Source organism: Hoplias malabaricus, chromosome 6 (assembly GCF_029633855.1).
Source record: "Hoplias malabaricus isolate fHopMal1 chromosome 6, fHopMal1.hap1, whole genome shotgun sequence".
Classification (NCBI taxonomy): Eukaryota; Metazoa; Chordata; class Actinopteri; order Characiformes; family Erythrinidae; genus Hoplias; species Hoplias malabaricus.
In genome coordinates, this window is record NC_089805.1 from 16600731 (window position 1) to 16658648 (window position 57918).

The window sequence follows — 57918 nt, forward strand, 5'->3', positions numbered from 1 at the left end:
GAAATGTGCATAAGCAAGTAGGAACGTTATTTCACCTTCTACTGTTAGTTCAGCAATATTTCACATAGCGATTTTCCACCAACGAAGAAGCAGAAAGATTCCAGTTCGTGAACTAAATTGGCAGCTGTTCTGTGCAGTTCCACCAACATAATCAGTTTCGTGAACCAGAAAAATTAGTTCCCAGCTGGAACCAAGAAGAGTAGGTTCTTCAGCAAGAACCCTGGCTTTGCCCATGGGTGTGTCAAGGTTCAGTAACTCAAAGAGCTCAGAGCCTTAAATACATAATTATAGCCCAGTGGAGCTGGACAAAGTTTCATATAAATAAATAGTAAGATATAACACAGAAACACACTCTGTTTGTTACATTTCTCCACCACTGAATATGTTTTATTTCACCTGAATGTGTGTCTTTGCCTGATATATGGTAAAGGGCTGTGGTAGGGAGACATTTTGTGGCATAAGTGTGTTTATAAAACTTAATAAAGCTGCGCACAGCCACCTTAAACTTAATGTGCTTTACTCTAAACTATTACATTGAATAAATAAGTCATTGTAATTCTTAAAATCTACAAAATGTTCTAGTATGTATTTTTAAATAAAATTAACAAGAAAAACATGGATGCCATTGTTACATATTATGAACAAAACTTTGTGCTCCTTTTTTCATTTCTGCATTTATTAGTCCTGCTCTCCATATTTTCTGTACAACACAATCACATGTAAACCACATAAAAAAACACATGTAAACAAAGACATTGATATGAAGCACTAATGCTTCTCCAGACTTTCCAATGACAACGGTATGTTTTTGAAGGGCCAGGAACACCTCTGTGACAATGGCTAAATGGCCAATAGCAAAACCAGGCTTGTATCGTTTTTTTTTTTTTTTCTTGTTTCAACAGTCAACTGACTGATTACTTTTGAATTTACTTTAAAGTTTTTACTTTTAAGTAATTAAATGTTAATCGCATAGGGTCTCAGTATAATAAATAAAAATAAATGGAACTTTCTAAATAATTAAATAAAAAATAATAAATTGAACTTTCTACATCTGCACCACAATTTTTCCCCTTCCATTTAAATGAAGTAGTCCTAATCTTGGCTTCACATGTCACAGAACTGTTCTACTGGTCATTTACATATATAATAAATATATAATTTACATCTAATCTCCTGTATTTTTTTCTTAATAGCACTTTGTTTGTGCCTGAGTAAATTAGTGAGCAAACACAAACTAGCAGTTGTCAGCCATTAATTTCTCTGTAGTACTGAAAATCTGTTTTGATCATGTAGAATGACAGATTTGTTCATTGGACTTTACTCAGCATGGATTTGGAATGATACTTAACCAAAAAGGAAATGCACTTAATCACATTGTTGCTAAATGAATGTGATTATACATTGAACGATCTCTGGATTAGGAACACCTAAATTGTTTCTACACTCCTTTTCCCATTTGATCAGCTCCATTAACCATACAGTAGTTCTACAGTTGGTGTGTAATCCACCGGTTTCTCCACATACTTTCTTTGCCCAATTTCGCCCTGCTCTTAATGGTTGAATGTAAACAAACTTATCTGTCAAAAAAACTTAACAAATTGTTGCTGTCAATCATTCCATAATTGTAGAGAACCACGTCGTAGGTGATGTGTATATCTGAGCTGTGACATGCATCCTATGCTGAGCACTACCTAGACACTGTAGTAGCTTATAATATGGCCATGCAGAGGAATCAGGTTTTACCAATTTTCAGATAACATGCATGTAGACAGTGAAAACTGTTCACTATAGAAATGATACCTGTATTCTATTTTACTTAATTCTTTGTTGGGGTAAAATATTTATCTTCTCTTTTAATTTTATGATTGTACATCTCTAATCTAAATTTGTTTTCTCATTACAGAGAGGTTTAAAGAATGTTTTTGATGAGGCCATCCTAGCTGCCCTGGAGCCTCCTGAGACCAAACCCAAAAAACGCTGTGATTTGTTATAGAGGAGAGAATGAAGAGCAAGACCATAGAGTTTGGACACTTAATTGGAAGGAGAGAAATCTAAAATCAGTGCCTTTTTAGTTTTACTGAATTAGTAGAGCGGTTTGTGAAATGCATCTGTCTCCCCAACACAAGACCAGTCAAGATATGTACAAAAAAATCCTTATATATGGACTTTGAGAGGTCTGTGGCAGTTTGTATCAACGTTGGTTCTGTATGTTTGTTATGACTTACATAACCCACAACCATAAGAGTAGCTTAATTTTTCTGTTTTATTGCACAGCTCCAACTTTAAATTTATTTAGCCTGTGCAATAAAAAAAAAACGGTCAGTTCTGTACTCCTTTTGTGTATGCCTGCACTGACACAACAGGGATTGTTATTCTTACCTCTTTCCTGCTCCCTGCAGGTCTTAGAATGAACTGATTTTTTTTCTTATTTCTTTTATTTTCTTCATTATTTTATATTATTTTATTTTATTTTTTAAAGGACCTGGCATATAAAGAGCATAATTAGTATTTTATTATTTCTTTTTGTTTTGGTGTATGTTTTTTTTTTTTTTGCTTTTTTTTTTTTTTTAAAGGGCATTTGTTCATCACTTTGGTTGGTGTTTTTGACTTAACAAATTTAATTGCATCCTAATGATCCATAAAATAATTTATTTCTATATTAGTAGCAATGATGATGAAAGCAGTCAAAATTCTGCAATACCACTTGAAATTTTTAATTTGTAAATGAGTGGAATCATAAAAACTAATTTAAAAAAATAGTAAGCACATTTCAATTTAATATAATACAATCTAATATCTGATTAAATGCATTTATTTTTCTTAATTATTCCAAACTATATATGTTCTTTCTAATTATCATAAACCAATTATGCAGTTCTAGCTTTTCATGTATGTATTAAAATGCAACACACAATATACAGGACAATACAAGGGTGCTTAATAGTCTGTGAATCTTTTGGAATTGTCTGTATTTCTGCATAAATATGACTTTAAATATCATCAGATTTTCACACAAATAGAACAAAATTAAACATGATTCTAAAGTAATATTTATTTAATGTTTATTTACTAAGGACAAATCTAATTATTTACCTGAGTGACAAAAGAATTTGAAGGGTTAGCAGTTCTCCTCCTTGGATCACCACCTTAACGTGGTGGAGGGGTTTGCGTGCCTGCGTGAGCCTAGGAGCTATGTTGTCGGGGGCAATAGCCCCTGGTAGGGTCTCCCAAGGCAAATTGGTCCTAGGTGATGGGCCAGACAAAGAGTGATCCATAAAGACTCGGATGAACAAGATACAAACATGGACACAGCCTCCCTTGCCCGGAGCAGGGTTACTGGGGCCTCACCCTGGAGCCAGGCCTGGGGGAGGGGCTCCTTGGCGAGCGCCTGGTGGCCGGACTTTCACCCATGGGGTCTGGCCGAGCTTTGCCCGAAGGAGATACATGGGTCCACTCTCGTCCACTCTCCCATGGGCCCACCACCTGTGGGAGAGGTAGTAATCCGGGTCTGGTGCATTGTGGATCGGGTGGCGGTCGGGGTCGGGGGCCCTGGCGTTCTGATCCTCGGTTACTGAAACTGGCTTTTGGAACATGGAACGTAACCTCTCTGGTGGGAAAAGAGCCTGAGTTGGTGCGCGAGGTTGAGAGATACCGGCTAGATATAGTTGGGCTCACCTCGACACACAGTATGGGCTCTGGAAGCAATCTCCTTGAGAGGGGCTGGATGCTCTTTCACTCTGGAGTTGCCCAGAGTGAGAGGCGTAAGGCAGGTGTGGGCTTATTCATAGCCCCCCGGCTTAGCGCCTGTACGTTGGGGTTTACCCCAGTGGACGAGAAGGTAATTTCCCTGCGCCTTCGGGTTGGGAAAAGGGCTCTGACTGTTGTTTGTGCTTATGCACCGAACAGCAGTTCAGAGTACCATGCCTTCTTGGGGACCCTAGAGGGAGTGCTGGAGAACACTCATTCTGGGGACTCCATTGTTCTGCTGGGGGACTTCAACGCTCACGTGGGTAATGACAGTGAGACCTGGAGGGGCGTGATTGGGAGGAACGGCCCCGCTGATCTGAACCCGAGTGGTGTTCAGTTATTGGATTTCTGTGCTCGTCACAGTTTGTCCATTACGAACACCATGTTCGAGGATAAGGGTGTCCACAAGTACACCTGGCATCAGGACACCCTAGGCCGCATTTCGATGATCGACTTTATAGTCGTATCATCTGACCTGCGGCCATATTTTCTGGACACTCGGGTGAAGAGAGGCGCTGAGCTGTCAACTGATCACCACCTTGTGGTGAGTTGGATCAGATGGCGGGGGAGGATGCCGGACAGACCTGGCAGGCCCAAACGTGTGCTGAGGGTTTGCTGGGAACGTTTGGCAGAGGAACCTGTCAGAAAGATCTTCAACTCCCACATCCGGCAGAGCTTCGACTGCATCCCGGGGGAGGCTGGTGACATTGAGTCCGAGTGGGCCATGTTCTGGACCTCCATTGTTGAGGCGGCTGAACGGAGCTGTGGCTGCAAGGTTGTCGGTGCCTGTCGGGGTGGCAATCCCCGCACTCGGTGGTGGACACCCCGGGTGAGGGGGGCTGTCAAGCAGAAGAAAGAGTCCTACCGAGCCTGGTTGGCTCAGGGGACTCCGGAGGCAGCCGACAGGTACCGAGGAGCCAAGCGGCTCGCGGCCTCGGCAGTCGCTGAGGCAAAAACTCGGGTGTGGGAGGAGTTCGGTGAGAACATGGAAAACGACTTTCGGTCGGCTCCGAGAAGTTTCTGGCAAACCGTCAGGCGACTCAGGAGTGGAAAGCAGTTTTCCACCAACACTGTATATGGTGGGGGTGGGGAACTGTTGACCTCGACTGGGGACGTCACCAGACGGTGGAAGGAATACTTCGAGGATCTTCTCAATCCCACCAGCACGCCTTCCGCAGAGGAAGGAGGGCTTGGGGACCCCGGGGGGGGCTCGTCTGTCACTGGGGCTGAAGTGGCCAAGGTGGTAGGGAAACTCCTTGGCGGTAGGGCCCCGGGGGTGGATGAGGTTCACCCCGGGTTCCTCAAGGCTCTGGATGTTGTGGGGCTGGCTTGGTTGACACGTCTTTGCAACATTGCGTGGACATCGGGGGCAGTGCCTCTGGACTGGCAGACTGGGGTGGTGGTTCCCCTTTTTAAAAAGGGGGATCGGAGGGTGTGTTCCAACTATAGGGGGATCACACTCCTCAGCCTCCCCGGTAGGGTCTATGCGGGGGTACTGGAGAAGAGAGTCCGACTGATAGTTGAACCTTGGATCCAGGAGGAACAATGCGGATTCCGCCCAGGTCGTGGAACACAGGACCAGCTCTTTACCCTCGCTAGGATCCTGGAGGGTGCATGGGAGTTTGCTCAACCAGTCTACATGTGTTTTGTGGATCTGGAGAAGGCATTCGACCGTGTCCCTCGGGGTATCCTGTGGGGGGTGCTCAGGGAGTATGGGGTACTGGGCTCTTTGTTATGAGCTATCCAGTCCCTGTACAAACAGAGCAGGAGTCTGGTTCGTATGGCTGGCAGTAAGTCCGACTGGTTTCCAGTCAGAGTTGGACTCCGTCAGGGCTGCCCGTTGTCACCGGTTCTGTTCACAATTTTTATGGACAGAATTTCTCGGCGTAGCCAAGTGGCGGAGGGTGTCCGGTTTGGTGGTCTCAGGATTCCATGTCTGCTTTTTGCAGATGATGTGGTCTTGTTGGCTTCATCGAGCCGGGACCTCCAGCTCTTGCTGGACCAGTTTGCAGCCGAGTGTGAAGCGGTAGGGATGAGGATCAGCACCTCCAAGTCCGAGTCCATGGTACTCAGTCGGAAAAGGGTGGAGTGCTCTCTCCAGGTTGGAAGTGAGATCCTGCCTCAAGTGGAGGAGTTTAAATACCTCGGGGTCTTTTTCACGAGTGAGGGAAAGATGGAGCGGGAGATTGACAGGCGGATCGGTGCAGCGTCAGCAGTAATGCGGGCTCTGTACCGGTCCGTTGTGGTGAAGAGAGAGCTGAGCAGAAAAGCAAAGCTCTCGATTTACCATTCAATCTACGTCCCAACCCTCACCTATGGTCACGAGCTTTGGGTAGTGACCGAAAGAACGAGATGGCGGGTACAAGCGGCTGAAATGAGTTTTCTCCGCAGGATGTCTGGACTCTCCCTTAGAGACAGGGTTAGGAGCTCGGACATCCGGGAGAGACTCGGAGTGGAGCCGTTGCTCCTCCACGTCGAGAGGAGCCAGTTGAGGTGGTTCGGGCATCTGGTTCCTGGACGCCTTCCTGGAGAGGTGTTCCGGGCATGTCCAACGGGGAGGAGGCCCCGGGGCAGACCAAGAACACACTGGAGAGACTATATGTTTCGACTGGCCTGGGAACGCCTCGGTATACCCCCGGAGGAGCTGGAGGCGGTGGCTGGGGAGAGGGAGGCCTGGGTTTCTTTGCTCCGACTGCTTCCCCCGCGACCCGGACCCGGATAAGTGGTGGGTAATGGATGGATGGGTTAGCAGTTAATTTAAAGTTTAATTTAGATTCAGGCATTATTGGTCAATGGAATGACATAAATATATGAATGGGACACCCTGTTGTATTTAAATACAAGGATGTGTCTGATTTTTGGGTGGCACAGCAGGTAGTGTCGCAGTCACACAGCTTCAGGGACCTGGAGGTTGTGGGTTCAAATCACGAGATTGTGGGTTTTCTCAGGGTGCTTCAGTTTCCTCCCACATTCCAAAAACATTACCGTAGGTAGATTGGTGACTCAAAAAGTATCCATAGGTCTGAGTGTGTGTCACCCTGTGAAAGACTGGTGCCCCCCTCCAGGGTGTGTTCCTGCCTTGTGCCCAATGATTCAGGGTAGGCTCCTGAACTGGACAAGCAGTTACAGATGATGAATGAATGAATATCTGATTTTCACAACACCTACTGACCACTGTAGCAGGGCCCATGCTCACATGTGCTGCCAATCAGCTTGGGAGCACCTGGGGGTACCAGAAGCTCAAAATAACTTTCAATAGCAACAGCAAAATAAGCTGTTTGGCATTGGTAGAGAGGATTTGGCAAATTTTATTATGGGCAGAACCCACATACTCAGCTCTACTGCTCATCCCACAAACATGGTACCATTTTGAAAGGGAAATTAACAGACATTCTGACAGTATAAGATTTATTGCCAAGAAGAACTGTTACAACAAAGAAATTATCTACCAAACACAAATTTCCTTACGTTTTGTGCTAAGTTTAAAATAAAAATATTTTGAATGTATTTCATTAACTCATGAAGTACGAGTAACCTGAATGACATATTTATCCATATTACAACCCCTGACACAAAGTACAAATTTCCAGATACATTGGGGTGCTGTGCGAAATGTAAATACTAACAAAATGCAATGATGTGCAAATTATTTAGTACTTATATTTAATGGAAGAAGAAAGACAAAACTGTAATTGTTGACAGAGAGTAAGTTTGTTTTTTGAAATATATTTTGAATTTGATGCCAGCAACATGTCCCAAAAAGTTGTGAAAGTGTGGCATTGACTCTACACTGAACAACACTCTACACTCAACAACTTTCTTGTTACAGGATTTCATCCAATGCAGGACACAACATCCATAATTTTTAAAAAGTTTCCAATTTTAATTTCTCAGACTGGACACTTTTCCACATTGCCTCAATTCATCATCAGCATGGGCCCAGAGAGAAATGTGGTTTGGCGATGTGTTTCTGAGCCAATGTAGTCAAGTCAAATTTATTTGTATGGCGTTTTTACATACATATGGTGTCAGACATTTTTTTACAGACATTAAAAATTAAAACAAAAATCAAATTTAATAACCCCAGGTGAGCAAGCCAAGGGTTTTTTTCACCCACAGATTGGTGAACCTCTCTGGTTTTAACTTCTGAAAGACTCAGCAGCCTTAGTGCCTACCTGATAACACTGTGGGTGCTTAGGGAGGTGTAAAGAAAATAAGTTGGGCCCTATGTGTAACTCCAACGATTAAATGCAGGATATTCCAGCCAGAATTGGGCTAAATATCTAAATGAGCCTCATAGCTCGTGAAATTGATAACGTGCACACATTACCTAACTTGAGAGCCAGACAATAGGGTTATTCTGTTGTCTGAACGAACGTCGTACATGCTTGATTGATCTAAAAGACTTTTCAGAAATATTTGCTAGTTAAACACATTTACTAACTCCCATCCGGCTGATTTGTTTTAATCTGTTTTAAGCAGGTCTTCTACAGTCTGGCCAGTAGAGGGAGATATATTCAATATCTGATTCACAGTTCTCTGACCTATTTAATTTACTGTTAAGCCGATGGTGAATTAAGCGTGAGAACACGCCTCAAAGGAAAGAACATCAACGTTAGAGGCAAAACATAAAAACAGTAGATGTATTGTAGAATAATTAATATAAATAACATTTAAATCTGCAAGGATTGTAAAGAGCAAGCAACAATTCAGTTTTATACAATACAACTGAATTATTGCTCGTTTATATATATATATATATAATGAATCAATTGTAATTGAATACAAAATTATATTAAACACAAATTTTGTATAAAAATTTCCATATAAAGTCAGGTGGTCAGGTTCCCATCAGAATAATTACCATACAATAAGTTAAACCTTGTAGCTATACCAGTTGACCATTTTATCAGGTACACTTAATATATAGATGTATGTTATAAGTTTACAATAACTGACTATGCTTCTGTGATGCTACAGTACCTGTGACACATCACCAAGAGAAACCATTATATGTATACTTACCTGTACTTACTCACCTGCATACGGGTCATGTGAGAGGGAAAAGAGTACTATCTCTTGATGCTGAGTTTTACTTACCTGGTTGAATCCATTCTCCACAGAGGGAAGGGAGAACTAGCATCTAGAAGAGGGAAAATATATTAATTAATAAATATTGATATTATGAATGAATGTTAAACATGCCATGGCCGTAATTGAATCTTGGTAAAGTTGTTAGTTCATTGTTATTTTTATTGTTTATGAAACTTGTGTATCCAAGATACAATAACTTTTACCTCCTAAGGGAATGGTATATTCCAGGGGGCGGGGCTACCTACCACACAAGGGTAAAAGAGGGAAGACTCTGCTAGACCGTGGTGAGAGAAGCATAACTTGCGTGTATAATAAGACTCAATTGATTTTGTTGTCATTATCCTTTTTTGTCTCTGCTAATAGAGAATTTTGTTTTGTTAATTTTTTTTGTTCTCAAGGAGCGCGCGTGTGTATATATTGTAAATAGTAATATAAAGTCTGGTGTGTAAATAAAGGTGGAAGGGAACCAAAAATCGAACCTCTCGGTGTTATTTCGAGTCGACCTTATATCATCTCAGGCCTCTCGCCCGACTCTACCCATAGAGAACGCCTCCCACCATTACACTTTGTGGTGGTGAAGGGGTGAGCTTTATCACAGCTTCCATGGATCATTTGAATGATGGAAATTTGCTTACATAGTAGAATGCGTTTTACTGATACAAGTGTTTCAATCACAGCAGGTTGAGAATAGTTTCAAGCCAAAGCCATCAAGACAGCCATGGTACTGTGGTCAGATAATGACCACTGATGACTAATATCAGTTGACCATGAAAAAATTATCTAAATAAGGTAGCTTGCTGAACTGCTGCAAAGGGCACAGTGTACACAAAAGTGGATTAAAAACCCTTACTTTTTGTCTTCACTCGTTGTCCATTTTAAAAGGTTCCACAATTGTAGCAATGTACAATGTATGTTTTGTTTCCTAAAGATACATTTTCTTCTCCAGAAGGAGAGGTGAATATTTGTAAGCTTTCATCAAAGTATACTGTAAAATAAAATAATCCTGCAGAAGAAATTGGGCATATGAAATCAGCACAACTTTTAATAAAGAAATTTAAATATACAATTAATATAGAATATGATACAATTATGTTCCCTCACTAAAAGGTACTGAATATGTACCCTTGAGGTACCACCACAGTGACAGTTTTTCTGAGAGTGTATGATTTGGTTGGGGTTCATTCTCATGCTGAAGCGACACTGACATGGTGGTGACCTAGTGTGTGTTGTGGTAGTTGGACACACCTACCTCATTGGTCCACCTTGTAGATGTGAAGTCTATCTATCTATCTTTACACTTTCTAGACACCCAAGGACACTTTACAATCCACACACAGAAGTCAGAGACAATAACTTATCTGTTGCTGCACAGTTTGTGTCGGTCCTTCAACAGTGGACAGGATGCTGGATATTTTCAGTTGGCAATCCAGCAGTTATACTGAGGGCTTTAAAAACTGTAGCAGCCCTGCTGTGTCTGGTCCACTTGCACCAGCACAGCACATTCTAACACACCACCACATCATTGTCACTATAGTGCTGAGAATGATCCAGTACCCAAATCATACCTGCTCTGTGGTGGTCCTGAAATGAGGATAAGAAAGTATGCAGAGAAACAGTTGGACTATAGTATGTAACTGCAGAATTACAAAGTTCTACTGTGCGGTCAGTGGAGCTGATCAAATGGACAGTAAATGTAGATAGTAGTTAGGTGTTCCTAATCCTGTGATCATTCAGGGCTTTTATAATCATCTGTGAATTTAAAAATCATTAATGCCATTTTTATTTATTTTGCATATGCATGTCGTCGCTGTCCAATTTAAAACACGTATCTCCAAAAACAGTAACTTAACAGAAGGAAAAGACCTTCTTAAATTTAAATGGAAATCAATGGAAATCCATCATCCATCCATCATAAAAATTTTCACACAATATGAGGGACAGCTGCTTTGTTCAAATGATCCTGCCCTCTTAGTACTTACAGACTATACTGAACAAAAATATAAATGCAACACTTGTGTTTTTGCTTCCGTTTTTCCTGATCTGACATAAAATTTCTAAAACTTTTTCTATGTACACAAAAGGCCTTTTCTCTCTAATATTGTTCACTTTTCTTTTAGCACTTCTCCAGTGAGCACTTTTCCTTTGCCGAGATAATCCATCCACCTTACAGGTGTGGCATGTTGAGATTGAGATTAGACAGCATGATTATTGCACAGGTGTACCTTAGGCTGGCCACTCTAAAATGTTCAGTTTACCTTTACTGTATTGGGGGGACCCGGGGTTAAAAAACCAGTCAGTATTTGGTGTGACAACCATTTGCCTCACACAGTACAACACATCTTCACATAGAGTTGATCAGGTTGTTGATTGTGGCCTGTGGAACGTTGTTCCCCATATCTTTGCGAAGTTGCTGGATATCTTTAGGAACTGGAACACAGTGTTGAATATGTCGATGCTAGCAATGCAAGAACTGGGATGTTTTCATCTTCCAGGAATTGTGTACAGATCCTTGCAACATAGGGCTGTGCATTATCATGCTGCAACATGAGATGATGTTCATTCAGTCAATGGTCAATGGCACTACAGATCCTCAGGATTTCATCACAGTATCTTTCATTCAAACATTCAAAATGCCATCTAAAAACCATAACATATGCCTGCCCATACACTAACCCCACTGCCACCATGGACCACTTGATTCACAACAATGACATCAGCTAATCGCTCACCCACACAACACCATGTCTGCAGTCTGTCCATGTACTGTCTGTCCATCTGCCCTGTACAGTGAAAACCAGGATTAATCGGTGAAGAGAACACCTCTCCAACGTGCCTTGCGCCATTGAATGTGAGCATTTGCCCACTCAAGCGGGTTATTACGATGAACTGCAGTCAGGTGGAGAACCCAATGTGGATGGCAAGCATGCAGATGAGTTTCCCTGAGATGGTTTCTGACACTTTGTGCAGAAATTCTTTGGTTATGCAAACCAATTGTTGCAGCAGCTGTCCAGGTAGCTGGTCTCAGACAATCTTGGAGGTGAAGAAGCTGGATGTGGAGGACCTGGGCTGGTTTGATTACATGTGGTCTGCGGTTGTGAGGCCAGTTTGATGTACTGCCAAATTCACTGAAATGCCTTTATAGATGGCTTATGGTAAATAAATGAACATTCAATTCACAGGCAACAGCTCTGATGGACATTCCCGCAGTCAGAATGCCAATTGCTTAATTCTTTCACGTCCACTCATGAAAAATGGGAGTTAAAAACAAATGTTGCATTTATATTTTGTTCCATATAAAATTCAACAAAAACAGATACATATTCTTAATTGGACAACAATGATATACGTATATTGTTTGCATAAAAATAACTCAATTCCAAACAATGTTATTTTAGCCATATTGAAACAAATAAAAAAGGTTAAAAATATTTCCCTATAATTCTTCTCTCATATTTAGTTAAAGCCAGTTTCATGCATTAGTTTAGACTTACCCAGTCACATAGAAGATCTCTAAAATGGGAGGGTAAGGGTAAGCACGTGTTTTCTCTAAGACATATGCAGTGAACTACCTCTGCTTTTTGAATTGCTTCTACTGCTTCTAACACAACCCCACTGGACAATTAAAATACCTTTCTTTCATTTTTTTTGTTTTCTTTTTTTAAATAAGATGTTTACTCTCCAGAAGTGTGTATGTGATGTCATCTAATAGACTCCTACGCTTGCTAGAATTGGGCTGAGTGATGGGGAGAGAAAGATGCCAATTGTGCTCTCTGTAATTCCTGGCTGAGACATCATTGATTATCTCAGGGAAAACGAGCATGTCAAGGTCTGGGATATCTTAAGGCCTATCTGGAAAGGATTAATTTTCCATGGGGTCCTGGGTATATTCTCTTTCACGGGGTTCTTCTGTAATTTTATTTCCATCAGAATTGACCATGTCTATGAGTTTTTCCTGAACTTGGTAGTTGTCTGATTATTGCCGGACTGCCTACTGCGTCAGCTTAGAAGAGGTATTTTTTGCTTACTGACTGAATGACTATGTGTAAGGCATGGGACTTCTACAAGAGTCCCACACAACCAAACCTTTACCACCTATCCCAGTACCACCCACATTCCAAACTGGAATGTTACCAATTAACCTGGGGTCCCCTCTCAGGGATCTGGTGAGCAATGTGATGAATTACCAAGGCGAGGGTACAAAATTGATAACTTTTATTTTACCAAACTCTCAGCAATACATTCAAATACATTAAACATCAAATTGGCCAGAGGAACCTCATAACATTGAGTAATTTAATACAACCTACTATTCCTGTGATGAGACATGGACAAATAGTGCAAACTAACCAACAGTCTGTTAAAATCCAGTTATTAGAGAGAGAGTACAATACAGATACACAAGCCTTTAAGATCCAAATATTAAAAGAACACTATAGTTAGACAGCTGTACGGCACTTTAAAATTAAAAATTAATGATTATCTCAGACACACAAGATCGGCAGAGAGATGACAAATGTATAATTACAGTTAAGAGCAAATGCTCATAAAACTTTCCAGGAGTAAAACTTAAAATTAAAATTCCCTAATACTAAAGGGCAGCATATCACTTAGAACCCACCACAGGCTGAAATAGGGACAAATGGGCTGACCCTTGAGCTTGCACATACTTCACAAAAAATACAAGAAAAACCCAATTATAAAAAAAAGGAAAAGACACTACACCCTTATTAAAGACAACTCATACAATAAAATACACCAAACAATATACACTCCGTTAAACCAAAAAAAAAAAAAAAAAAACAACTCTTGAGAAGTCCTTATGCCCCTTCAATCCACTGTGCGTTCTCAAAATTATTTATTACTGCCCCTAATCCAACCTAACCCTCTGGTCAGTTCACAGAAATCCCACTGTATTGGTATGTGGCACTCTATCCTCCCCGAACGTGCCTGTTTAAAAGGACCCTTTTGGTCTTTTAATTAAACCAAACCCAGGGAAAGAAAGAACAGTACACAATTATCACTTCACCAAACACTTCTCCTAAAAATAAAAGATACATTTTACTATTTATGCAAAGCACCTTTAAAAGAACCCAAAGCTCAAGGAACTCTACATACCTGTGTCCATTCACTGTATAATACAGCAATACAGCTTTAGAGAGACAATCATGTTAGTCCTCAACACAGAAGCCACTGATAGATGCTGAATGAAGTCTCCATTCTACAGGTGAGAGTAAGTATATTCAACAGCCCAGTGAGAATTAACATTAAAAAGCCTACTTTTAGCCATATATTCAAAGAACCCCCCCTGCTACTTATTCCCACCTATAAAACATGGCATTACCTGTAACTCAAACTCCACTGTGCATACCAGGCTCACTGCAGCACACTGAAAAAATTCTCACCTTAGTAACCCTGGCTTTAGTTACATGTTTAAAAATGGAGAGCTTCCACCAATCCACTAAACGGAAAAAAATCATTCGCACACTGTCGAAGCTGGTTAACAAATGCTTCTGATTAGTGATGTGTCGGTCGCGAACGAACCGGTTCATAGAGCCGGCTCTTTTAAGTGAACGATGAGAGCCGGTTCCCGTCTAAGACCGAGCCATTTTTTTCTAAGGCTTGTCATTTAACCAATCAGAGAACCACAAGCAAGCTCCAACCCTCCGAGCTGAGACACTTGGTTTTCCTGAATGCCAATCTGCCTTCCAAATAATAGTTGAAGAAAATGTTAAATCAGTTAAATTGAAAGTTGTGGTTGTTTTAATCACTACCGTTGAATGCTGCTGTTTTGCACTTTGCAGAGTATTTGTTTATTTTATTTCCCAGAAATGGATGATTATTTAATTTAATAAGCTATTTTGTAATACCTACCTTTTGGGTTCCATTGGCTATATTTCAGAGTTTACAAGTGATTTTTTATTAAGGTGTTTAAATAAAAATCCAGTTATTTATACAATTGAATGTGTGAGTGCAGTCAGTGAGTTATTACAAGACAGCCATAAAAACAATTGGCCATTGCAACACTATTTATTATTTTTAATATTGAACAGTAATATTTTGTCCATATAGTCATGTAAAATGTAGGTAATATTGTTCTGTACCAGTGGAAATAAATGGTAAAACAAAGAGCTATTTAGGAGCCGAAAGAGCCGGCTCTTTATGAAGAGCCGAGCCAAAAGAGCCGGCTCTCCAAAAAGAGCCGAAATTCCCATCACTACTTCTGATTAAGAACCAAAAGATACTTCAGCTAATATCGCGAGACTCGACTACCCACCTTTCCTGCGAGTTTCTTAAAGGCACAGCGACCTATTTTCTCCATGAACATACTAGTGGCACTGGCTACATATGGTTGAAACACGCATGCGTGAGTAGGAACTGTTAGTTCAGCCATATTTCACATTCCAGTTTGTGAACTAAATCTGGAACGGTTTGGCACATTTCCACCGACATTAGGGTGACCAAACGTACACTTTTCCCCAAACAAGTGCTCTTTTAGGGACCTAAAAATGCATCCAGCCAGGATTTCTAAATCACCAAAAATGTCTGAGATTTTGCAGTCTGCAGGGTTTCTCCTGCCCCATTTCTTGCCAAGCCCTAGATCCTTCATTGATGTGTTTGCATTGATGATGTTGTTTAAAGGTGGGCAAACTACGACCCATATATATATATACATATATATATATATATATATATATATATATATATATATATATATATATATATATATAGGTTGTTTCATCCTGCCCTCTTAGTACTTACAAAACCGCGTTCATTTATTTTTTCTTGCAATATCCACGCCAAAAACTACTGACCTCTGCTAAACCCAAGTCTATTAGGTCTACAGATCGTCACATTTGCCATTGAGTTGAGTGTGTGATCTAACCACTTAGTTGGTTTAAGACGTCACACATAAACGTTAAAAGTGCTGCTTTAAACCATTGGTTTTGTTTAAACTATATGCAACAAGCAGAAACAAAGATAAAAAAATACATTACAAAATCCCATTCACACATAAACATTCACATAATAAAATTATTTAATTAAAAAATTATATGAATTAAACCTCCACCTCTCAGCCCTCCTGACAATTTTTGAATTCAAGGATGACCCTTGAGCTGAAAAGTTTGCCCATCCCTGGTTTAAGGGGTATGAGAGTTGAGAACTGAATTGGGACACACTCATGCCATTTCAGCACTGTAGGTCCACTATCCACCACAGTGAGCAGCTAAACCCGGATTCACACTAGCAGGCCACAAAGCGACAAGAGTACGGAAGGCCATTGGGTTCACAACATATTGAAACATATCACAACACAGCGAAAAAATCCAAATTAACTTCCACGTTAACATGTAAATATCTTTGCGTGTTAACACAGAGAATCCCACATGTTCTGAGTCCAAAGGCTTCCCATAACAGAGCGAGACATGACAAATCTAGTTGAGATTTTCTCTATTTTATGCAAATGAGTTACGAGGCAGTGAAGTGAAATACTAAATGATTGGCTGCAAGAAATTATTTGAACCAGTTGTAAACACAGTAGCCAACTTCTGCTATCTGAAGTAGAGACTAACAATAGCCAAGCTTCTATATAAGCTCTCCCCTTAAACGAGCACTCTGTAGGATATAAAATGTCCAGAGTGTGTGATTAAGGAAACAGTCAAAGCTAAAACACTGCTGCCTCTCACAGATTTGCTAAAGCAGTATATTCTCCTTGTGAAGTGCCCAGTCCAGAGCGGAGCTCCTGTCCTCGACCTCCAAGATTCTGCCTGTCATCCCGTCCTCTGTCCAATCATTTTACAGTCCACCGTGTGGTGAAAAGGTTTTAGTACTGTGTTTTGTGTGTTTTAAAAGAAGAAGTGAAGTGAATAGAAGAAGTGAATAACAACATGATTGAAAAGTGTAAATACCATTGTTTGTTTTAAAGAAATTGATGCAGATTCATGTGTTTCTCTGTGGTGTGTGTGTTTTAAACATTAAGGAGTAAGAATTGTGTTGGAAAAGCCTTGCCCGTTCACCTATTTAAGGTGGAATGGAGAAATCAAGCTTGGTAGTACACAGCAAATATAGGCATTTTACTAGTAGGTAGATGTTTTAGTGACATGAATGTGTTTTAAATGGAAAGAATGGGAATTAAGCATTGTTTTAACAAGTGTTGTTTATAAATCCTAGTGCTAGCTTTAGCTTCGCATGGCTGTTTAAGGTGGAAATGAGTATTAAGTAAGAAGCTAGAGAACAAATAAAATAAAACTCTTAAACAGACCCATTTAAGGTGGAACTAAATGTTTGAACATGAAAATTGTGAATAATTGGTTGAATAACATAGTTGGTTTGTGTGATTTACATGGATAAAGTGGAATAACGGTTGCTTCTAAAAGTTTCAAAAGCTATAGCGCTAGCTTCAGCTCTGAAGGTGGAACAGAGAATTAAAAAACTTGGTGCCAATAAGACTCGTAAACAGACAAATGTAAGATTGAACTAAATGTTTCACTATGAAAATTGTGGATAAGATCTGACTTCTAACGACATTTAGGAAGAAAAAAAATCGATAAGTAACACCAGCCTTGCCTAGTCTAAATATTTCATGTGGATTTGGACAGTAAAGGCTTGCAAATGCAGGGAAATGGTAGCCACATGTTCACTTTTTTGCATAGATAAATGTTTTAGAGAAATTATGAACATTTTTCTGTGTAAATATGTTGATTATGTCTTCTTAGCTATTACGTCATAAGTAGGGTGACCAGACGTCTTCTTTTACTCGGATATGTCCTCTGTTTTAGACCTAAAAAAATGTCCAGGCGGAATTTCACAAACGTCCAGGATTTTGTTTTTCTAGAGCTTATATAGATTTTCGAGAAGCGCTTCGTTCACAAACTAGTCCCACCCTCCCTTACTCCGTTTGGTTCGCTTAAGTGAGCAGGGGGAGTGGTGAAGTAGCCTAGAATCTTCAGATTGCATGGTCTGACTGTAAAGCTACCGTTATTGGTCAAAGCTCATGTACCTACCCTCATCTACCATGCCCTCATCGGCCATTTTGGATCCAACTTTTGTTCTTTCAATGGGAAGAGGGTCATGTGACGCATCAAACTTACTTGAAAGCCTGTGCTAGCATTTCTCCTGCGGTGTTGCTATCAGTGTGTGAAGAGTGGGAGAAGAGGGTTGCATTGACAATCCAACACAATGGGCAGCACTTTGAACACATTTTAGTCAGAAACTTGTAAATAACTCATGAAAGAATAAAGTTACGTTTTTCTTGTGAAATTCTCAATAAGTTTGATGTGTCACATGACCCTCTTCCCATTGAAAAAACTAAAGTTGGATCCAAAATGGCTGACTTCAAAATGGCCACCATGGTCATTGTCCATGTCAATGACCCTACAATGACAAAGTTATGTATTTTGGGCTGGTATTTTGCCAGAAACACCTCTGTGACAATGGCTATATGGCTAATTGCGGTTCCACAAAACTAGACTTGCCTGGTTTCTCTTTGCTCATGTTTTAATCCTATCTGGGTTTTAACAAACAAATCTTGCCACACGCTGGATATAATTTTGCAGTTTTGGCACTGCTGTGCCCCATATTTAGCCTCTGAGTATGCATTTCCACAGATACTCCCTGAAAATGTTTTCTGGGTCTTTAAACCTTTCAAAAATGGAAGAGTTACTGATCCAGTTACTTGCTATATGTTTTAAAAATAATTCAAAATCAAGAACCTCACTCATGATCATGTGATAATGTGATATAATTCGGGAACGAATAACCACTTGTCCTCTAGTTTTACATTGCCTTCTATATGTATAAGATTTATCACAGTGGAGGCATATGAAATTTTTATTGCAGACATCCCAATGAAAATCTAATCTAATCCGAATGGGGCTTTATGCTGTAAGAGAACAGTCAGTACTAATTTTCAGTGTGCTGTGTGAGTTGCCATAAATGGTAAGACATGTGGAGCTCCTGATCAGTACTAGTGAATATCTCCCAAAAGTTGGGTTAAGAGGGACAAATGATGAAGCGGCAACCAGGTGTTGGGCACCCTAGGTTCAGTAATGTAGAAGGAAAATAAAGGCCTGAACCAAGAGAACGTCTATTGGTTCTATTGGTTATCATTAAAGTCACATAACCTTTAATGAGAGTTATGGGAAGAATGTCTCCCAACACACACATTTAAATATTTGTGAAATGAGAATATTAATTGTTGTAGCTTCGCATGTGCACCATTTTTTTTTGACCATTGTTGTTTGACACAGGAGTTCAGCTACACAACAGGCCATGGTTGCCTCTTTCTGATTTTCCTCCAAATTGTGTGCCATAAATTTTCAGTAGTAGATATGGACTGCATACTGGCCATTTAAGTGCCCACACTCTGTGTCTACAAAGCCTTGCTCTTATAGCAAGTGCAAAACGAGAATGCATTGTGCCAGCTGTAATGGTTGGAGGAAGAGGGATACTGTTATGAGCTGTTTTTTTAGGGGTTGGCTTAGGCCCCTTTGTTCCATTGAAAGAAAACCGTACTGTTTATCACACCAAGACAATAGTATACTTTCAAATGTGAGGCAACAGCTTGGGGAAGGCCCTTTTCTGTTCCAACATTACTGTGACCTAGTGCCCAAAGAGATGTATGTAAAAGTGAAAATGTTGACTGATGTGTACAGAGCCTTGAACTCCATTCCATTTAATACTTTTGGGATGAATAAGAATGAAGATCAACAGTATCAGTGTCTGACCCCAAAAAAGCTCTTCCAAGTGAAAGAACACAAATTCCCACAGACACACTCCAAAATTTAGTGGACAGCCTTCACAGAAGAGTGGAATCTGTTATAGCTGCAAAGGGTGGACCAACTCCATATTAATATCTATGGATTTACAATGGAGTATCATAAAACTGTCAGTTCTGACAGTGTACAATGCGGTTTCTCTCCAAGCTGTTTTTAATATAGATATTTCCTGAAGTTCAATTTGTTGTAGGTCTGCAACTAAGGTGCCACCTTAAAGCTGATGACAATTACACCTTTCAAACAACAGTCAACTAAATGTGGTTTAATGTCTGTTTTTTTTTTGTTTTGTTTTTTTTAGTGAACCCAAAGTCCTAAAAAAACATCAGTTATTGCTTTCCATTAATTGTATATTTTGGACCACAGAATCTTTAGGCTGAATGTTTTGGATAATTAAATGCATTCAGTGATCACAAAAGAAATTGAACTTGACAACAAAAAGAATCTAGTCTGTAAATATATAATATGTTGTGTTTTATATACAAAAGAAAAATTAAATAACTGATTAATTTTTTCTCTATAACTGCTTACCCAGGGTCGCAGTGGGTCCAGAATAGCTGAGTGCAAAGCAGGAACACACCCTGAAGGGGGGAGCGACACACACTCACACTTTCATGCACACACTTTTACCCATGAATGCTTTTGAGTAGCCAGTTCACCTACCAAAGTGTGTTTCTGGACACTTGGGAGGAAACCCATGTGGACACAAGGAGAACAAACCAAACATCTCATAGACAGTGACCAGGAGCGGGACTTGAACCCACAACCCCAGAACCCTGGAGCTGTGTTGCGCCACTGTGCCGCCCAAATCAAATAAGTTGTGTGCAGAAAATAAAATGGATTTCTGATCAACGTGTTTACTGTCCTTTTGTGATCTGTTTGAGAGCACTGGATTAGTTATAGAAAATATGGTAAGTATTATTTCAGTAAATAATATTTCCTTTTACTTGAATTTTACACTTTAGCGAATATTACTGGATTGTCATTAGACCTCATTATGAGAATGATGCCATTGGCAGTGTATGCGCCTATATGTGTTTGTTTATATGTGTGTGTGTAGTAGGTGGAGGGGTTCTTATGATTATTGCTTTCTCTTAACCACTGACTCGAATATGATAGGTCAAACAGCTGTCAAAATATAGTATCAAACACAAAAGACAGCTTTTTAAAATTCTTACCTGATATGATATTAGTTGACATTTTTTGTGACATTCAAAATGAAAAAAAAACATGGGTTTCTGTTAGTGTGTAAAAATATGCATAAATATTCATATTCTCTCAAGTCCCTGGCCTTATACTGTAGCTGGTTGCCATGCTTACTGCAGCGGCAAGGCTGATTTTGATATTATGGGATGTTCTTTGTTTTGTCACAGCGTGCCCTGGAGAGGGGGGGGGTGGAGGGGGGAGGTAGGATGTGTGCGAGAAGGGGGTGGGGGTGTTAATAATGTTATGTTTAGTAATGTTTATAGTTCACATACACTGATATGAATAGAGTAGAATTTTACATATAATTGCTGTGTAGATTCCTTTGACAACCCAGTTGTCACATATAACACACATTAAGATAGACGATGTAACCCATTTAATCTATGTAGAATTTTTAAATATTTAAATATTTAACAGTCTGCTCTTTATGCTCCACTCCGATTATGTTTTGCTATAAAAACTAACATTCTCTCCTGTAGCTTTCAAAATGGAGTGTAAATTTCACATGAATGTATATTCAGAGTTCAACCACATACTAACATTTAACAAAAGGAAGAAAAAACTGCCAGTGGATGGAAAGGTGTACTGCAATCATCACAGCTAACCTTTACTGGCCTCAGCAGAAAGAGGGAGAGAGAGAGAATACAGTACAGTGGGAGTGGTGAATTTGTACTTCTGCTCTTTGATTATTATGGAGTGGCAGCAAGATGGGGGGAGGGGTTTCTTGTCACCCAGCATATTATGGGATGTCTGTGTTATTAGGCAGGGGGAGGGGTGAAGGCACGGAATGAAATGAATGGGGGGGGGGTTATTATGGCCTGGATTAGGCCTATTTCTTTTTTTCTTTCTTGTTTTTTTAAGCATTAGCCCACACAAGAATACTCCAAAGCCATGGCTCCCTGATCAAGCTACCATTTCGGTGTGAATATTATGAAATGTTTGCTTTCAGGTGTAGCTTCTGAACCAAAACACAACATGAGTTGAACCACTTGAAGTGGAGAAGCCATGATGAAACTCATACAAGAAGAATATATTGTGACCGTGTCTCTATAGGAATGTTCTTCAGGTGTTCTTCACTGACAACCAGAAACATATCAATAACCTGTAAAAAAACATCTGGCCTTGTCAAAGGAATGGCAGTAGCAAAGTGCTGAGAATCAAACTATAATTATGTGTTGATGGCTAAGGCAAACAATAGGAAGGACAGTATTATTTAGCACATATATTTGTCATGATGACAGCAATGGATAGATGTCATCAACCTGGGATTACAGACTATTTATTTCTCAGTTTCTCAATCTCGTCTGTTGCCCATTGATCCATTTATCTGTAAGAATCTACCTACCAATGGGACTACATCATCAGTTATCTCACTCCAGCTTCCCTTGTGTCTTGCTTCTTGTCTGTTAGAGAGGTTCTGTGTCCATATGTGCTTCTTTTGCCTAGTGACAGGGTAAAATTAAGGGATATGTGTGTATAGATGAAGGTGTATGTGTGTGTGTGGGGGGGGGGTGCTAACAGAAGGAGTATTATGGTCTACATTTTGGCATGCGTGGTAATCTGACCCCCCCTCCCCTCCTCCCCTCACATGCTTATTTCCATGGCAACTCTCGACACAGGAAGAATATTATGGTCTGTACTTTCTTTTGACTCGGAAATTATATTATGGGATGTTCACCGCTACTGGAGCATGGGGGAGGGGTGTGTCTGAGGAGGTTGCCATGACAACTACCACAATATCCTTTTTTCCTATCTATAATTATGGGATTTTAGTGCATATCCACTTCCCATTATAAAAATGGGAACATTTTTTGTGTATATACAAGTATGAGTCAAAGAACTTTAGGAGGTACATGTACCTCTCCTCCAGTACTCTTTGTGGCTCTGCACAGTCTCTTTGGAATAGAGCCAGTAAAATCAGAAAAGAATGAAGAAAACATAGAGGGAACAAAGGCAACAAAGAGGTGGCTGAATGGCAGCAAAAATAGACAAACAATAAAGTGAAGTAGTGTCAGAAATGGAGTTTGCTGTGTCAGAAGAAACATTAAGAAAGAAGGAGAAATTATATATCAGTAAGAAGGAGACATTGATATTTTGTTCAGAAAAAAAAGTAGCTTAGAGAGAAATTTCCAACAATCCTAGGAAATGGGCTCTCAGTATTTAGTACAGTCATGGCAGCTGACTTTACATCACTTTCTGAAAAGTTCTACATTTGGGAATTGGATAGATATACAGATAAATAGACATATAGATAGAGGGGAATTCAAAAGTAGACGTATTCACGGGATATGATAATATGCACATGTGATGTGTATACTAAGTTCCAAAACAAGATAAAAACTCTTAAAAAAAAAAAAAAAAAAAAAAAAAAAACATGCATTACGGATGGAGCTACTGGAAAGGCTGCCACTCGCATCAGTGCCAGAAGTAAATTTAAGACACACACGTCCATATTATGACAAACAATAATTTTTTTTATTAATGTAGCTTAAATCTACATCACTTCAGAAAAATATAATTGTTGTTGAGTCCTTTCTCACTGTGCTTACACAACTACCAGGGCAGATACTTTAGCAGCTACCACATATTACTTTGACAATACTGGAATAACCGTGTGGTTCCTGACCAGTTCAGATCAATATCAGTATTTGAAATCACTATGATACTATTTAACTCTTATTTAGATGAACAGAACTAGTAGCCCATCACTGAAATAGCTACACACAATGTGCAAGTTAAAGTCCCAAAGATTTACTGAGCTAGTACGCATTTCTTTTCTTATTTCTGACCCAACAAAAAAAAAGACATCTGGTGAAGGTCTGCACACATACATTATCATTGTCTCTGAACATCCTGGTGATAGACCTTGTGGCTGTAATGAACAGGCATGCATGCCACCATTGCAGGTAGACTGAAAGTAAGGGTTAAAGCCTATTGGCCCTGAGCAACTTTTAAAGGTTCTGTGTTCTGATTCATCAATTTTATGAAGGAACATCTTCAGTGTAATAACTTGCCAGCATGTGCTGTTAGTTTTGCTTGTCTGTCAGGTTCCTATCCACACCACGTTCAAACAACTGTACATCAGGTCTACATACATGTACAGTAGAGTTGAATGGATGTAGTCATGTGGCGTGAAGTTGCCATGTGACGTGTCTTTTTTCCCTCTCTCTCCTACTTGCTCTCTCTTTTTGGAGTTATGCTTATTGTAGGATGTCAGTGACTGCGGTCATTATTATTATGGGATGTTAACAGAACAGGAGTGGGAGGGGAGCATCTCCATGGCAACCGTTGCTAAGGGGCATGGTGGAATGGGGAAGAGCGTTGAATGTGTGTGGGGGGGGTGATTATTATGGTCTGTATGTTGCAAGGTAACTATGCAGAGTGGGGGGAGGGGTGAAAGTGTGTGTGTGTGTGTGTGTGTGTGTGTGTGTGTGTGTTTGGGGGGGGGGGGGGGGGTATTATGGGATGTCTGCCCCCTGATCTCTTTGTGTGTATGCAAGGGGTGTTAGTAGGGGAGGGAGAGTCGGCGACGTCGTACAGACACCCCTACGCTGGAGAAAATTCGACTATTTTAGTCCATTAACAAAACAGAGAGGGGAGCTCTGTAAGCTGTATTTAACTGTTAAAGGAGGGACTTGAGCTTGGAAATATTAACTCTTCTGCCCCAACCCAATTATTTTAACCAACAGGAGCATCCTGGTTGTGAGTATACTAAATTTACAGTACAGTGTCTGTTCGTGATTCTCCATCCCGTGCATACCGGTAATTATAAGCCTTGAACGCCCAAGTAGAGTTCTCCATTGAACACCGGACGAATCAGTCGTTCCTCTGAATTTAGCCAACACCGCTAGCAGACACTTTACTTATCCGTTAGCCCGCCTGCTAGTTGTGAATAGAGCTAGCGAGGGAGCTAGTTTGTAATTCTGCTAGCTCGTGTTTGGGTCAGACTTTTGAATCTGCCGGCGCTTTTGTTCAACTTTTATCCCTCACAGTTTCCCATGTGCTTCCGTCTGTTACCGTGCGGGGTATTTTTAATTTTTAAGACTGGGCATTGTTATAAATTTAAGTGACGGTCACCAACACTAACTTCCGTTTTCTTTCTCTACTTTTAATTTCCACCTCTTCTGAAACGGCTCCCGCCTCACATCAGAAAGACCTAATATTGGGTGAGAGGAGTGAAATCTCTGTTCAGCAAGCGGCGAAAATACACAAATAACGTAATTATGTCTGGAAGTGAAGACGATAGAGATGATTTTGGTCCTACAGAAATCCGGTCCATGATGCAAGGTAGGTTATCGAATACATTTGCCTTTTATCGAGAATGTTTCTCCACACAGACTGGTTACAATTATTCAGATTATTCATTTAAGAAATTTGTGAACGTATGTGATAAATTGGATGTTTTGGGTTTCCTCAAAGTATTAACCAAAAATAAAATCCCAAGTGGTATCAGTGGCTGAAACTAATGTTAAAAACCACGAACACTTTGAACACATTCAAGCTTGGGAAAAACATGTGAATCTACTGGTCTTTGGTTTAACGCGCAAAAAAAGCAGAGCTCGTTATAGGTACAAGTAATTACGTTCTGTTGCAGAGTTTAATCTTTTCACCAAAATATTTATGTTTATGTATTATGGGCAACTTTTAATAGCTAACATTAGCGAGCTAATCAATATAATCTCGTGCCATTGGTCTCGAGCGGCAGATATTACGACATTGTCGCCGTGAATAATTAAGTAAATGCTGCAATATTTTACACAAAGCTGTCGGCTTTCGCTCAGACGTGTGTTTAACTCCACGGTCCGTGGGCTTTGCCGGCTCTCGCGGCCTACCGGTATTTTTGTGAGAGAACAGCGCTAGCGGTTAGCCGCAGGCTAAGGCAGACCTGTGACGTTTGTTTCACACGACGAATCCGCTCTCCGCACACAAACGAGTCTCATTGACGGGAACGACCCGCCGCTGTCCAACCACGGACAGAGGGGCAAATTTCGGATTGTTTACCTCTCTTCAAAACTATGGAACTTTTTTTTTCTTGAGTATAAAGCTGTGAAAAGAATTCTGAAAGAAGCCCGGGGTTTCCCTGCCGAGCGCGCTTTCCTCTCACTGGCGACTTCACATGCGTCGGCCATCACTGAATATAAATGACAACAGGGGCCTTCGATCTAGAATATAGATGCTCCTTTCGGATTATTTACATTTTTTAAAGTAAGCCTAAACACGCTCAAATGTACAAAAGGCTCTGAGAGCATAAGGCAGTGCTCTCCTGAAAAAAAATGGATGTACACAATGAAGTTTCCTTCTGTCAGCAATAAAAGTTTGACAAGTTGTCCTTGAAGTTTTAAGTTTCCCGCATGAAGAATGTTTATTAGACATGGATTTTGACCATAGTCTAGGACAGTGTGGGAGCATCAGTGGTAAATAAACTTAGTCTGTGTGGGGGAAATAGCCCACAAAAATGACCGTACCAGACTGGTACATTTTATAAAGCGACTAAAGTTATATATCCAACTTTTTTGGGGGGAATTAATTTCCATTTATTCCATCTTTACATATCAAAATGGTGCAATTTTGCAGTGAAAGTAATGTCTTTACAAATTACTCACTTCCAGAGGCTGCTATAGGAGATATATAATGTGTGTGTTACTAAAATATTTGGTACATTGCTTGATCAGAATACAAGTGACTCAATCTCATTTGCCCAACTAATGGCTTATCCCTCTCCAAATTATCCATGCTCTGCTTTTCAAATGTTTGATATATAAATAAATCTGCCTTTAGGCAATTGCCTAAAATTTATCAGACTTTTGCAGGTGTAAGATAAACTCTTATTACATTTCTAGCATTCCAGAGAGTAAATAATAACCATTCGTTTGCCATGTGGTTGTTGGTCTTTGTGAGGGTTATATTTGTTTGTTTATGTTTAATTGTTTAAAGAACAAATTTCATATTTTAATACCTATAATGACAAAATATATTTATTTCTTTTTAATTTACCATTTAACAAGAGGTTATATTGTAAACAAACTAAATTATTTGAATCTTGCCACCTTAGAAAAAAGGTTGTAAACAGTCTGGATAAGCTGTGGTTGTGTAAATGTTTGTTTTCAATGAATGAATGAATGCATACATTTCTGCTCACCCTGTGCTACAGATGATGATGATCTGGAGGAAGATATGTCAGAGAATGAGACCCCTAAAGTTAAAAAGAAGAAGAAAGCTAAAAAGAGCAGCCGTGAGAGCAAAAGCAACAAGAGACAGCGCTCTCGTAGGGAGGTAGGCCTAATTTTATGTCCCAAATTTGCAGCAGGATCATCTTCATGACAATTCTTGCTTATGGTGCACAGTTTGGATTGTCAGAGTACTTTCCCATACCACTACATTGGCTGTTTCCCCTCTCCCCTTCTGTGGTTCTAAAGATTTCATGCAGCCATGTCAAATATAAAATAAATACTATACCACCACATTGCTCTAAAAAGCAATTCTGCCTTTTTAATTCTCCAGGATATCCCTATGAGTTCCCCTGAGCCTGTAGATGGAACTGAAATGGATGAAGTAGAGGAGGATGCTGCTGAAGGACGTTCAGACAGTGAAGGTAGTGATTACACACCTGGCAGGAAGAAGAAGAAGAGAGCCAGCACCTCTAGAGACAAGAAGAGGAACAGCACTGCCGTTGAGAGAAACTCTGCTTCAGCTACTGCCAAAAGGAAGGAACCTGAGGAAGAAGAGGATGATGATGATGATGATGGCTTGGTGAGTATTATAAGGTTGCAGAAAACTGTTGAAGAATTTCTGTCCACATTATAGGTTGGAGATGTGTGTTACGGTGTATATATATTACTGTAAAGTTGACAATATTATTAAAAAACCAAAACACACCTTTTCACTGCATTTACCTATTAAATTATGTATTGAGTGCCTACCAACCCACAGCAGAAACATGGCCTTCACTTGGGTGGGGCAAATGGAGGAACATTGACACACAAAAAGAGCACTCGCTCAAACAGATCCTTGTAGTATTTTGCCAAAAGTATGCCACATGTTTCATTAAGCTCTAAGGTGTTAACTTGTGGGAAAATATGTATTATATATGTCATTGTAAGGAATTTGTTTTCCAGGAGCCAAAGACCTCCTCCCAGTTGCTGGATACCTGGGGTATGGAGGACATTGACCACGTCTTCACAGAGGAGGACTATAGATCTCTTACTAACTACAAAGCTTTCAGCCAGTTTGTCAGGTAATTTTCTTCTTTGTAATTTGCAAGTAGATAACTGCATGAGTTTGTAATGTCTTATTGTTTATATATTGTGGGCTTTAAAAAAAAATCACGCAAGGTATTAGGTTATATAATATCATTTCAGAGTGTTTTTTAAATAATTGTTTTATTTATTTGTTTATTTATTTATTTTTATTAATCCATGAATACCTGTCTGGTTAATGTAAATTACAGTTTTTCAATTGAATTCTAAACCATTATTTATTATTAACCGAAAGTTTTACAATCATTCTTTCTATCATGTTGTATGTCATAATGATGTCTTCAATCATCTCTTTACAATCGTTTCTAGGCCTCTCATTGCAGCTAAAAACCCTAAAATTGCTGTCTCCAAGATGATGATGGTGCTGGGTGCGAAGTGGCGTGAGTTTAGCACCAACAACCCCCTCCGTGGTTCTGCTACTGCCAATGCTGCCTTGGCAGCTGCTAATGTTGCTGCAGCTGTGGAGAGCATGGTGGCAGCCGAGGTGCCAGCAGCTGCTGTTACAGGGCTTCCTTCTGCTGAGCCCCAACCTCCTCCTGTGCCCCCTGTACGCAAGGCCAAAACAAAAGAAGGCAAAGGTTAGCAAGATTTGCATATTTTAAAAATAATTTACTTTTAATTATTTTTGTACAGGTATCACAGGAAAAGCAAATGTTTTTTTTCCCTCCCTCTTTTGGGGACATTGTAATGTTTTTAAGTTGTTAATGGCAGCTAACAGGTGGAATGGTGTTTTCACGATAGGATTAAAATCTACTGTAAATTCGGTATATAGCCTGGATATACAGAGGTTTACAAGCAATTAAACTCACTGAACAGCCCAAAGAGCTGTATTTGGTAAAAAATCTGCACTATATATATAAGCAGATTAGAAAGAGCTGTGTGACCCCGTAGATAAAAAAAAAAATCCTTAAAGCATACAAACACTGTAATAAATTGTGGTGGATTTTTAGGACCCCAGTGGTATGTAGTTTTTATTTTGGGATTTTTGTGTTATAAGTCTCAATTACATTTAGACCAGCATTAGTGACCCTTGACATGTAGACAATTTGGCACAATTTACTTATTGTCTTTCAGGTCCTAATGCCCGTAAGAAGTCTAAACCTGCCCCTAAGCCTCAGGAGAAGAAGGTCAAGACCAAAAAGGTTGCTCCTCTGAAGATCAAATTGGGAGGATTCAACAGCAAGAGAAAGCGTTCTTCTGTATGTGTTTGTTGCACTTGCATTTCCAAGCTAATTCATTTCCCATCTTCTAGTGCTTCACACTAGTTTTCATCACAGTATCTCACCTAATGCTTTTTCTTTTCTGGGGACTGACAGGGTGTTGGATTCAAAGTGTTCAATTCATCACACACACACCTTCAATTCAAGCAGGATCTGTCTCCCATGCTTACTTTTTAGTTCATTTGTTCACATTTGTACATACCTGTTTAGAGTGAAGATGATGATGTGGACGTAGACAGTGATTTTGATGACGGCAGTATGAACAGCGTGTCTGTGTCGGATGGTTCCAACAGCCGCAGCAGTCGCTCCAAAAAGAAGCCCAAGCCTAAGAAGAAGAAGAAAGGTGAGGCACGTTTATAACATAATGAGTACTTCAGTACTTAGATTTTTTTATCTGGACAAATAACACAACATTCTTAATTCAGGTGGCCAAGGCTCAAAAAGCCCCAGTCTCTCACTCCTGCAGAATTGTTAATTTTTTATTTATTTATTTATTTTATTTATTTTTAAATAAATGTGGTGTTCTACCGAGGAGTTGGTGTGTTCTCCCCGTGTCCGCGTGGGTTTCCTCCGGGTGCTCCGGTTTCCTCCCACAGTCCAAAAACACACGTTGCAGGTGGATTGGCGACTCGAAAGTGTCCATAGGTGTGAGTGAATGTGTGTGTGTCTGTGTTGCCCTGTGAAGGACTGGCGTCCCCTCCAGGGTGTATTCCCGCCTTGCGCCCGATGATTCCAGGTAGGCTCTGGACCCCCCGCGACCCTAAATTGGATAAGCGGTTACAGATAATGGATGGATGGATGGATGGTGTTCTACCTCCCCCCCCCATCCTTCACCCCAAATATTGGAGAAAGATACTCAATTGACTGTCAAGATTTGACTTAATCTTTACTCATTCACCCTGTCTAATTCAGCTGATGATGATGCTGATGGCTATGAGACAGACCACCAGGACTATTGCGAGGTTTGTCAGCAGGGAGGGGAGATCATCCTTTGTGACACTTGCCCCAGAGCCTACCACATGGTTTGCTTGGACCCTGATATGGAAAAAGCCCCTGAGGGCACATGGAGCTGCCCACATTGTGTAAGTTTCAGCTTTAATTATATGCAGAATTAAGATGACACCTAAATACTAATTCTCAAATTGCCCTTTTTGTCTTGTCTGTGCTAAGTTGTTTTGTTAGTCACTTGCTGGTTAAATTTGAAAATAATAATTGAATTAAAAATGTAGGAAAAGGAAGGTATTCAGTGGGAAGCACGTGAGGAGGGCTCAGATGGAGAGGAGGACAATGAAGCTGCTGGAGGGGAGGCAGAAGAGGATGACCATCACATGGAGTTCTGTAGAGTGTGTAAAGATGGAGGAGAGCTGCTGTGCTGTGACTCCTGTCCATCGTCTTACCACATCCACTGTCTCAACCCACCCCTGCCTGAAATACCAAATGGAGAGTGGATTTGTCCTCGGTGCACTGTAAGTTAGCTCAACTACTTAGCTTTAAAGTGGAAAAGGTCATTGGTATTTTTTTATATTAATTTATAAAGGATGTGGCTATTTAGAATGAATTCGCCTTCGTTAAATGCATTCCGTTTTCTATTCATTCTGACTAAGCAAATAATCTTGGTCTGTTTATTTATAACCTCATAAGTTAATGATTTAATTTTGCTTTTCAGTGTCCTCCTATGAAAGGGAAAGTGCAGAAAATTCTCACCTGGCGTTGGGGCGATCCACCACCACCCACCCCTGTCCCCCGACCCCTTGATCTACCCGCTGATGCCCCAGACCCGGCTTCATTGGCTGGACGTCCTGAGAGGGAGTTCTTTGTCAAATGGCAAAACATGTCGTACTGGCACTGCTCTTGGGTCTCTGAGCTGCAGGTCAGTGCACATGAACACAGTTCCACAGTTTGTAGCTCCTTTATTTAACGTCAGGCCTAAATAAGACTTTCTTTTCTATAATTAAAATAAGTTAATGGGTAATAATGTTGGGTAATGGGTGACAGTTGGAAATGGAGTGGGATTTGAGGGGTAGGGGACTTCACTGCACCTCCATTTAAGAAATACAGCACCACAGAATAGACAGAACAAATTCTCTGAAACTTAGTTTATTGACATTATAGTGACTTGATATGCAGTGATCCCAGATGTGTTCAAAGTGTCTATTCTTTTGGCGTCATCTCCACATCATTGCTGTAATTTGGGAGACAGGCTAGTCCAGCATGCACAGTGTAAGTAATGCTGTGTTATGTTTGCCTCATGTTTACCAAGGTTCCAAGAATCAGGAACCAGGAGTTCTTTTTGTGGAAGAATGCTGCATGAAATTTTATGCATACAAAGACCATGGAAACACGTCCACATACAGAAGTTGGATATTAATGTGTAGGGCCAATTTAATCAGACATAAATAGATAATAAACTGTACTTTAGCTTTTAGAGTGTTGATGTGTGGGCAGCCATCTTGAATTCTATCATCGGGTTTGGTGAGTTTCCAAGTAGGAAATCAGATTTTTGAAGTCGTTCCCGTTGGAATTTCCATACTTGGAACTCAGAAGTTTCCATATCCAAGTTCAAATGGAATGCTGCATAAACAGAGCATAGTAACTTGAAGTCCTATAAATAGATGTAAAGTCATATATACCCTGGGAACAAAATAAGTTCAGAAAAAGTGTTCAAAAATGTGAAAGTTCATGATTTAAGTGAGTCTAAATAATGCCTGTACCCCACCCCCAAATGTCACCTTTGGTCAGTACACAGTCAGACTAACCATGAGCTAATCTCGAATAAGTTAAATATCTATCCTGTTTCTTCTCCGTAGCTGGAACTGCATTGCCAGGTGATGTTCAGAAACTACCAACGCAAGAACGACATGGACGAACCCCCACCCATAGACTTTGGAGGTGAGGGTGATGAAGACAAGAGTGACAAAAGAAAGAACAAAGACCCCATCTATGCGCAGATGGAGGAGAAGTATTATCGTTTTGGCATCAAAATGGAGTGGATGATTATCCACCGCATCCTCAACCACAGGTAAAACTAAACTTTTATATATTTTAGTGCCCTATGCAGTCTTGGGTATCTAGAAAGGCGCTATACAAGTATAACGAGATATATATTAGTGTGTTTGACTAATTGACTAATGTATTACTTCAGATTGAACTGCTAGAGCAAAGGAGCTGCAAAACTAAAACATAGTGCTTTGAAAAACCTTGGTGTATTTTTTGGTTTATGGCATGCAGTGGCTTTTTGAAATTCGAAAAAGAAAAAAGTTAAATCATACTGAAGATAGAACCTCTAAACTATTTCCCATTTAGTGTGGATAAGAAAAATAACTGTCACTACCTCATCAAGTGGAGAGATCTGCCATATGACCAGGCTACTTGGGAATTGGAGGACATGGAGATCCCAGAATATGAGGCTTATAAAATTCAGTACTGGAATCACAGGTATTACCAAGCATAAATGCAAAGTGTGCAAAGTCTTTGGCTTTTCTCAGAATTTGAAGTGAAGTATGCATGTATTCCCCACTGCCAGGGAACTTATGATGGGAGATGAAGGCAGACCAAATAAGAAAATGAAAGTCAGAAGCAAGCTGAAGAGACTGGACAGACCTCCAGAGAATCCTGTTGTGGATGTAAGTCTCATTCTGCCTAATACAGAAACTTACATTTCCAGTCAAACAGTGCAAGTTAAGTAAATGCTTTAAAAAACAAACCTAGACATTGCAACCTATAAACAATGACATAACATCACCTAATAAAAGTCTTTAAATTTGTTTGTTTTTTATGCTTATGTCAAGAAAAAGATTTGCATGTATATGATGGGTGATGTAAATTTGCTTTTAAGTGATTTTACACTTTGTCTTTTGATTTTGCACCATTTTATAGTTTGAGACGATTTGTTTCAATGGTTTATTTGTTTGTATTCAATGTGAACCAAGGCTAGTGTAATTAATCTTGTTAACTGCTCACCAACTAGCTTGCAGCCATATGTGAACCTCAAAGTTGTAAAGTCTTAATGTATTGTTAAATAATGTTACGTTTTTTATATCCCAGGTGTCTTATATAATGTTTTTGAGTGGTGGTTATCAGGGTTTTTTTTTCTTTTCCTCCACTGAAAGATGAATTAATAATGGCCCCTCCAGTAAAAATTTTGTTGCCAAGTTTGGCAAAACAGTTCAATCCAAAGAAATGACTCATCTTACCTGAGACATTTATAAAGCAAATGGAATCCTGTTTTCAAACTAGATTGATTTGAGCAGATTATTTTGTGTTTAACTTTATAGATAATATTTGACACATTTTATAAAAATTCATGATGCTCTTAGCAGTATATAACTTTCATAATGGTTTTTTTTATTATTATTTTATTTATTTATTTTTTTAATGGTTTCATAGAAAATGCCTTTAAATCTTGGATCCACATGTATGACAAATCTTGGCAAAAGCCTTCCTGACACTGTAACTATAGACTCATGTTTTCGCTCTCTTCAGCCCACCATCAAGTTTGACCGTCAGCCAGAATATCTGGATGCAACAGGAGGTACACTGCATCCTTATCAACTCGAAGGCTTGAACTGGCTGCGCTTCTCCTGGGCTCAAGGCACTGACACCATCCTGGCAGATGAAATGGGTCTGGGGAAAACCGTGCAGACTGTTGTGTTCCTCTACTCATTGTACAAAGAGGTTTGCGAGTTTGGAAGTGTATATGTGTTCGCCCACGTATGTTTTTATGAGCTTGTGTTGAATTAGTTGCATGAGTTAGCAGGGTTGCCATTTTGATTTGAGAACATGTCCTCATCTACAATTTGCCGATTTAATCAACATGGATGACCACAGTTGCTTATAGATATAAAATGTATCGAGTCTGCCCCCTGCTGTCCGAGGTGTAGAATAAAGTCCACCTATTTATTTCTACTTTCCATAAAAATGCACTTTTTAGTTTTATAATTGCAGAGTGTAACAAATTGTTTCTCTGCTTACTTTGTTAGCCCCCTTTAACCTTATTATATAGAGCAAGTATTATTTTAGTTGTGGTTCATTCTCAGAATAATATTAATGTATGTTGTACTATTGAGTGGATCAGACACACATAAAACTAGGGTTTTTATTTAAGGGTTGAATTTTTTTTTTTTTTTTTTTTAAATCTAGTTAACAAATCTCTCCCTCGTTTTTCTAGGGTCATTCTAAGGGTCCATTTCTTGTCAGTGCCCCTCTGTCCACCATCATTAACTGGGAGCGAGAGTTTGAAATGTGGGCTCCGGGCATGTATGTGGTCACCTATGTAGGTGATAAGGACAGCAGAGCTGTCATTCGAGAAAATGAGTTCTCGTTTGAGGACAATGCGATTCGTGGAGGCAAGAAGGCTTCCAGGATGAAGGTGAGTTCAGTCTGAACCGCAAAAATACCTAGTTAGGTTTAAAAAACAATAAAAATGAATTAATGGTAGGGGTATTTATTGGTGCATGATTAGCAAAGTTAGATATTTGAATAGTTCCCTGCCATATAATCTGATATCACATAATTTAATATTTGCCGTTCCTTCTACATGCAGAAAGAGGCATCTGTAAAATTCCATGTCCTGTTGACATCTTATGAGCTGATCACAATTGACATGGCTATCCTGGGCTCTATCGACTGGGCCTGTCTGGTGGTTGATGAGGCCCACAGACTTAAAAATAACCAGTCCAAGGTCAGTCCTACTGTCCAGAGATAAATATTTATCTTTATAATGTCAGGAGCAATATCTGCAAATTAAATTTTTACTGTCTTGTTATCTTGGGCTCTCCTCTGGATTTTCAGATGTTTTAGCTTTGAAATAGCCAGCTGTGTTCACTTATAATTATATGACTGTGTGCAGTTTTTCAGAGTGCTGAATGGCTACTCACTTCAACACAAGCTGCTGCTTACTGGGACTCCCCTCCAGAACAACTTGGAGGAGCTCTTCCACTTGCTTAATTTCTTGACGCCAGAGAGATTCAGGTATTTGTATGTGCATGTGTCTTGGAATGGATGTAAAGTATGTGAATGAGTTGTCCTGTTACATATATAGCATTATTGTCTGACTTTAATATTTACCTCCCTTAGTAATCTGGAGGGATTCTTGGAGGAATTTGCAGATATTGCTAAAGAGGACCAGATTAAGAAACTCCATGACATGCTGGGACCACACATGCTCAGGAGACTCAAAGCAGACGTGTTCAAGCATATGCCTTCGAAGACTGAGCTTATTGTCCGAGTGGAGCTTAGCCCTATGCAGAAGTGAGTGAGGGGAAAAAAACTAATAGAAGGGGTTGGCAGAATGGTTGGACTATGAAGTCCAGTTTTGAAAGGAGTAAATAGCTGGAATGTTCAAGTCTTTAGATTGAGGCAGACATACCTCGCCAAATAATTGGAAATAAGTGATTACAGCACAAATAGAACATTATTTAAAATCTCTGTTGACTGTATAAATGCTCTCACCTACAACGTGTTCCTGAACCTGACATTTAGCATTTTCACTAGTTGACAAACACCAAAGAAGCTCTTAAAAATTATCTTTGTTATTTGTAGAAAATATTACAAGTTCATTTTGACCCGCAACTTTGAGGCCCTAAACACTAGAGGAGGTGGAAACCAAGTCTCCCTGCTCAATGTGGTGATGGATCTAAAGAAATGCTGCAATCACCCCTACCTTTTTCCTGTTGCTGCTATGGTACGCGCTCTCTAAGCTTTTAAAGAGTATACCATTTTCTCACTAGAAGATCACAAAAGAATAATTTTAGATGCTAATGAACAAATTCTTGTGGTTGTTTGAAACAGGAAGCACCTAAGATGCCCAATGGGATGTATGATGGCAGTGCCCTCACTAAAGCTTCTGGGAAGCTGCTGCTCCTTCACAAGATGCTGCGCAAGCTGAAAGAGGGAGGACATAGAGTGCTCATTTTCTCTCAGGTATACATTTTTGCACAGACAAAGCCATGTATAATTGGACAATAAAGATAGCAGTGATATAATCTTAAAATAAAGACAATTCATTGCTGTGGGTGTTTTTTTGTAGATGACTAAAATGTTGGACCTGCTGGAGGATTTTCTGGAGAATGAGGGCTACAAGTATGAGCGTATTGATGGAGGTATTACTGGGGCAATGAGGCAAGAAGCCATTGATCGTTTCAATGGTGAGTTTTTACGTATTGTTTTGGTCACTGTAGGACCGCTTCACTTCCATTTAGTAATACAGTGAAATTTTTTTAATTGATTATGACCTATCTGTTCACAATAAGCTGAATTGTATCTCTCCCCATCAGCTCCTGGTGCTGTCCAGTTTGTATTTCTCCTCTCTACTAGAGCTGGTGGCCTGGGAATCAACCTGGCCACAGCTGACACTGTCATTATCTATGACTCCGATTGGAACCCTCATAATGATATTCAGGTGAGCAGTTCTGTAACACTGCAGCCTCCCTGGTTGAATTTACTTTGTACCTTTCATTACTTAAAACAGCATTTTTTTGGGCTGTTGCTTGGTCTTCTGTATTTGTTTTATTATTCCTCACACAGGCCTTCAGCAGAGCTCACAGAATTGGTCAAAACAGGAAAGTGATGATCTATCGCTTTGTGACCAAAGCCTCTGTGGAGGAGAGAATTACTCAGGTATAACCGCTTTCCAAAAAGTCATACCTTGTTTCTATGCTCTGCTGCTTCTACTGATAAATGATATCCTATTTATCTATTTAAAATCTTAATTTCTTGTATAGGTGGCCAAGAAAAAAATGATGCTTACGCACTTGGTGGTACGACCTGGTTTGGGTTCCAAAACAGGTTCAATGTCCAAGCAGGAGCTGGATGATATTCTTAAATTTGGCACAGAGGAGCTTTTTAAGGATGAGGGAGAAGGTGAATCAGACAGTCTGGTTTTGTCTATGCTTAGCATGATTATTTGTTTTATATATATATATATATATATATATATATATATATATATATATATATATATATATATATATATATATATATATATATATATATATATATAAAATGGGTCTTACCTACTCGAATTGCATGCACAAATACATGGTAAAATGTGTTTCTAAGTTCTCTTCAAACCCTATTAGGAGAGAACAAAGAGGAGGACAGCAGTGTGATTCATTACGATGATAAAGCAATTGACCGGCTGCTCGACCGTAATCAGGATGCTACAGAAGACACAGAACTCCAAAGTATGAATGAATACCTCAGTTCCTTCAAAGTGGCTCAGTATGTGGTCAAAGATGAGGAAGATGAGGTGAGTGTTGCAAACTTGTCAAGCAGTGTAGTAAATATTACTTTTTGATTTTAAACTATTGTTCTTTTCTCCACATGCTCATTTTTTACTTGTGTAGGAGGAGGAGGTACAGAGAGAAATCATTAAGCAGGAGGAGAGTGTGGATCCTGATTACTGGGAGAAGCTGCTTAGACACCACTATGAGCAACAGCAGGAGGATTTGGCCCGAAACCTGGGCAAGGGCAAGCGTATCCGCAAACAAGTCAACTATAATGATGGATCTCAGGAAGACAGAGGTACTGATTAGAATAACCTGCAATAACCATACATACATACATACATACATATATATATATGCTAGGTTTTACATTTTTGACTTTAAGTTTGTGTTTCTCTTTGTTTACATATAAAATATGAAATTGTGGGACCATTGACATAGACCCAAAAACACTCAACTTTTGTTTCCTTCTAGTATTTTAAAATTTAATTGGTGCTAGTTTTGTAGATTTTCTCTCATACTTCGAGGTGGTATTTTAAAGAGGACGAATAACAAGACTGGCTAAAATTAATGAGTAAAAAGTAGTTAAGTTAAATATTTGAATGATAATAAGTAATACACTTTGTAGATTTGGAGCAGTGACATTTGTATGTGACCTCTTAATTCATTCTATTTTCGACAACAGACTGGCAAGATGATCAATCTGATGGTCAGTCAGACTACTCTGTAGCTTCAGAAGAAGGAGATGAAGACTTCGATGAACGTGCTGAAGGTAAATTTACATCAGTATCACTCAGAAATAAATGTGTTCCTACATTTGAAATGCAGTCTTTTGAACTGCACACATGTTTACCCCCCCACCCCCCACCCCCCAAATCTAGCAAATTCACGAAGACCCAACAGGAAAGGTCTTAGAAATGACAAAGACAAACCATTACCCCCCTTACTGGCCAGAGTGGGAGGCAACATTGAGGTAAAGTTATTCAGTGTTGCAATATGCTTTCTAGTACTTGTACTCACCTATTAAGTACATTTTTTAAAATGACACTATGTTTTAGGTGTTGGGTTTCAATGCACGGCAGAGAAAGGCCTTCTTAAATGCTGTGATGCGTTATGGAATGCCACCCCAGGATGCATTCACCACCCAGTGGCTGGTCAGGGATTTACGAGGAAAATCTGAGAAGGAGTTTAAGTGAGTAGTAGGTTTGTTCTTGCTAGTCTTTGCAATCTGTATTACAATAGCCATTTATTGACTGAAGATGTTGTTTTTCTGTTTTTGTCTTAGGGCATATGTATCGCTCTTTATGAGGCACTTGTGTGAGCCTGGTGCTGATGGTGCTGAAACCTTTGCTGATGGTGTGCCACGAGAGGGTTTGTCAAGGCAACATGTCCTCACTCGAATCGGGGTCATGTCCCTTATTCGCAAGAAGGTAAGAATATTTTTGCAGTCATTTTATTCAGTTTCATCTGTGTAATTTGTGGCTAATGGTTCTACATACTGCATGTCACCAGGTGCAAGAATTTGAGCATGTCAATGGTCAGTGGTCCATGCCCTGGATGATGGAACTTGAAGAAAACAAAAAAGCTGCTGCTGGCCACCCAGATTCACCAGGGAAAACATCTTCCACGGGCACTCCAGCTGATACACAACCTAATACACCTGCTCCAGGTTTATTTTGGCTCCAAAGTTTCTTTTCATATAGTTTTAAAATTTGGATTGTGATGCTTGTTGTTGTTTTACAGCAGTTATTTATAAACTGAAAAGCTATTGAGCATTTGAGATTTAAATTTTTTAAATATTGCAATTTACTTTTTGAGGGAATATAAAAACTGGCATTGTCTGATTATTTATTTTTTATTTATTTATTTAAAGATATTTTTGCTAACTTTGCTAATAATTCTCAGCATTCAGAACTGGATAGACACGTTACATTAAATGAATGGAAACCGCAAACGGTCCTGTGACAAAGCCTTCATTCTTTCTACAGAAGATCCTTCTAAGTCAGAAGATGGAAGCAAAGATACTGAAAAAGAGAAAGAATTGAAGAGGGATGGAGAGGGTGACCAAGCAAGCAAAGAATCCAGTAAGAAATCTGAGTCAGAGGTTCGTGGTTGCTCTATTTTAACTTTTACATTTCACAGAAAGTTTTAAAATATCAGTGTAAATGGATGCCCTTTTTAATAGGTCATTGCCATTCCTGATGATGATGATGATGATGATGATAATGATGATGTTGATGAGAAAATGCCTTCTGCTGCTGAGCAGCATGAAAAAGAGAAAACCAAGGCAAATGAATCAACAACAGACACAGGGAAATGTGGGGATGCAGAAGAGGAAGAGAAGGAGGAAAATGGAGATGAAGAACAAAATAAGACCTCAGAGGAGACAAAGACTGAAAGGACTGATATCAAGAAAGAGGATTCTGAAAGCAAAGGTAAACCTCCTAATTGATTCTTGCACCAGGTACAGATTCCTAACTGTGGGTCTTGAGCACATTTACATTGGATATTTCATCCTTTTTACCCAGATGAAAAGAAAGATGACAAAACAGAAAAGATGGACACCAGCCCTGCCCCTGATGAGAAGAAGGGTAAAAAACCTGGCTTTTATTTATATATTCGCACACTTTTTTTTTTTTTTTAATTTTACTTCTTTTTGGATGCATTTTACCTAAAAAAAAATAAATAAATAAATAAAAGTTTTTGTGGTGTACTTATTCCATTCAAGAACAACGGGAGGAGAAGGACTCTTCTGTGGCAGAGGAACCTGCCAAGTTGCAGAATGGAGACAGTGCCAAAGATGTAGTGGGGGCAGGAGCAAGCGAGGAGAAAAAGAAAACAAAGACTCGTTTCATGTTCAATATAGCAGATGGAGGATTTACTGGTAAGAGCAATTCTTTATCTACAAACACCATTTCCAGAAAAGATATTTTGAAACAGAAACAAGTGATTTAACTGGAAAATATTTGCAGTGTGTTCATGACCAATTTGAGTGTTTTGTAAATATAAACAAATTTTAATAAATGCAAAGCCCCCTAAATAATGTCTAATACACGCCCCAATAAAGGCTGGTATAGTGGTAAAATAAGAGTGAAAAATGAATAGGAAATTCATGTCACATGGGTTTTATACCAGCAGCAGATGAATATAATGAAGCATTTTCCAAAGTCAAAAAGGCCAAAATTTGAGAGATTTTTTTCATAATTTGCATACATTTGCAAAGAATTGAGGTCTTATCTACAGTACTTAAATATGTGAAATGTTTCAGGAAACCTGAAGCAAAACCAGTCCATGTACAGTAAGGCTGGACACCAGTGTTGGATTAGCTTGTCCTTCAAGCCCTCAAATGGGGGTTGGGTGTACATCAATGACCATGGCCTGGCTGACTTGCAAATTTGAGAGGTTTTCTTTTAATGTAGAGCTTAATATTGGGTATTTAGAGTAACATGCTGCTATTAAGGCATCTTTTTCTTAGGAAGTCCATGGTTATTTCAGCAAGACAATGTCAGGCCTCATTTTGTGCATGCTACAAACAAATGGCTTCATGGACACACAATCGGGGTTCATACAACCTATTAACATATTTGTTTAACCAAAATAGATATATCAATTAATTTCTGAATTACCTGTATTAAGTGATGTGACCAGACACTCCTCTCACAAGACGAGACACGATATTGGGTTCACGAAAACGAGATGAGTTTTATGAAAACTTCAACGATGACAAATAGGTCTAGGAAAACAGTTTTATTTGACAATAAAAAAAAAAGTGAAAGTCAAAAAGCGCAAATGTAACAGCCTGCTTTATCTCCTGTATGGCTGAGTCTCTTGAGACTTAACTGCATATTAACTATGCAAGAGTTCCTAGTTTGTAATTGAAACAGTATGTGACCTAATGGAATTGAGAACATATATAAAACAAAAATATATACAATGTTATTGCTGTGGCTCTAGCATTTTACTGTGGATGTTGAGGTCCAGTTTGTGTTGTCTCTCTTTTCGTTATTTTCTTTACGACTGGCTTAAGCAGAGAGTCATGGTGGTGCTGCAAGTTTTTTTTTATAGTGCTTGTATTAACCATGATGAACGGCATTATTTTCTTACAGCATTTACAAACGGTTCATATCTTGTCTGTCACTCTGTTACCGGGAACCCAAAATGCAGCAGGACATACAACTTAAAAAGTAGCGGAAGCATCTTCTATGCAAATTTCCTCCAACGCCGACATTACACTACACTGGCTGCTACTAGCAAATATCCTCTGTAACTGTCATCAGGAACATACCCCGGAGGGGGTGGCAGTCCTTTACAAGGTGACACTCTCACATACGGACACTTTGAGTCACCAATCCACCTACCAATGTGTGTTTTTTGGACTGTGGGAGGAAACCGGAGTACCCGGAGGAAACCCACGCGGACACAAGGAGGACACCTTACAGACAGTCACCCCGAGCGGGACTTAAAACCACAACCTCCTGGTCCCTGGAGCTGTGTGACTGCGACACTACCTGCTGCGCCGCCGTGCTGCCCATAGAAACCACCAGTTGATCAAACAGTTGTTTTACGTGATGGCAATATTAATATAATTCAATCAAATCATTTAAAAATGTCTTTGTCACACAGAATTGCACTCCCTATGGCAGAATGAAGAGCGGGCAGCAACTGTTACCAAGAAGACCAATGAGATTTGGCATCGTCGCCATGACTACTGGCTTCTTGCTGGTATCATACAGTATCCTTTGCATTGCTTCCTGCAACTAATATGGTGGCTTTACAGGATATATGTGATCCCTAAAAGGGCTTGTGAACTTCCTTAATTTTTCTCAGACACGGCTATGCCAGGTGGCAAGACATTCAGAACGATGTCAAATTTGCAATCCTCAACGAGCCCTTTAAGGGTGAGATGAACAGAGGAAACTTCCTGGAGATCAAAAACAAGTTTCTAGCGAGGAGATTCAAGGTACGTGACTAACGTTTTGAGGAGGAGACAGGCAACATTTGCAGAGAGTTGTTTTTTTTTTTTTTTTTTTTTTCTCGCTCATTGGAACCAGGAGCATTGCCCATGCAATGCAAAACTAATTTCTTTTTCACCTGTTTGCTCATCATTAGAGTGAACTAGAGAAATTGGGCTTTCCATCAAGACTTGATTCTAATTATCGCGTGCTGGTTTTATATGTAAATCTAAAGCGCAAATTTGTAAAACAAACAGGCTTAGAAAAAGCACATCGAACCAACACAACACAGAGAAAGGGAGAATGAAACATTAGCACACAAATTATATTTATTTATAACAGAAGGAGTTTTGCACTTTCTCTTTTAGAAGAATTACTCTTTAGACCCTGTGTCATATTACTCGGAGGAAGGACGAGATTTTTGCAGTCGGATTAAACTGCTACAAAACAATTATGCAGTAAGAAAAAAACCCAAAACGTTAAAAAGCAACCAAAAACACAGACTTTGTAAAATTAGTTGTATGGTCACATCTTTCTGGTGTGTATCTTATGTGGAATTGTGGACAGAAATTGAGAAGTTCCATTCAGTCAACATTCCACAAATCAAATGACAATAACCAATCAATACTTGAAAAGTTCAAGTGATATAAATAATATGGTGTGTTATACATTTTTTGCGAAATTACATGCCCTGTTCTGGCTTAACAGGTTTTTGCTGAACCGATTCAGCATTCAAATACTAACAATCTGGTCCTGATTTGCCAGAGGACTGAGTATTTATACCTGAGATCTATACGACCTATACGATCTATATGACAAAACACTTAATTCTTCAATTATACTGCAAAGGCTTGTGTCATTGTATGTGCAGCATAATATTCCGACTATTCTCTGAACTATTTTGACTTATTTCTCAAATTTATTTTTTTCTCCTGAATTTTTCTGACTTTGTTCTTAGAATTATAATCTAATTATAATTGTTCATTATAAAATATATTAATTATAATTGTAACTTGTCTAAACAGTTTTAAAAATTGACTATAATTAAGAACCTGAAATAAGTCTGTATCTCACTGACATCTATATCACTGACTTTCTATAGCTACTGGAACAGGCTCTAGTGATTGAGGAGCAATTGCGAAGAGCAGCATACTTGAATATGACTGAGGACCCTTCTCACCCCTCCATGGCTTTGAACACACGCTTCAGTGAGGTGGAGTGTCTAGCTGAGTCCCACCAGCATCTCAGCAAGGAGTCAATGTCTGGAAACAAACCTGCCAATGCTGTCCTGCACAAAGGTTGGCAAATTCAGAGCAAACCCATAGTTCCTTATTTATTAAAAAAGAATTGGCTAGTTATTATTTGATCTAAACAAACAAATCTTGTTTTATTGTGCAGACTAATCTGTGCATAGAGCACTGATCTATTTAAAGATACACAAGATACATTTAAAGATGCACAACAAAATGCTTTTGCTGACTCTCTTACTTTTTGTGCAACACATTTTCCAACAGTGCTGAAACAGCTAGAGGAGTTGCTGAGCGACATGAAGGCAGATGTCACGCGTCTTCCAGCAACCATTGCCAGGATACCACCAGTTGCCGTTAGGCTACAGATGTCTGAAAGAAACATTCTGAGTCGTTTGGCCAGCAGAGGTCCAGACACACAGTCGCAGCAGGTATCCATTTATATGGCTTTGAATCCAGCAGAGGTCCAGACACACAGTCGCAGCAGGTATCCATTTATATGGCTTTGAATAACTTAAGTTTTAAGAGTCCAAGTCAGATGCATTGGGTTCACCCCATTCTACAGAAATATCAAGAGCACAGGGTGTTTCACCAACTCATTCAGTATCTAGTTCTGAAGGTAGCTGTTCTGAAAGTATTTCCGTAGGTTAGTGAGGGAGTTTGAGGCTCTGCTTCTGCATATTGCCCCCCTCATTAAAAGTTGAGCATGTTCTAACTGAAAAATTATTATTATTATTATTATTTTTAAACTAGCATTATTTATTCATTGGTTTGTAAAAATGGGTGAATAGTGCTTTATTGGTTACAGTGACCTGAATTACACACACAGCTTATGTTTCCTCTCTCCTTGATTTTTTCACATTTCTGTTTCATTGTCTACAGGTATCTCAGCAATAGCCTGTATTAGGCTTGTACCTTGCCCCCTAAAGCACCACCCACCACCTATACATTCCTGACTGGCACCAGGTGACATCTCGCCTTAGCTTGAAACCATGCCCCTTTACCTTCACATGGACATGTCATGAGCCTGTAGGGTAAAATCTGGAGGCTGTGGAAACTGAAGATATTTTATTATTTTTTTTTTTTTTTTTTTTTCCTTTAATGATATTATTATTGATATAATGTTATTATGCTGGTTTTTGGGACCGAAATAAAAAATCTAATAAAATTTTTTCTCTCTTTATACCGCTTTTGTTAAATATCTAACTGTCCCCCGATACCTGGTTGTGCCTTGGTCAATTCTGGTGCTCATGTCCAAATGAGATGCTTTTAGCAACTAACCCAGGACTACTATCCACAGCACAGGCATATTCACCGCAGTTTGTAATTTAATGTGTGCTCTGGCACTTTTCTTTCATAGCTAGCCTTGGTTTCTTCAGCCATCTGGGTCTCAGGAAGCATTTTCCATCCAGGTTTGGCTACGTTTTGCAAAAACCTGCAACATGTCTGCCAGAAAAGTGGGGTGATGTTGTTGACCGTTCTAGCCATAATTCCAAATGGTAGCCCAAAAACAAGAACACCATACCCACAGTGAAGCTTTAATATATATATATATTTTTTCATCTGGAACTGTGGCTTTTGTGAAGGAGGAAATTATGGACGTTTACAAATATCAGTCAATTCTGGCCTAAAGCAGTCAATTTTCAGCAGGACAACCCTAACACACATCACACGAAATAGCTTTACCTGGAAAAAAGATTTTTTCAAAGAACCTTGGAATGGGCCAGCCAGAGCCCAGACATGAATCCAAAAGAAATTCTGTGTTGTGACTTGAAGAGGGCTGTGCACAGGGGATTCCCTTGCAGTCTGACAGATTGAATTATTTTGCAAGAGCAGTAGACGGATTACTTAAAAATTTTTTAAGTAAAATTTTAATCTGTAATTAATTATAAGATTGTTTATCCCCTAATTTTTTTTTTTTTTTTTTTTACTTTTTTAAACATCACAAAAAAGACTTTTATATTCAGTGTAACTAATTTACCAGCCCACAGTTTAACATTCTTATGGGAAGCTCAGGAACACTTTCTTAACTTGCATTTTCTTAAGCATTTGTTTAAACATGTCTATTATTGTTAGGCTCTAATGAGGGTAAGGGTATTCTTGATGGACTGCGCTAAAATGTAGTTCCATATTTGACGTTCGTTTGAGATTCAGAATTCTTTTTTTATTTATTTATTTATTTATTTATTTATTTTTTGGGCCAATTACCAAGACATATATTTACTGGTACAATTACGGATTCCTGGTGTAATGAAAGAAGCAAAAAAATAACATCCACAGCCTTTCTACTAAACTGTACTTTTTTGAGATTAAGCCAGAAACCCACCCGATTTTTGCTGCTGCTGTTGTCCCTGCACCCAGTTCCATCGTTAGGGATTGTCGCACACCTACCAGAAGAAACTTGGATATGTTAATATCCATATAAATTTTTTTCCTCATTGTACCTCATGTCACACCAAGTTTTATTCCTTACAGCTCATTTTGCTGATATTTTTTTTTTGTTTTTATTTATTTATTTATTTATTTTTATTAACTCAATAACCAAATAAATCTATTAAACTCTCAGGTTATTGGGCCTAATGATGTCAAACCAACTTACAAAAGTACAGATATTTATTATTTACATATTGCAAGGCTTATTCTGGTGAAAAATTAAATAATTGCTTTTTGATTTTATAATGATATCCAAATAAATCTATTAAACTCTCATGTTATTGGAACTAATGCAGTCAAACCAACATAGAAAAACACAGATATTCCTTACATGCTACAAAGGTTGGTCTGGTAAATAGAGAAGTCATATTTTATAATGATGTTCATGGTCAAATAAATCTATTAAATTTTCTTGTTATTGGACCTAATAATGTCAAAACAACTTAGAGATGTATAGATATGTATTCCTTACTACAAGGGTTAATTTGGTGACTAGTGAAATTATTTAGTTTATAATTATTTTAATCAAATAAATTTATTAAACTTTGTAATTAATGCAGCTAAAGAAGTCAAACTTACATACTACAAGGCTTATAATGAAGAATAGTTATGTCATTTTTAATAATGTTAGTATCTAAATAAATCTATTAATCTCTCTGCTCCGTTGATCTAATGATATCACACAAACTTATAAACATACAGATATTCTTTATATAGTACAATGCTTTGTTTCTTGAATTGGACCTAATGATGTCAAACCAACATAGAACAAGAACAAATAGAAATTAGGCAAGTCTAGTTTTGCCGGGCAGTCATTAGCCATAGTGTGTCATACAGAAAATATGGAGGGCAGGTAATAAATGCAGAAGTGAAAAAAGGAGCACAAATTTTGCTTATAATAATATAACATGTGCCTCAGCGTTTTTCTTGTTTGTTTTATTTAAAGACAAATACTAGATGATCTACCACGAAATAACAAAGACCAAGAATGTTTTATTGATTTTAAGAATTACAATTAGTAATTCATTGAATGTAAGTGCTTAATGTAAAACGTGAAGTTTAATGTGGCTGTGCACAGCTATATGGAATTTTATAAAAACACTAATGCCATAAAATGTCTCCACACCACAAAGACACACACGCGAAATAAGACAAATTCAGCAGTCCTCTCTCTGTGATATATTTGCCAATTTAAAATTTGATACCAGCAACACACTCCAAAAAAGTTGGGACAAGGGCATGTTTACCACTGTGTTTCATCACACTCTGTAAGCGTTTTAGAACTGAGAAGACCTGTTTCTGTAGTTTTGAAAGTGAACTGTTTCTGTTTCTTTGTTGTTATAAGATTTCAGCTGCTCAACAACTGTTTTTTATTTGATAACAGGTCTGGACTAGTTTAGCTCCTGGGCACTAAGGAGCCATGCTGTGGTAACCCATGCATAATGTGCATTGGCCTTATCTTACTGATATAAGCATGGCCTTCCCCGAAAAATGGGATGACAGCTTTTTGCTCCAAAATCTAAATATCATTAAGCATTAATGGTGCCCTCACAGACGTTCAAGTCACCAATGCAAGGTGCACTAATGCCCCATTATACCATCATGGTTGCTGGCATTTGAATAGTGCACTTACAACAAGCTGGTTGGTCCCTCTCCTCTTTAGCCCAGAAGATGAAGAATCTATTCTATCCAGAAAAAAAGTTCACATTTTGATTTGTCAGACCACAGGGCACTTTTCCATGTCACCTCAGTACATCTTAAATGAGCTGGGGCACAGGGAATGCAGCTGTGTTTCTGGATCTTATATATACAGGGGTTGGACAAAGAAACTGAAACACCTGGTTTTACACCACAATAATTTATTAGTATAGTGCCTCCTTTTGCGGTCAATACAGTGTCAATTCGTCTTGGGAATGACATATACAAGTCCTGTGCAGTGGTCAGAGGGATTTTAAGCCATTCTTCTTGCAGGATAGTGGCCAGGTCACTACGTGATGCTGGTGGAGGAAAACGTTTCCTGACTCGCTCCTCCAAAACACCCCAAAGTGGCTCAATAATATTTAGATCTGGTGACTGTGCAGCCCATGGGAGACGTTCAACTTCACTTTCATGTTCATCAAACCAATCTTTCACCAGTTTTGCTGTGTGTATTGGTGCATTGTCATCCTGATACACGGCACCGCCTTCAGGATACAATGTTTGAAACCATTGGATGCACATGGTCTTACTGGTGCAATGTGCAATTAACGATTGGCCACCAGGCTGGGCCATGAAAGCCCCCACACTAAAATGACATGTGTTTCATTTTCATTGCCTAAACCCTGTATGTGTATGTATGTGTGTGTGTATATATATATATATATATATATGTGGTTTCTTCTTTGCATTTGTGTGTTCTAACTTGCATTAGAATGAATCATGTTCACAGATAGTGGTTTTAGGAAGTGTTTCTGCACCCATGCAATGATCTTCACTACATAAACATATCTGTTTTTAATTCAGTGCTGTCTGAGGCCCCAAAGGCCACAGCCAGCTAATACTAGTTTTGGACCTAGTTAATTATAAATTAAATAATCTATATATGAAATAAGTCTTGTAGTATGTAAAGAATAAATATTTGTGTTTTTAATGTTGTCTTCATTAGGTCCAATAACTTCTGAGTTTATTTAATTTATTTGGCTATTAAAATTATTATAAAATAAATACCTTCACCATTCACCAAACTAAGCATTGTAGTACATAAGGAATAAATAATTGTATACTTCTTACATGGCTTGACATCATTAGGTCCAATAACAAGGGAGTTTAATAGATTTATTTGAATATTAATGTCATTACTTCACTTTTCACCAGTCTTCAATGCAATGATTCAATGTCGTATGTAATGAATAAATGTCAGTACATTTCTAGGTTGGTTTGACATCATTAGGTCCAATAATTAGCGAGATTAATGGATTTATTTAGATATTCACATTATTATAAATTACATAACTGAACTATTCACCATTATAACCCTTGTAATGTGTCAAGAATAAAGATCTTTATTTTTCTGTGTTGGTTTGACATTGTTAGGTCCAATAACATGGGAGTTTGTTAGATTTAAATGGTTACTAAAATCACTATTAAATAAATAGCTTTATTGTTTCACTGAAGTGTTCTCCCCATGTCTGCGCTGATTCGTGTGTTACTGCCTTGCGCGCAATGTTTACGGCTTATGGGGGTTTAACAGATTTAAATGGTTATTAAAATCATTACAAAATAAATGACTTAATTGTTCACCAAAACAAGTCTGGTTATGTGTAAAGAATACATCTCTGTACTTTTGTAAGTTGGTTTGACATCGTTAGGTCCAATAACTTGAAAGTTTAATAGATTTATGTGGCTATTATAATCAGGGTTCGAATAACGGTGAGGATTGGGGGTCTGAACCCACCAATTAAGACTTCATTCGTTCATTCATTCATTCATTATCTGTAACCGCTTATCCAGTTCAGGGGCGTGGTGGGTCCAGAGCTTATCTGGAATCATTGGGCGCAAGGTGGGAATCCACCCTGGACATTGCTCCCATGCTCCCCTTACATTTCACACTGTAGATGTTGTGCTGGATGGATGAGATGGGACAAAAGCCTAAGCTACAGGGATTTTCAGGGACATTATTCCCTTTTATTCTGAATTAATTAATACATGGTTTACAATCCAATACAATCTGAAGAAGAGATTCTGTATAATATAAATTTTATTTTCAGGTCAAGAAATCTGTTGACAGATTTTGATTATTGGGTGGCCTGTGCCTTTAATTTTAGTCAGGCACATAATGGAGAGAGATTAGTCTCAAAATACCAAAATACTTTACGAATGCGTAAATGTTAATCCACAAATAAACCACACGTCACAAATATGTTTCACTATTCACAAATGAATACATCCCAATCTGTGTCTCACAGCCTGCAGTTTGTACTAATACAGTTACATTCATAAATAAGTTTTTGTTTTTCATAGATATATCAAAATATATCTCTCTGTGACGTGCATTTGTTCATTTCCTCTTGCGGGTTTTTGGATTTTGAGGCTTTCCTTTCGCATTTCACCCGATCCAAATACAAATGCAGCCTGATCCACAAATGTGGCACGTAGGCGATATGTTGTTTCCCCCAGTGTCTCATAACTGATCTGTTGCTCAGTGCCGCAGCGAAACAACCCCCTGTAAGGGGGACTATGACTCCATTGGCTGCCGCAGTAAATGAGAGACAGCTAAATCTGGCTGCTGATTGGCTAAATAAAAATGATGACCAATGAGAAGCGCATATTCTGTTTCGGAGCCGTGGGGTATCTGCCCCCCTTCCCACTGAGGGAGAGCATCTGTCTGAAACAAATCACGTTTTAAAAATCCAATCTCAGTATTACGAAACATATCAGTCCAATAAGCAACACGGTTTTAGTCCAAATACGGGATGATTTTAACGTATTTTATTTGACAACCCTAATCTGCAGCGACATTAGGGAAGTTCCGCTGGATTTTAACGTCGTTAAATTTAGGGCACCTTCAAAAGCGTTCCACAGTGATCCCCGCTCCTAGCTTTCTGTGATATGAAGCTGAATTCAGCGGCTTGTTGGCTTTTTGTTCAAACTTCCACATTAAATGCTGCGCAAATGCTTCTCCATTTAAGTTGGCCCCCACGTCCTAAAACAACAGTGCCACCTAGCGGTGGTTTGTTCGCCTGCTGGTCACATTTGTGAATCAGGCCAACTACGTATCTCCAACTACATATCTCTGCAGGCCGGAGGTCAGCATTTGGGAGGGGCGTACGCAGCAAGGGGGCAGAAACCAGCAAGTGGGCGATATATGTTTTGTGGGAAGGCGAATGTAGGAAAAGCAGCCTTCGTAATTTGAAAAAAAAAGGCATAGTTACAGAACTAGGTACCCTCTACTAGTTATATAGTTTAAAATATTAGGTTTCAGTGAAAACGAAATACGTAGCACTCCTGATATTTTAATTATATATTTTTACAAGTGAGAGAAACTATGTCTCATCATACACCCCACCTCACACCTCTTGTTCCTTATTTCCTTGACCATCACCCTTATCACACCTACCCCTCCTCTCACCCCTCTTCTTCCTCCTGCTCCTCCCTCAACCCTATTATCATATTCTTCATCCCCACTCATTCTATGTACCCCTCCTCTCACTCCTCTTCTTCCTCCAATTCCCTTCCCCCACTACTCCAATGTATATAAGGCCCTCCTAAAATATTTGGTGTTAGACTGGATCGGGATCAGACTGGAACAGGAACAGAATGAACTGGCTATAGACTGAACCTGACAAACTGATGACCAAGCTATGCCCGTGCCTTTCTGCATGTACGTGAAGGAAACCTCTGAACCTCCAGTTTCTAAACTTCAGATCATCCTGAGATAGACTGAGATCATCCAGCTGTACTCATACATGATCCTGTGTATGTGTAAATAAACTCCAGTCAACGCCGAACTCCAGTCTCCTGACTCTTCAATGCCGAATTTCTAACACAAGGTACAATATTAATACTGAAAACAAAACAGTTATTACATGGTCACCAGACATACAGCTGTACTACAAAATACACAATAATCTAACACAATTTCCCAAAGAACTCACTGACATTCTCTTAAACTTCCAAACAATGCTCAAACAGAGCAATTTGAGCTGCATTAGTTATAGAAATTTCTTTGAAAGAAAATAACTAGGATATCTATTTTGTGCAAGGGCATTTTACACAAAGCAGGACATCACAGTTAACCAGACATAAAAGTATCAAACTATACACACTGTGTAAACTGTGGTGTATAAGGTGTTCTGCAGTCTAGTATCTGTGCCTTAAGAATTGAGGTGAGGGGCCAGCTACAGTCCAGTTTCCATGCCTTAAAGATTCTTGGGTGAGGGGCCAGCTACAGTCCAGTTTCCATGCCTTAAAGATTCTTGGGTGAGGGGCATGGCGTAACCACAAACATCGCAATTATCCTGAGACCCTGCTCATCAACACAAGCTTTTAGAAACAGCTCCATATCACCCCTGTTTTCAAAAACAAATAAAAAGGGTTTTTTAACCTCTGGGTCATCTCCATGCATGACCTCATTCAGAGCCTTTATGCCAACTACACATCTTGAAGCCAGCGACGTGCTTGAGTCGTGCTTAAAATGTTCTTCCATGCTCACTTGGAACTGTACCACCCACTTGAAGTTGCCTCTGACCTGCAGAGATACCCTTCTTCTTGCGGTCAGTGATTCCTGGTAGGCTCTGAACCCACCGCGTGCACACTATATCAAATTGGTTGTCTGCTCGATGCATTTTGCCTGTGAGTCCAGTAATGTTTATTTTTTTTTTTTGACATTGTTTTCTCACTTTTTAAATCGTATTCATAATCCATATATATCCCACCCCTCCCTTTATCATCCCACCCCTCTCTTCATCATCCCACCTCTTTCTCCATTGCAGCCACAGCTGCATGCCTCAGACCTTCTAGCCCGCACCCCTCTATAGGTGCTGCGGCGGGCCTGTGTCCTGTCCAGCGCTCTGGGCACTCAACGCCATCTACTCTATGCATCATCACACCCCTCCCTTTATCATCCCACACCTCCCTTTATCTTCCCACCACTTCCTCTGTTGCAGCCGCAGCTGCATGCCTCTGACCTTATAGCCCGCACCTCTCTATAGGTGCTGCGGAGGGCCTCTTTCCTGTCCAGTGCTCTGGGCACTCGATGCAGTCTCCTCACTGCATGGCTTCCTCATTGCTGATTCATTTTCATTTAATTTACCCACCCCCCCCCCTTTCTTCATCCCACCCTCTACCCCACGGCAGCTGCTGCTCTATACATCATACTTTCCAGCTCACACCCCCTCTACAGGTTGCTGTTGCGGGCCAGCCCTCTGGGCACTCTATGCAGTCTCCTTGCTGCACAGCTTCCTCATCCTAGATTCGCTCATTCTCCCAGCCTCTACATCAGCAGCTTGTGTAATTCGTGGACGCTCATCCCAACCCCTACAATTTGTGGCCGTGCCATACCTTGCCTGTAACTTTACAATTCCATCCATCCATCCATCCATCATCCACCACTTATCCGGATCCGGGTCGCGTGGGAAGCAGTCGGAGTCTCTCCCGGATGTCAGAGCTCCTAACCCTGTCTCTAAGGGAGAGTCCAGACACCCTGCGGAGAAAACTCATTTCAGCTGCTTGTACCCTCGATCTCATTTTTTCAGTCACTACCCAAAGCTTGTGACCATAGGTGAGGGTTGGGACGTAGATTGAATGGTAAATCGAGAGCTTTGCTTTTCTGCTCAGCTCTCTCTTCACCACAACGAACCGGTACAGAGCCCGCATTACTGCTGACGCTGCACCGATCCTCCTGTCAATCTGACACTCTATCTTTCCCTCACTCGTGAACAAGACCCCGAGGTATTTAAACTCCTCCACTTGAGGCAGGATCTCCCTTCCAACCTGTAGAGAGGACTCCACCCTTTTCCGACTGAGTACCATGGACTCGGATTTGGAGGTGCTGATCCTCATCCCTACCGCGTCACACTCGGCTGCAAACTGGTCCAGCTGGAGGTCCCGGCTCAATGAAGCCAACAAGATTACATCATCCGCAAAAAGCAGACATGGAATCCTGAGACCACCAAATCGGACACCCTCCGCCACTTGGCTATGCCGAGAAATTCTGTCCATAAAAATTATGAACAGAACTGGTGACAACGGGCAGTTCAACTCTGACTGGAAACCAGTCGGACTTACTGCCAGCCATACGAACCAGACTCCTGCTCTGTTTATACAGGGACTGGATGGCTCGTAGCAAAGAGCCCAGTACCCCATATTCCATGAGCACCCCCCACAGAATACCCCGAGGGACACGGTCGAATGCTTTCTCCAGATCCTGTCATTACCACGACGTGTTAATCTTGTAACTAGTCTAACTATAATACTTGAAAGAATAAGTTCTAATAAATTCTAGTTCTTAAAAAAATAATTGAAAGACGACCTCTTGGAAGATCAGCAGGCTCTTTATTTTCTTAAAGCATTGGGGAGCAGTCCCAGAAGGCCTCCCGTGGACTCACTCATACTGACATACTGAAAACCACAGTTTATATACACTTTTTGGGGTGAGATCATCCCGCCCTATTGTTTTTAATTAAGTTGCATTCCATAGGACCCCAGTTAAAACGGTACCCTTATCTTCTAAGGGTGCCTTATCATACTGTACCAGTCAATCTCATGCTACACCATTCTCCTTTTTTCCTACAGAGTTCAGGCCCGAGTTATAAACTCAAGTATCCCTTTGACCATTTTAATATTTTTTGCCATAAAACTCATTTGTTTAAAAATAATTTCTATATTATTTGTTTATTACAGTCACATTTTTTCTATATTCTTGACTCTGGGGAAATGTCCCATGCCTGATCTATAAATAAGTGGATTCATATGTTTTTTATATGCTCACTTTTTCCTAATTCTCCATCAATCCACAAAACACATGTAGACTGGTTGAGCAAACTCCCATGCACCTTCCAGGATCCTAGCGAAGGTAAAGAGCTGGTCCTGTGTTCCACGACCGGGGCGGAATCTGCATTGTTCCTCCTGGATCCGAGGTTCAACTATCAGTCGGACTCTCTTCTCCAGTACCCCCGCATAGACCTTACCGGGAAGGCTGAGGAGTTTGATCCCCCTATAGTTGGAACACACCCTCCGATCCCCCTTTTTAAAAACAGGAACCACCACCCCAGTCTGCCAGTCCAGAGGCACTGCCACCAATGTCTACGCGATGTTGCAAAGACATGTCAGCCAGGACAGCCCCACAACATCCAGAGCCTTGAGTAACCCGGGGCGAACTTCATCCACCCCCAGGGCCCTACCGCCAAGGAGTTTCCCTACCACCTCGGCCACCTCAGCCCCAGTGATAGACGACCCTCGTGCACCAGCTTAGGCTCTTTTCCCACCAGAGAGGTTACGTTCCATGTTCCAAAAGCCAGTTTCAGTAACCGAGGATCAGAATGCCAGGGCCCCCAACCCCGGCTGCCACACGATCCACAATGCACCAGATCCGGATTACTACCTCTCCCACAGGTGGTGGGCCCATGGGAGAGTGGATCCATGTAACTCGTTCGGGCTAAGCCTGACCGGAACCCATGGGTGAAAGTCCGGCCACCAGGCGCTCGCCAAGAAGCCCCTCCCCCAGGTCTGGCTCCAGGGTGATGCCCTGGTAACCCTACTCTTCTCGGGTTTTGTTGCAGGCCATGTCCTAATCCTCTCTCTTTTCAGCTGTCCCACAGTGCTCTTCCTTTACAGTGCATCCTCTGTCCTAATGTGGACCTTGATCCTAATCCCCTTCTCCTTGTGGTTTCGCTGCATCCTGCCACTTCCTTTACAGCCCTCCTCTCTCACGCCACAGACCTTCGTCCCAACCCCATAGCTTTGTGGCTGCAGGGCCCACCTACAACTTCACAGCTTGCACTCTCTCCTCAGAAACTACTATGGACGCTCATCCCTATGCCTTCCCATCACAGACAAACAGCGCCCTGCATCCACTGTATGGCTTGCACTCTCTCCTGCAGGATCTTACTTTCTGCCTCTCTGTTTGCAGCTAAGCGACTGCACCTCACCCTGCCTCTTATGGTACTGTTCACACTGATTCCTCCAGCGGCTGCGGGCTTTCAACCTGACCTATTCTCTTCGAAAGCTATGAGCCCCTAAGTTCCAGTTATGCTCTCTCCACAGGTGTTACCTTGGACCAGCACTCAGGCACTTGATGCCACCTCAAATTCAATTCACCTTCTTACATGCTGCCTCTTCTCTTACACCTGTTTTTCATCACTATCTAGGCATTTTTGCTATCTTTGAGTCAACTTTCTACCTTGCCACCTTGCTCAAGCTCCTCAGCAACTTTTAGATTTGTCTCTTTCAGAGTTTTCTCCCATGTGAAAAACTGCCTTCTCTCTATCTCGCCATTCCTGTAGTGCTGACCCTTTTTGGGCTTCTTATTTGGCCTCATTTGTCATCCCTCTAGATCACCTTTCCATTCTCAATTCCCTCTATGCCATTGGAAAGACAGCACCAGGGCACACTTGCCAACGAAGTACATCTCGCTTTATTAATGTTGCCCCTCTGTAGTACTTGACTTCAAGGCTGCTACCAACCCACTTTCCACCTATTGTTGCCAGCCTCAGACCCCTCACCATTACCCAATCACCATCAATTACACTGGACTTAGCAACACTCTGTCCAATGCATCCAGTCTGATTCACTATCATGCTGGCCCCAGATTAATGTCACTATTGTTATTTCACTATTATTGTTACATTGTAGCTTAATGACATTTAGCTGGTGATACATTAGTGGTTGATCAATTTGATTTCTGCAGATGCAATGATCTTGGCCATCTTAAGACCAACTCTGACTCTATCACATTTCGCAATCATTTCCCCGTTACCGCTGTGGCATTTGAATACTCAAATTACCAATCATGTTAGAATTTCTGTCATCATTGAGGCCAAACCTCGACACACCCACAGATGACGCCACAGTTCACGCTGATTAAAAATGTATGCGGCGGCGCGCACAGATGCAGCGGCTCACGGCTCTCCTTACTTGTGTACTATTTTGTGCATTTTTCTGTGTTGTTTCAGTATGTTGTACATCGTTTACGAACTCTTACAAACAATACAACCGTGGGTACTTACTGAACATCTGTTTTCAACAGGAAATGACCATCTGTAGCGATTTTCTTTGGACTCACAACATCCCGGACGAGATAGCGAGACCAGCAGGGTCTCCGTGGATTGTTATCAGGTCTGGAAAGCGACGCAGACAGCGATGCAAGAGAAAGCAAAAACGGGCCTGCAGGGCTGGACGGCTGTATAAGCTAAGGAAACAGCCACTCAAACAACCGCTACCAAGCCTCTATCTCTCAAATCCCAGATCCATGATACACAAAATGGATGATTTAGAATTACAACTAGCTGGAAATCGCCTTGTTTGAGACTGTTGCATGATTATCATTACAGAGTCATGACTACATGCTCAGATCCCTGATGCTTCAGTGCAGCTAACAGGCCGCAAGCTACACAGATGGGATAGGAATAGCAATGCTGGAAAGAACAGAGGTGGGGGACTCTGCATCTGCGTGCACGAAGTTTGGTGCAATAGTAGCACTGTACTGGTCAGACACTGTTCTCCTGACTTCATGTCGGTGAGATGCAGGACATTTTACCTGCCCAGGGAGCTAACTGTAGTTATCATTACTGCAGTCTACATTTTGCTAACACAAAAATAGCTCTTAATCTGCTGCTGAATGCCATTAATAACCATCAGCATGCCTATCCAAATGGCATTCACATCATTGTGGGGGACTTTAACAAGGCAAACCTCAAAACTGTGCTACCAAAATTCTGCCAACATGTGAAATGCCCAGCAAGAGGGGCGAACACTCTGGACCATGTATATTCCAACATCAAGCATGCTTACAGAGCCATACCCCTCCCCCACTTGGGCCAGTCAGACCACCTCTCTCTGTTTCTTATCCCAGCATACACCCCCCTCATCCGACAAACAAAGCCCAAAAAGATCACCATTAACACTTATCCTGACAATGCCCTAGCCACACTACAGGACTGCTTTGAGCAAACACAGTGGGAAGTCTTCCACCATGAAGACCTGGCAACATTCACAGACACTGTACTGTCTTACATCAGACATTGCATGGATACGGTCACTGTGGAAAAATCAATCCGGGTATATTCAAAC

General features: G+C 40.1%; 2 protein-coding genes across 4 annotated transcripts in view; both read left to right on the forward strand.

Moving 5' to 3' along the window:
- LOC136699241 (cell division control protein 42 homolog) overlaps window positions 1-2496 on the forward strand; it is a 13262-nt gene extending 10766 nt beyond the window's left edge. For both annotated transcript variants that reach the window (XM_066673792.1, XM_066673793.1), the window contains exon 6: window positions 1904-2496. In XM_066673792.1, coding sequence (XP_066529889.1) covers window positions 1904-1993 — 90 coding nt within the window. In that variant the 3' untranslated portion in view covers window positions 1994-2496. The remainder of the gene's footprint in view (window positions 1-1903) is intronic.
- A 21824-nt stretch (window positions 2497-24320) lies between these two features.
- chd4a (chromodomain helicase DNA binding protein 4a) lies at window positions 24321-44878 on the forward strand. 2 transcript variants are annotated; one of them, XM_066673585.1, is made up of 41 exons: window positions 24321-24521; window positions 24970-25106; window positions 26971-27092; window positions 27321-27569; window positions 27935-28053; window positions 28385-28653; window positions 29150-29274; window positions 29506-29638; window positions 30208-30377; window positions 30525-30761; window positions 30962-31165; window positions 32103-32314; window positions 32599-32730; window positions 32819-32918; window positions 33778-33969; window positions 34463-34663; window positions 34838-34975; window positions 35144-35265; window positions 35371-35544; window positions 35836-35977; window positions 36085-36216; window positions 36323-36440; window positions 36570-36694; window positions 36820-36912; window positions 37017-37155; window positions 37374-37543; window positions 37641-37818; window positions 38206-38292; window positions 38402-38493; window positions 38579-38712; window positions 38806-38950; window positions 39033-39189; window positions 39509-39624; window positions 39706-39955; window positions 40049-40111; window positions 40249-40404; window positions 42144-42252; window positions 42348-42480; window positions 43575-43770; window positions 43987-44150; window positions 44602-44878. In XM_066673585.1, exons 2-41 carry the CDS (start codon window positions 25043-25045, stop codon window positions 44614-44616), a joined length of 5877 nt encoding a protein of 1958 aa, XP_066529682.1. In that variant the 5' UTR covers window positions 24321-24521; window positions 24970-25042; the 3' UTR covers window positions 44617-44878. The 2 variants fall into 2 exon arrangements, with proteins under 2 accessions (XP_066529682.1, XP_066529683.1); XM_066673586.1 differs by having other exon boundaries at window positions 39512-39624.
- Window positions 44879-57918: the final 13040 nt, after the last annotated feature.

Bases quoted from the DNA above. Each gene is read 5' to 3' on its own strand.
- chd4a (XM_066673585.1), top strand. From the start codon at position 25,043: ATGTCTGGAAGTGAAGACGATAGAGATGATTTTGGTCCTACAGAAATC. The intron at 37,819-38,205 runs GTACTGATTAGA...TTTCGACAACAG, and splicing joins TGGATCTCAGGAAGACAGAG to ACTGGCAAGATGATCAATCT. The intron at 39,625-39,705 runs GTTCGTGGTTGC...CCTTTTTAATAG, and splicing joins GTAAGAAATCTGAGTCAGAG to GTCATTGCCATTCCTGATGA.